This window comes from Artibeus jamaicensis, unplaced genomic scaffold, assembly GCF_021234435.1.
Source record: "Artibeus jamaicensis isolate MK-2021 breed Jamaican fruit bat unplaced genomic scaffold, CSHL_Jam_final contig_1803, whole genome shotgun sequence".
Classification (NCBI taxonomy): domain Eukaryota; kingdom Metazoa; phylum Chordata; class Mammalia; order Chiroptera; family Phyllostomidae; genus Artibeus; species Artibeus jamaicensis.
Window position 1 is genome coordinate 4574991 of NW_026521356.1, and position 64918 is coordinate 4639908.

General features: G+C 51.9%; 1 protein-coding gene across 3 annotated transcripts; it reads right to left on the minus strand.

The window, feature by feature from the left end:
- Positions 1 to 22839: 22839 nt before the first annotated feature.
- On the minus strand, positions 22840 to 47318 carry FGD2 (FYVE, RhoGEF and PH domain containing 2). 3 transcript variants are annotated; one of them, XM_053671361.1, is made up of 18 exons: positions 47130 to 47318; positions 46790 to 47013; positions 43823 to 44060; positions 42017 to 42097; positions 41172 to 41320; positions 39874 to 40030; positions 39575 to 39713; positions 38962 to 39020; positions 38584 to 38730; positions 37804 to 37896; positions 29381 to 29460; positions 29260 to 29290; positions 28739 to 28831; positions 28037 to 28168; positions 25190 to 25336; positions 23897 to 24040; positions 23619 to 23693; positions 22840 to 23532 (listed from the first exon to the last, which is right to left on the minus strand). In XM_053671361.1, exons 1-18 carry the CDS (start codon positions 47235 to 47237, stop codon positions 23317 to 23319), a joined length of 2313 nt encoding a protein of 770 aa, XP_053527336.1. In that variant the 5' UTR covers positions 47238 to 47318; the 3' UTR covers positions 22840 to 23316. The 3 variants fall into 3 exon arrangements, with proteins under 3 accessions (XP_053527336.1, XP_053527331.1, XP_037002115.2); XM_053671356.1 differs by having other exon boundaries at positions 22845 to 23532; positions 23897 to 24043; positions 47130 to 47316; XM_037146220.2 differs by lacking the exon at positions 23619 to 23693 and having other exon boundaries at positions 22849 to 23532; positions 23897 to 24043; positions 47130 to 47312.
- Between the last annotated feature and the right edge of the window lie 17600 nt (positions 47319 to 64918).

The window sequence follows — 64918 nt, forward strand, 5'->3', positions numbered from 1 at the left end:
TCAGAGGAGCCTTGCATTCTGTCAGTTCCTTCTTCCCAGTGCAGATGGGAGGGGGTGTCCTGAGGCTTTGAACCCATCTCGGTGCCTCCCAGCCCACAGAAGAGGCTCCATGCAGCTCATGAGCAGACAGGTCTCTGGTTTCACATCAGGAATGAAGATGCCATCAGTGTGAGGGCAGCCGTGGTGGCCAGGGCAGTCTGTGGCTCTGGAAGAACGCTGGTGTGGCGTCTCAGGGCCGGGAGGAAGGGTGGTTTTCCTGCCCAAAATGTCCCCCACGAGACCCACTGGTGACTCTCGGTCCCTCATTTTCCCTGGAAGAGTGTCCTGGGCACACTTTCCTGCCTCTTACCCAGCTGAGAGCCCACAGGGGCAGGCACGCTGGTGGGGGCTGCTTTCAGCCTCCCTCCACAGTCGGTGCAGCATGCGCCTGCTGCCTGTGTGCGGTCCCACTCCTGTGTGTTCAGGCTCCCAGCCTCCCAGCCCCAGGGGTGACCCTGCTCCTGTCGCCAGGGGCACGTGGGAGGCCGACAAGGCAGGGGTGGCCGAGATGGTCTCCTGTCACAGTAGTCAGAGCAGGAGAGCATAAGAGCTGGGCTGGGTGCCCTGGCTGAGCCCAGAGGAACGCAGGACTGGCCCATGGCTGTGTCACTGGCCCCAGCGGCAGCCCCGCAGTGCGCCTGCCTGGGCCAATTCTTCTTCCCGCATCCAGGGAGGCGCACGAACCAGCCACCCAGTCTCTCCTCCTCCTCCAAGTCCATCACCGTTTCCACACACACAGCAGGGTCTGTGGGGGTGGAGGCTTTTTCCAGACATGTATTTAAGTGAGGAGAGAAAACAAGGCGAGTCGCCCAGGATTTGCCAAATCAGTAGGCAGGAACGCAACCCAGGAAGGAGGCCAAAAATAAGACGCCAGCGAGGGTCACTCTCTTCTCCTGAGCAGCAGTCTGTGCTGAACACGCTATAATCACACTTTTATTTGAGTCTGACCCTTGATCCCAGGGCACTGGTTTCCTGGTCAGAAGGTAGCAGAGCCCTGCCTGTGGGCAGTGAGTAATGGTGAGTCAGGGAAATTCACAAGGACACAGGGAACACCCCCAGTCACCGGGGACAGGCCCTGCTTCCCCCTGCTGGTCGGGGAGCCAGGAGTTCTGGCCCCACCGAAGAGGAGGAATTTCTCAAGGGCTTTGGCAAAATTCAATGGGATCTTTCAGAGGAAGCATTAGGCTTTGAATGTTTTTTGGGGGAACTTATTAAGATTTTTTTACCTTCATATCTATTTATGAATTAGCTCCTTTTCTCTTTTAGCTCCAAAGTATATTTATCTCTCTATTCTTTTGGGGGCATTTGTTACCTAATGCTCCAGAGAGCAAATAATGACAGTAATAACCGGGCGAACATGTATTCAGCCTTCAAACATGCCGGGTACTGGTTCCCCCACAGATTCGTGTCTCTTCAAATCTAAGGCTCCATCAGCCTTCAGGTCCACCCTTCTTCATGTGCCACTAAGGAATGCACGACATGGCGTTGACTTGAAGACTCACCTGACCTCAGAACTGTTAAACAGGGAATCGTAGAACCAGTGAAATGCAGTAACTAATCCTCACTTGTCAGCACGCCTCCCAGGTGGGTGACCGAGGAACGGAGGGGCTGAGTAAACCCGTCCCGATGTTGCGTAGCAAGTCCGTGGTGGAAAGGGGACCCGAGCCCAGAGTGGGGCCCCGAAGCCTGTGCCATCTTGTGTGAGTGAGTGACATCTGTCTATGCGCAGGGCAGAGGGAAGGACACACAGAAAAAGGGGGAGAGCGGGGCCTCACCCCCACTCCGTCCCCCCAGGACCAACGCTGAACCCTGCTCGTGCTCCTGCTCTTGCTCCCAGCAGTGAGCACCCTGGCTCTGTGCTTCCTCACGTCTCTCTCGATCCTGCTTGGACCGTTGCAGTAACCTCTTAGCTGTCGCCTTCCTCCAGCCCCCCTCCCCCACACACAGGGAATGAGGGTCATCTTCCCCAAATGTTAGTCTGATTGTTTTACTCTGTTCCGAACCCTCTGAGGCGTCCAAACCCTGGCAAGGATTTGTTCATTCCCTCGGCCATGTCAGCACCCGCTCTGCGACAGGTTCTGAGGGTCCAAAGGTGAGCGAAGCCCGCTGCGGTCCACGGCCATGGTCTCCTGGAGAAGCAAGGCCCCTCAGTGGGCACATGTGATCCAGTGTGAAAATGCTTCAGTGGGGCGTGCTGGGCCCGTGTGGGGAGCCGCTGCTCTGCAAACTCAGAGACCACCTTGTGCAGGATGAGTGAGGGTTCACCAGGCAGCGGGAGGAGGGGTTGGAGGAGAGCATCAGGTCTGCCCCCGATGAATCTGGAAGGACAGGCCTGGGGGAGGGAGACAGCTGGGCAAGACTCTCACTGCCCCCTCCTTCCTTTTTCAGCCTCTGTGCCCCTGTCCCTGCCTCTTCGCCCACCTCTTTCCACAGTGTCCCTGTGTGGTAGGCAGGTACTCATTTCCCCAGCGGGCACCTCCCTCCTCACACTTCCTCCGCAGGCAGCAACCCTCTGCTCCGCAAACTCATCCTTCCAGACCCTCCCCGGTGAGAACACCCTTGACCCCAGACTTAGCTCTCTGAGCTCTGAGCCAGGCAGAAGAAGCCTAGGGACCCCGTCTCAGGTTCAACTCAGGGATTCGGGAGTATTCTGACAAAATGCAGCTGAGTAAAAGCCCAAGTTCTTACAAAGGCCTTCGCGCCCCTGCATGGTCTAGAGCACCCCCACCTCTTCGACTGCTGTCCCCTTCACCAGGATTGCTGCCGCTCTACTAGTCTCCTCGCTGGTCCTTAAATACCTGCTCCCAGGTCCTGTGGACTTGCTGTTCCTGGTACACATTTTCCCTCCCTTTTTTGTGCAACTCCCTTCTTGGTCTTCATCAGAGTTTGCTCCAATATCCCCTCGGAGAGGTCTACCCAAACGCCCTATTTAAAATTGCAACCCATCAGTCCTGGCCGTGTATCTGAGCTGGTTACAGTGTCGTCCCAATAGTTTCAGGTTCAATCTCTGGTCAGGGCGCGTACAAGAAGCAACAGTGAGTGCATACATGGGTGGAACAGCACATCAGTGTTTCTCTCTCTCTCTGCCTTACTTTCTCTCTCTCAAATCAATTGGAAATAAAACAAATAAATAAACAAAAAAGAAAAACCCTCATCTCACACTCTCTTGCTTTATTTTTCCTCATCACACTCACCATCTTCAAGAGCCTCTGACTCATTACTTGTTCCCTGCCTTTTCCCACGAGAATGTCTGCCCCAGAGTGCAGGGGTTCGGGTCTGCCTGGTTCGTCACCCTGCACCCCCAGCGACTAGCGCAGCACCTGGCCCACGACAGGTGCTCCATCACGCTCGTTGGCTGAATGAATGAACTCCGAGTTCTGACTCAGAGCCAGGCAGGCTCTGCCCTGGGAGGCAGGGAGGATGGAGGGCTGAAGGGAGGGAGTCTCTGCCCCCTGCAACGGGGCCGGAGGAGCTGGTTCTGGTGGGCAGTGGGACAGGTCCCTGACAGTCAGGTGAGTCCTGGGTGAATCACTGCTAATGAGACGGTGAGGGCCACGCCAAGCTGCTTCCCACACAGGCGGCCGACAGGTCACTGCCTGTCGCCAGGAAACTCCTCAATAAGGACCGAACAGGACCCTGGGCTGGGGCAGGAGGAAGTGCCCGCCTCCCCTCACGACCCCACCCATTCCTGAGGACTGAGTCGGCTCACCTGGGCTCCCCCACCCCCAGGTCTTGGCAAGATGCTGGTTTCTCAGCCTTGGCTCTGAGAAGAGTTCCTTCCTAAAAGGAGTTTCGCTCACTGCGTCCCACGCCCGTCCCGGGCAGGGCCTGTTTGTCAACTGGCCCTGTCTGGGTCCCTGAGCCTGCGGAGGAAAGGCAGCTGGGCTTGGCAAACCCCAGGACAGCCCTGGGCAGCCCTGGGGACAGTCGGTTGGCCAATCAACCAGAGTTTATCAAGTGTGAAGATAGGACCAGTGGTTTGTTTGTTTGTTTGTTTGTTTGTTTGTTTCCATCCTCACCTAAGGACATGCTTCTTGATTTTCTAGAGAGAAGGGGAGGGAGGGAGAAAGAGAGGGAGAGAAACATGGATGTGAAAGAGAAACATCGATTGGTTGTTTTTCACAGGCACCCCAACTAGGGACTGAACCTGCAACCCAGGCATTCCCGACCAGGAATCAAACCTGGGACCTTTTGGTTTGTGGGATGACACCCAACCAACTGGGCCACACTGGCCAGTGCAGATCAGTGGGGGTTTTAAGGCCCAGATGAACAGTATGAAATGGCCTTCAGGACCACACTCCATCCGCCCCACTGGGGCCTTCGGCCCACCGGGGTGCCTTCAGAACAGGCATCGATTTCTGTGAGTCTCCATTGCCTCACTGGCTGGGTACGGCAAAGCCTCCTGCCCCCAGGGCAGCTACGGGGCTGGGATGAGATCATGGGTAGACACAGGGAGGAATGCAGGTGGGTAGCCAGGCCTCCACCCCGCAGCCTAGAAGCTGTGGCTGGGCTGCTGGGGCAGACGTCGGGGAGGAAGCTGGCCAGGTCCTGTCCCAGAGCGAACGCGGCGGTCTCTCATTCCTCCCTGTCTGTGCCTCAGGCTGGTGCCCTCGAGCCCCCAGCAGGCCCTTCTGCCCAAGAACCCAAAGAGCCCCTAACTGGGTTGCCTTATTCCAGCCCTGGGTCCCTCTCTAAATTCCCCACCCTTATTTATTCGTATCATAGTAACCGTCTACAGCTTTTAACAAATAGATCTGTTTATCAGTCATCAGGTGTCCAAGGGGCACTGCCCAGCTGCCTGGCACAGTGCCCAGGGCATGGATGCAGCGATGACGAGACCCGGCCTCTGATCCGAGGGTGCACAGTCTCGGGGTGCTCAGAGAGGGGAGTGGGGTGGGTGAGGGGGAGTTTGGGGCACAGCCTCGTACAGAAGCTGCAGCTTGAGCAGGGTTGCCTTTGTGCTTTGCTGACATATTTGTCATTTAGTCCTCACAAGAGCCCTGCAATGCCAGCAGCACAGGTATCATTACGCCCATTTTATAGACGACAAAACCAAGGTTCAGGAGGCAGGAGTGTACTTGGACAATCTGAGGAGCGCCAGGAAGCTGAGTAGATGAGGGAAGGAGTGGTAGAGAGTGAGGTCAAAAAGGTAATGGGGGGCGGGGACACGTGTCCTAAGGGCCTTGCAGTCAGCCCCCCACGCCAGTGAGATGGGAGCCATGGGAGGTTTTGAGCTGGGGACTAAGTTCATCTATGTTTTAAAAAGACTCTCTCTGGTTACTGTGGAGAACAGACGGGCATGGGGTAAGGACTGGGTGGAGGCAGGAGGATGATGAGGGGCCGCTGAGTCTCCCAGGCAGAGACCAGCCGGGGTGGTGGCGGAGGAGTGGTCACATCTGAGACGTGTTTGCAGGTAGCCCAGCAGCATTTGCAGGCAGACTGGACATGAGACATGAGGGAAAGTGAGGGGTCGAGATGACCTTGGCTCCAAGAACAAGGGCAGCTCTGCCCAGGCCACATCAGGCCTGGAGAGCGGCAGGGGCACGCCTGCCGGGGGCACTCGGAGAGTGCTGGCCGGCCTGCCCTCCCGCGCCGCCTCAGCCTCCTCGCTCACCGAAGACCGTGAACCGGGCCGGCAGCTGCCCGGCCTTCCCGCCCCGGGTGGGACACTGAACCGCACGGCCTTGTCAGGAAGCAGTTTGTTCATATGTTTGGAGTCTTTTTAAAATAAATGTCTCTGCGGTCTTCATTCCATCCCATCGATCCACATGTCTGTCCTTATACGACCATCACACTTTCTCCGTCACCGTTTTTTGGTGGTATATTTTGAAATAAGGTAACGTGAATCCTTCCATTTTTTTCAAACTTATGTTGGCTATTCTAGGTCTTTTGCATTTTCATATACATTTTAGATTTAAAATATTAAATATTTTTAGTTACAGTTAACATATAATATATTCATTTCAGGTGTACAACATAGTGATTAGACATTTATATACCTTATGAAGTGATCACCCTGGTAAGTCTAGTACCCACCTGACACCATCCATATAACTTGCTACTTTATACAAAAAGAGTCCTGTTTGAATTTTGATTAAGAATTGCTGTGTTTAAATCTATAGATCAATTTAGATACAATTGCCACTTAAAAATACTGAGTTTTCCAATCTATGAACATGGTATGCTTTTCCATTTATTCAGATCTTTTAAAAACATTGTTCTGAAGTTCTCAGTGTATGGATCTTATACTTTTTTGTTACTATTTCCCTAAGTGTTTACTTTTCATACCCTTTGACCCAGGAGTCTCTTTCTAAGAAGTTCCCCTGGGGAAGTCACCTGAAATGCAGATAGGCCTTCACGCATCAGGACCCGGTGTGTAGTTGGCTCGGCTGTCTGGAGCATAGTCTCATACACCAAAAGGTTTTGGGTTCGGTTCCCAGTCAGTGCACATGCTCAGGTTTCAGCTTTGTTCCCTGGCTGAGGTGCATGCAGGAGGCAACTGATCAATGTTTCTCTCTCACATTCTCTCCTTCTCTCTCTTTAAAATCAATAAACGTAGCCCTGGCCGGTGTGGCTCAGTGAATTGAGTGCTGGCCGGAAGGGTCGCCGTTTCGATCCCCAGTCAGGGCACAGGCCTGGGTTGCAGGAGGGTCCCAAGTTGGGGGTGTGTGAGAGGCAACCACACACTGATGTTTCTCTCCCACTCTTCCTCCCTCCCTTCCCCTCTCTCTAAAAATAAATAAATAAAATCTTTAAAATCAGTACACATAAAAAGAAAAAGACCTTCATTTAGGTAGTCACACTACCCCTGAATCTCTGTGTGTCCTCAGAGTTTTAACGTCAAAGGACAACACTCACGCTACCATGTCATTTCGCAGGAGACACATGCACGGAGAAGAAACAGGCAGAGATTACCTCTGAGGGGCTGACTCTTGGGTTGCTATTTTTATTTTCTTCTTTATATTTGCTGTGCCGTATTAATGCTTTAAGATGAGTACCCATTACCCTTATGATAATTTGATTAAAAAAAGAAAGAGAAAGTAAATGTGAGTTCTCAGAAGCTGAGGAAGCACAGCAGAGGCCAAGCCAGAAAGGAAAACCAGAGACCCATCCCTTCCAGGGAAAGGCAGCGGCCACGTGGAGGGAGGCAGGCCTGGTGCCCTGCCAGCCAGCACTGGGCCGGGCTCACCTCCTCCCGCAGGGCTGCCCAGGGGGCGGGGCTGAGAGTTCTGGCGGGAGAGAGCTGAGGCCCCTTTTTCTCCTCAGGCCACAGGGGGTGGGGGTCCCCCTCCTTGGGGCTCTGCAGCCCTCAGTGTTTACCAGCCACTGCCTCTGCTTCCATTACTGCTTCTCCTGGGAAGCCTGCTTCTTTTGTGCTGGGCGTAAAACCCTGTGTGTCTCCCCTGATGACCATGAGCATCCCATAACCAGTGGTTCTCCCAGCGTGGGCCTGGAACTGGCAGCATCAGAACCACAGGAACTCGGTAGAAATGCAAATTCACAGACCTCCACCCCCAGCATCTGAAATTCTGGAGGTGGGGCCAAGCAATTTGTCTTTTAATAAACCCTCCAGGGCTACAGTTTGAGAACCACTGCCCTAGGGTACAGCCCTAGTGTAGTCCATGTTGGACATGGTTATTTCTTTTTACAGATTGCCAAGACCTCCATTTAATAGACATAGAAAGGAGCTCAGAGAGGTTGAGGGATTTGCCCAAGGTCACACAGCTGGTCAGAGGCAGAGCTGGAACTCTGAGCACATGCTTTTATTTTAACTCCTGTGCTTTACAGCTGCCTAGACTTCAAAAGTCTCCTGTGGCCTGCAGTTGGGGGTGGGCATATGGAGTGCCATGGGCATGGGGTGAACCGAGGTCTGGGTGCTGCGGGGTCAGCGCCCTGGCTGCTCAGTCAGAAAAGCAGACTGATTCCCTAGGAGACCCAGGCAGCCCCGTCCCTGTGTGGGCAGAAGCTGGCTCTGCGTGCTGGCGGGCAGTCCAGTGATGACAGCAGTCCATCAGGATGGACAAATTCCACAGAGGAGGGATGCAGCGCCACCTGCTGTCCAAAATCGTCAGTGATGCTGATGGGTAAACGCAGGCACCCACAGACACATCTCAGGAACACCACGGCAGCCTTGCACGTGTCTCCACCCACTGCACATGGGCCTACACATCCACACGTGGATGTCTGGGCCTGTGGACACATGGGGCTCTCAGTCACACGGCCAGGCAGATGGAACTAAATCCACTCATGTATTCATTTATTCTCTCATCAAATGTTCATTAAGATATGTCAAGCCCACAGTCGCTGCCCCTTGGGGACCTAAATGCCGGTGATGGTCAGGACACTAGGCAATCACAAGGTGATGTGGGTCAGAGATGCACCTGGTAAAGGATGCACCCAGTGAGCTCACGGAGGCAGCCCTTAACCCATCTGGACTGGGAGTGGGAGCAGGGAAGACCCTCTAGCAAATCCATGCCCCATTGGGTCTTAGCATGTGAGCAAGAGATGGCTGGGTGAAGGAGGCAGAGACTCCCCAGAGCAAAGCCCAGAGGAGGAGCTGGAGAGGAGGGCTGGGACTGGCTGTAGAGGGTCTTGTACCCAGAGAGTAGGGTCCCTGGAGGCAGCAGGGAGCCATGGAAGATTTTCAGCAGAGGAGTGCCACGGCCATATCCTAGTGCATGCCATACTGACGCACTCGTTCTAAGGCTTGGGACTGGAATGTCTCGGCCCCTTCTGGGGTTGACCTTGCATGTCACTTGTCCCTGTGCATTATTTCCTCTTGCTGCATCAGCTGCCCATAGTTATGTCTGAGATGGGGAGAGCCACCCCCAAGTCTGCAGAGAGGAACAAGCCTGTCTCCAGTCTAGAAATGAAGCACGCGGCAGTCACCATCACATTGGGCATCTCTGGGTGGCCAGAAGATGCCCTCTTCCCAACTCTCCAGGTCATCCGAGACAGCTCAGAGGATGGGGCCTGTTCCAAAACATAGCTCCCTGTGTCTGCTGGAGGGTCAGTGCCTCTCTAGGGGTGGCGGCTGGATGGGTGAGAGCTGGAGGACAGCGAATAGAGTAAGGGGTGTAGACCACGGACACAAGGACCATCCAGGTGAGGGAGTGGTGGAGGAGAAGGGAGGGCGCCCGGGCAGCCGAGAGGGAGCGGACTGCATGAAGACTTCCCAAAGGGGAGGTGGCGCATGGTGCTGAAGAGAAAACGTTGGCAGCTTCGCAGTTCCGTCTGCATCTGCGAGCTGAGCTGAAGGCCGCGGCTCTCTGTCTATGGCTGGTTCTCCACCACCCTGGCCCCAGGACTGGCCTCCGGCCTGCGGTTTTCCTCAGTAGAGCAGCGGTGGCTATTTCCGAGAAGCCCCACCAAGACTTTCCCGTAAGGGCAACTCCAAGTTCCTCTTATCGAGGAAGGGGAAGTGGTGGCGTTTCTCCTAAGGGCTTTCAGTTTCTTTCTAAGAAGCTGGACTGTCCCAACCCCAGGGCCTTTGGCAGAGCCAGGTGTTAAGGGGAAAACTGCAACTTCAGGGGCTTCCCCACCTCAGTTTCCACCGAAGCTCAGTCCTGTCATGGATATTCCAGAAGAGGAAATGAGACGTGTGCATTTTGCGGGCCCTTTCCCACACCCAGGGACGTACCAACCCCGTCAGTGGCCCCCTCGCTCTCAGAGACATGCCGGTGGGAAAGGTGCTTCCTCACCCCGCAAAGCCAATGTCTTCTGAGTCCTGCTCCTCAGGGCTCTGCTGGGTGGCTGAAACTCTAAGCCAAACGAGGAAGTGACAGATGACACTGGCTTCATGTAAATTCTCTTTCAGGGGATGTGACCACTTGGAAGCCCGAAGTTTCTCGAGGACAAGTTTGGGGAGCCCGGAGGACTGAGAGCGTGCCTTCTCAGGAAGACCCACCGGCTTGCTGGTGAAGAGCAAGTCCTCACACTGTAGCAGCGGTTGCCGAGGACAGTAAGCACTTACAGTGTACCAGGCGCCCGGCCCAGCCAGCATCTGGCAGCGGTTTCCCCTCTAACCCCCACAAATGGGGCCACGACGAAGTCATGGTCATCACCCCGCCCTGCTCACACAGCAGCCCACCAGCCCCTTCTTCTGGGTAGGCTTTTTCTCAGAAAGGCAGGGAAGGGAGAATATCTGCCTCTCAGAGGGGGGGTTGGGAAGGTCTGGTCTCGATATCCCCACAATCTCAAAGCAGCTGTACTTCCCTGGGAGGCAGGGAGACAGAGACCCGGGGGCTAAAGCCACTCCGAGGCCTTAGGAACTCCCCTCGCCTCTTCTGTTTTCCTCTCACGGGCAATGTTTTTGGGCTTCTGCGTTGCCAACACAGGCGAATGGGGACAGTAGGGGGATTTCCCTAAGCCACGTTGCTGTTCCGTTCAAAACATTTGCCTAGAGGTCCACAGCTGTGACTCATGTGCTGATGAGGTGGCAGGAAACCTCGCAGCTGCAGGGTGAAGGGGACAGGGGACACCAGGAGGGTGGCCGGGTTCGGAAATAAACACACAGGACACCCAGTTAAAGTTGAATTGCAGAAAGCAACATTTAGGATATCCTTATACTAAAAAAAATTGTTTATCTGAAATTCAAATTTAACTGGACATCCTGTTTTGTATCTGGCAACCCTGGCCACTCAGCACCTGGGGCAAACTTCCAGCTCTCCCCAAGGCCCGGGGCAGGGGGTGTTACAGACAGTGAGGCCAGAAGAAGTCCTCTGGCCTGGGGCGCAACGCACACGGCGGGGGTGGGGGTGTGTGGTGTCAATGGTCAGAGAAGAGTGGAAACACTCTGCCTCATGGGTTCCTTCTGAGCAATCTCAAAATCAGTCTAAGTCTAATACAGAGTCTTGCATTCAAATTCCACAAAAACGCACGGGGTGCTCCTGAAGGGGACCCTCCTTTCTCTGGACGCCAGTGTCCTCATCTCTGTAATGGAGAGGAGGTTTGGATTCTGGGATGGGTAAGGAAGGGCCTCCTAGCCCTGGGCTTCTCTGGCCTAGTGGGAAATCTGCTAGAAGCAAAGGAAGGTGTGACCTGGCGCGGGGGGGGGGGCAAGTTTGGAGGGGGCATGGTTCTGCCACAGGCTCCGCTCTGGCACTTACGGGGAATTGGGGCACCGCAACTGGCCACTGGGTGCTTGGTGGGCTCCCCTTGGGGCAGCAGGCCCAGTGCACACCGGACCTCCTTGGAAGGGGCCCTGGGGAGGACCCACAGCCGGGTCCTCGGCTGCGGTGCCTGGAGTCAGCCAGCTTTTCAGACCCCCGTGGAAACGTCTGAGCCAGAGTGGGCACCGCGGGCAGCTCCAACAGTAGAAAAGTGTGCTGTTGTAAAGGCGAACGGTTCGAAGTCTGCGCAACGTTGACTAGACAATTGTGACTCAACGGCTATAGTTTATGTAAATTGTATGTGATGAGGCGTGTGGGTTCATCTGAATGTATTTGAGGGAGGTGGTCTCTGAGAGGGAGAATGTCCAGGGCCTTCCAGCTCCACAAAGGGCAGTCCTGGGCTGTGGAGACAGGGAATGCCCTCCAGATCAGCAACATTTTTGAGTCTGAAGGCAGAGTGGGGTGAAGTTGAGCAGCCAGAAGCTCTGGGGATAGAGATGGGGGTGGTCCAAGAGGCAGGCGGGGCCCCCTCTGAGAAGAGTGTCAGAGTCCCAGATGGCCCCTAAAGAGGGGACTGGAAGGACCAGCCAGGGGCCTCAGGGCCAGGCTGCAGTCTGAACCCAGAGCCGGAGGCCGCACCTCCTGTGGAGTCGCGGCTGAGCCTCAGGCTGGATGGGTAACGGGATCACTGCTCTGCCTCCGGGGCGGGGCCGGATGCTGACTGACAGCGTGTGGTGGTGGCAGGGATGAGGGCACCCAAAGGCCCCACAATCAGCGTCAGCTCGGCATTTCAGAGCCATCGCAGGAGACAGCAGCCTTCGCTGTGGACAATGGACGCTTTCTCAATTGTGTGTGAAAGTGTATCTCTGGGAAACTCGGTGTATTCGTTTGCTTGGGCTGCCGTAACAGAGCGCCACCGTCTGGGCGGCTTAAACAGCAGACATTTATTGTCTCACAGGGCTGGAGGCTGGAAGTCTGAGATCAAGGTCGTGGCAGGGTTGGTTCTTCTGAGGCTCCTCTCCTCTGCCTTGCTGTGGCCCTTCCCCTGTGTCTGTCTGTGCCTGAACCTCCTCTTCTTACGAGGACGCACTGGATTAGGGCCCACCCCAGGGACCTCCTTTTACCTTAATGACCTCTCTAAAGGCTCTATCTCCGAGTACAGTCACATTCCGAGGGACTAGGGACGTCAATACATGAATTTCGGGGAACACAGTCGAGCCCAGAGGTTTGCTGGCCCTTAACCTGTATGCAGGGGAGGCAGTGTGCCAGCTTTGGGAGCGCAGGTTGGAGACTGGTCCCTGACCACCCCCATCTGCACTCACACGGTCAAATTCACTCTGCAGAGAAGATCGTACTGTGACAACTCATAACTTCGCATAGCTAAACCTTTGTCATGAGTACTTACCGAGTACACATGCCTAGGAGTAAACTATCTGAATTGAAGAGAAAGCAATAGTCAAAAATTTTGAACTTTATTTCCCAAGGTTCAAAATGTATTTTACTTATTTTTTGTATGACCTTACGTTCTTTAAAAAAAAAAAATTAGTTATCCTTAGAGGGGAAGGGAAGGAGAGAGGGAGAGAAATATCAATGTACGGTTGCATCTCATGGGTCCCCTGCTGGGAACTGGCCTGTAACCCAGGGATGTGCCCTGACTGGGAATCGAACCACGATCCTCTTGTTTGCAGGCCTGTGCTCAATCCACTGAGCTACACCAACCAGGGCTCCAAGGTTCAAAATTTAAAGGCATCTCTCCACCTCTGATCCCCTCCCCAGAGGGAATCACTATTGCCAACCTCTTAAATTCTTCCCAGAGACATTTTGTATATACATAATATATAGTGTATATTCTCCATAACTATGTATATGGTCATATAAATGACTGTGTATACACACGCTTTTTCATGGTAGCCAACCCCCTATATACTACTCTGCACTTGGTGTTTTCCACTTAACAAATTCTGTTGGAGAACTTTCCATGTCAGCACATAAAAAGCTTCACTTTTTTAAACAGCTGCACAGTGTTTCATTATATTACATACTGTAATATATTTAAAAAGTTTCCTATTGATGGGCATAGAGCTTGTGTATTAATTATATATGGCTGTGTAACACATTACCCTAGAATGTAATGACATAAAACAACAATAAAAATTTATTTGTTTCCATTGGTCAGAAACTTGAGAGGGAGTTGGCGGGGCAGCTCTCACTTGGGGTCTGTATGGGCTGCAGTCATCTGGGGCTGCAGGGCCGTCCAGGGGCTCGTGGGGGCTGGAGCCTCAGTTCCGCACCCACGGATCTCTCCGCAGAGCTGCTTGGACGGGATTTCACGGCGTGAGTTATCCAGGAGGCCAAGGCGGAAGCTGGCCTTGGAAGTCACATGCCTTGGCTTCTCCTGCTTGTGGCAATGACAAAGGTCTGTCCAGGTTCAAGGGGAGGGAATAGGTGCCACCTCTCGGTGGAGGAGTGCCGACATCACATTGTAAGAAGAGCATGTGAAACAGGATATGGTGGTGCCTCCGTCTGTAGAAATTACAACCTGCCAAAGTCATTTCCAGTATTTTGCTGTTATGAAAAAAATGACGGTAAGTACATTTTAAGACCTTTGCTTTCTACTAGCAATTCCCTCTAGAAAGTTGTGCCAGTTTAAACTCTCACCAGTGGTGATTGAGAAAGTCTGTATCTCCACATCCTTACTACTACCAAGTTTATCTTTCAAAACTCTTTGCCAATTTGTTATGCAAGAAATGTGTCTCAGTGTGTTAAGAGAATTCCTTCTAAAGAAGTAGAAGACCTAAATGGGATAGATCTGCATCTGTGTTTGCTCGCTGCCCATGACAAAACACCAGACACTGGGTGTCTTAATCAACAAAAACTTATTTTCTCATTGTTCTGGAGCCTGGAAATGCAGGTGTGAACAGGTGTGGTTTCTCCCGAGGCCTCTCGCCTTGGCTTGCGAACAGATATGTTCTTGCTCTGCCCTCACATGGCCTTTCATCCGGGAACGTCCTCCCAGAGAAGTCCTCTGGCCTCACTTAGCCTTAATTATCTCTTTAAGGGCCCTCTCTTCAAACACAGTAAGGACTTAGGGCTTCAGCATACGAATTTGGGGTGATACGAGTCAGACCTTAATGGCGTCCCGACTGGCTTGCTGAGCAGGTAGGGAGCAGCCCCATGTCTTTCTGTGCCTCAGTTTCCTCAATCATTTAAGGGAAATGCGCCACACTCCCTCTTCCTCGTCCTCACTGTATTGTCATGACAATTAAATTAGTACATAGGAAGTGGTTCTGGAGCATATCGTTTTTTAAATATATATTTTATTGATCATGCTATTACAGTTGTCCCACTTCCCCCCTTGATTCCCCTCCACCCTGCACACCCCTCCCACCCACATTCCTTCCTTTAGTTCACGTCCACGGGTCATACATGGAAGTTCTTTCGCTTCTATGTTTCCCATACTATTCTCAACCTCCCCCCCTGTCTATTTTCTACCTACCATTTATGCTACTTATTCTCTGTACCTTTTCCCCCTCTTGGAGAATATAATTATTAACACATGAGATATTTGTAATTTTGGGTCTCACGGTTCTGAGTCTGCCTAACATGAAGGACCCTTTGTAGACCAGGCAGTAATTTATAAGGTAGAGAAATGTATCAGTTACCCGTTGCTGTGTAACAAACCATCCCCGAATTTAATGACTTAACACAACAATCTATTATTTCTCGCAGGTCTGTGAGTTGGCTGCATGGTTCCCCTGCCTGTCTTATTTCTGTGGCTGCAGTCTGCCACGGCAGCTTGGTGGAGGTGCCTAGGTCTTTCTCTGCCTGTGGTCTTCCATGCTGGGCTTCTTTACAGGATGATAGAATCATCCCAGAAGAGAGGCCAGCTTCAGAAGTCACACTGCACTTTTGCTGCATCCTATAAGTCAAAGCAAGTCACAAAGCCGACCCAATATCAAGAGGAGGCGACATAGATTCCTCCATGTGACAGCAGAAACAGCAAAGTCCATTGCAAAGAGGCAAGGACACAGGGGTAGGGATAATTCTATTAGGGGCCATTAATTGTGCATCAATTCTCCACATGGATGGTGTACAAAGTCCATTTGCTGAGTCAGCATGCCCCACACATGCACCCATAGACCAGTGAACTTTGACTTTACTCTTGGCAATGAGCTGGTGCCTCCAGACTTGTTCCTGACTCCATTCAGCCCAGAAGCTCTGTGGGTTGGCAGTGTCTCTGGTTTGAAGCCCTGTTTATGCCCTTTGGCCTTGCCGATGCACCCGAGGACTTTGATTTGGATCACCCTTGGAGCCTTCCTGCTCCCGCTGGCCTCTCCCTGCTTCCTGGAACATACAGCTCAGTCCTGCCCTCCCTTTGGGGAAGTTCACTCTCCTGACCCATTTCCCAGGAAAACTGCTTAATCCACCTGCAAGTCCAAAATACTTCTCTCCCTTTTTATTCACCCCAACCTAATTAACTCCAGTAACTCGGGACTTTGAGAAATGCTACAATTTATGTTCCAAATTTTAATCACTTTTTTGGTCTCTCATGCTTGTCATTTAGAGCTCATGAGTTATTATCTTGTTATTGCTAAGAGCTATAAAAGGAGAAGATAATACCAATAAAACAGAATCTCCCAGAATGCTGAGCTGGGTGGGCTGTTGCGATTGACATGAATGACATTTTCCTGACCGAAATGCCTCTTTTGATGTCGTGGCAGAACTTGCGGCCTGAGGACGCTCGGAAGTCTGTAAGGCAGACAGAATCATTTGGTAATAAAATTTGGATTTTTTTATAAGCCAAGTTTTCTGTTAAGAGGCAGCTTTTTTGTAAAGATATTAATTTGCTAATTATTAAAATGAGTCTAGTGTTTTAAGATGTATTAAGTAAAAAAGTAAGGTATACAACGATTGCATAGTTAATTACCTTTTGTGTAAAAAGGGGAGAAAATGCAAAATATAACATAACACATGGTGTGTGTGTGTACTTACCTCCTTTCCTTATAAAGTATCTACAAGAAAACAGTGCTGATGACTCGGGAGAAAAAAACGGCTGTCTGATGGTAGGATGGGAGGGAGATTTTTCAGGTTACTCTTTGTACTTTTCTAATTTTTTACCAAGAATCAATATTGTGGGGGCACAAGGGCCCCTCCAGGTGCTGGGAACGTCCTGGGTCTCGGCCTGGTGGCGGCAGTGTGGGCGAGCGTGACAAAAGTCCTGGGGCCGCGCCCCTGGGGGCCGTTTGCTCTGCTCCATGTTCAAGCCAGTGGTGTCTCTTTTATGTATTAAAGAAGGTTTTATTACTACACTTGATATTTATAATAAATCAAGAAAAACACAGCCATCTTTTTACCATTTAACAGGTAACATAAAAATGTTTAATTTATTTTGAGTTAATTATGTAACATCAAGTATGATTTTTCAACAAATAGATTTTAAAATGACTTACATCATGTTTGAATTAGGGCCTAAATATTTATGAAACCATAGACTAAATTTAACTATGTGTTTTGGCAGGGACTGATGTCTCTTAATGAAAAAAATTAAATATATTAAAAATAATGTTAAAAAAAATGTCAGACCAGCCTTTATTGCCTTGCTCCACAAAAGTCGATGTGTTTCTGAAAAGTTTACTTAAGCCAGTTTCTGTAAAGTGAAGCATAATTTCCAACTGGCCTCCATTCGCATGTACTTACTCCGGTGCTGGTCTGGACCTGAGCGTTGGAAGCCTGCTGGGGTGCTCCCCACCCGCCCGGTTGGGCGTAACCATAGCGACAAAAGGAGAGAGGTGCTCAGTCTCCCTGAGAGCTTGAAAAATAAGAGCCCAGTGGAGGACAGGGAAAGGGAAGTCTCCCTAGAATGTCAGTGTCCCTGCAACCGGGAGCCTGCTGCATGCCACACATACCGGCACCACTGAGGCAGACAAAGAGATCTTCTGAGAGGCAAGAGAAAATTAAAATTAGAACCATGTACTAATAAGCCACTCATTTGCTGGCAAGGACGTGAGCAACGGGAATGTTCCTTGTTGCTGATCTGAATGTAAAATGGCAGAGCCGCCCCAGAAGACAGCTTGGCAGTTCTGAGAAAGTTAATCATACACTTACCATATGACCTAGTAGCCCAGTACTAGACATCTACCCCAGAGAAATGAAAATGTACGTGCACGCCCTGGCCGCGTGGCTCAGTGGGCCGGGCACATCCTGCACGCCAAAGTGGCCAGGCGGTCCCTGGTCAGGGCACATGCTGGGGTGGAGGGCCAGGCAGGGGTGTGCGAGGGGCAACTGATGGAAGTTTCTCTTGCACACACATGGATGTTTCTCTGCCTCTCTCTCTCCCTCCCTCCCCCTCTCTCTAAAAATACATAAATGAAATCTTTCTTGAGACATTTTTCAATACCAGGTATTAACAAGAGGAATAATTATAATAAAAAATATTATGTGAGCCCTGGCTGGTGTAGCTCAGTGGATTGAGCACGGGCCTGCGAACCAAAAGGTCGCCAGTTCAATTCCCAGTCAGGGCACATGACTACGTTGCCAGCCAGGTCCCCAGTAGGGGGCATGTGAGAGGCAATCACACACTGATGTTTTGATCTCTTTATCCCTCCCCTTTCCTCTGTCTAAAAATAAATAAAGAAAATGATTTAAAAAATTTTTTAAAAGAACATTTAGTTTACTTCACTAATAGGAATCTCTCTTAATGCTGGAATAGCCTCTTCTTGATATTTCTTCTGCTGTCGGTTATTAGCATAGTTACCTGTGATTGTGTGAATGGGACTGAGTAGCAGGTACTCAGCATGTTGACTCCAAATGGGAGCACATACCCGATTATTACAGTAACGAGGAGGTAGACAGGCAATGCGACTGCCTACTACTGGCATGTCCAATTTCTGAGCCTTTCCGCAGGCTTAGGGCACAAGTATTCTTGCTGGCTCCCCTATCTTGAGGCCAATAGGTTAAGTTTAAGGCGTTCGGCCAAGATTCAGGAATAAAAGCCCACATGAGATACACTATGAAGCCAAACTGGGAGCTTAAGAAAAGAACAAAGGCATAAATCACTCTGTCTGGGCAATGGCAACGGCAAATTTTTCCACATTTTCCCTGTGACTCTGAGACAGTCTCAGCATGGAGTCCCCTGGGCAAACAAACGCCCACAGCCCCCCACCCCCACCCAGGTAGAGAAGCACCTCAACCTTCCCCCTGCAGGCTAAATAAAATCTTTTAAAGAATATATGCTCATACAAAACTTGAATGTGAATGCTTATAGTTCACAGTGGCATTATATAACTGCCCAAACTGGAAATAATCCAAATATCTTTCAGCTGGTAAATAGGTAAATGGTGGTACACCCACACAAAGGGAGTACTGCTCGGCAATGAAAAAGGACAAAGACCAATCCATACCACACCGTGGATGAGTCTCAAATACATAATGCCGAGTGAAAGAAGCCAGGCTTGGATGTCCCAGGTGATTCTAATGACCTAGGCGATGAGCTCCCAATGGCAGGCACTGCGATTTATTCAACTTCGTGTCGCCCAGATACCCCCAGTACGTGCATCGCAGCTTGTGGAGGCAGACGAACGGTGCGAAAGATCTGACTGGTGAACACCATCAACAATCGTGTGGAGCCACCTCTGTTCTCAGTGCTGGACACACATGTCCATTGAGCTGATGCCCACCCCCGTCCCCAGGGAGGCAGCAATGTGGTTATTCCCCCTTCAACAGGTGAGGAAACCTGGGCACAGAGCAGTGAAGTCTTGCCCAAGACAACATAGCCAGTAAGTGGCAGAGCTGCTTGGTGGCCTGGACCACTAACCACTGGGAGATGCTGCCCCCCAGTGCCAGGTGGCACAACATTTTGGAATCAGACGGGCCTGAGTGTGAATCTAGGTTTGTTATTTACAGGCTGGGGGACCATGGACAAGATATTTATTTAGCCTTGCTTGGTTTCACCTCCCATTTGTAAAACCTGGACCCTTGAACTGATGTCAAAAGGCTGTTACAGAAGGAAATGAGATGATCTCTGCTGAGAGCTCCCTGCATAGTAAAATACTCAGTGCTAGCAATGATGAACATGGGGAGGAAAGAAGGAAGGAAGGAAGGAAGGAAGGAAGGAAGGAAGGAAGGAAGGAAGGAAGGGAGGGAGGGAGGGAGGGAGGGAGGGAGGGAGGGAGGGAGGGAGGGAGGGGGAGGGAGGGAGGGAGGGAGGAAGGAAGGAAGGATGGATGGAAGGAAGGAAGGATGGAAGGAAGGAAGGCAGGCCCAGAAGCCCAGCATGCCAGCAGCAAGACCAGCTCCTGGGAAGGCAGTTTCCCGGGAGGGAAGGCAGGGAGAGGGTAGGTCTTCCAGTGGACTTGGGTTCTCCGGAGATGCCCCAGAGATGTCGGGGTGAGGATGCCAGCTTTCCTCACTCCACCCCCAGCTTTCCCTTCAGGGGTGGCCACCAGATGTTGGGAATCCTCCAGCCTTTCAGAAGTAAAAACTTTTAGTAGTAAAACTTTGAAGGCCTTTGAGTCTGCGCTGCCTGATGCAGCCTGAGCCTGGGATGCAGTGTCTCTCGGAGAGGGAATCCAGGGTGAGATGCTTCCAGGGAAGGTTGGGACTCCCCTGGTCACACAGGCCTCTTTCAGCTCCCGGGAGAAGGGCCTTTGGGGCGGCACCCCTGCAGTGGCCATGGTTCTCCTTCCCAGGGAGACCCTGGGTACTGCCAGGTCCAGCTCTTCGCTACCCCCAGTCACTTCTTGTTTTCACGTCTCCACACTCAGTGGTGGAATAACAAGCAACCCCATTCCCACGGGTGCTTCCCGGGGGCCCCCGGGACACACAGTCTCTGGCCTTGGCACTGATGCTTTACTGACCCCAAGTGGTGGCAGGTCAGGTGCCTCTTCCTTTGTTCTTCCTTTATCTTCCCCGGGGGAAGGCACTTTTGCTCTTGTGATTACTGAATGCAAGCTATTGAAAACAATCAAATGCCACAGAGCATCTGGAGGAGAAAGCAAACCACCACTCCCGCGGCGCGTCGTGGAGTTCCGGCAGAGAAACGCGGCAGCGTGGGGGTTCGGGACACTGCCTCTTCCGGCGCGACAGGACCACAGGCAAAGTACTCTGCCATCGACGCCTCAGTGTCCTCATCCGTACTTTGAGGATATGAACAAAGTGTCTAATGTTATGGAGAATTAAATGAAGTGATCTCCACCAGGGCCTCATTACGGGGCTTGATGCAGTAAGTGTTTAAAATGATTGGCTCCTCCCATGGTTACTACTCACCTTCCCACGCCAGCTCATTACGACCCCTGAACAGCCGCGCAGCTCTCTGTGGTGGATGCGGCCGAGGCCTCGAGGCCCCGAGGCCCTCCCTCTCCATGCGTGTGAGTCCATTTAATGAGTCTCCTTTGGATGGATGTTCATGCAGTCTCCAGTTTAGGGGCTCTTGCAAAGCGTGTGGCAGTCTTCTCACACTGGCCTATCTCCCTGGCGTGAATTCTCAGAATTGTAACTGCAGGGTTAGAATGTTGGGGTGACTGTAGTTAGAATGTTGGGGTGCATGTAGCTAGAATGTTAGGGTGAGTATAGTTAGAATGTTGGGGTGAGTGTAGCTAGAACGTCAGAGTGAGTGTAGTTAGAATGTCAGGATGAGTATAATTAGAATGTTGGGGTGAGTATAATTAGACTGTCAGGGGGAGTGTAGCTAGAATGTCAGGGTGCATATAATTAGAATGTTGGGGTGCATGTAGTTAGAATGTTGGGGTGCATGTAGCTAGAATGTCAGGGTGAATGTAGTTGGAATGTCTGGGTGAGCGTAGTTAGAGTTTTTGCACACGCACATTAAAAATGCTGGGGTGCGCAGGGCCGGGTTGGTGGACCTCTTCCTTCTGTCTCACACACACTTTAAACCCCATCTCTGGGACGACAGCTCCCTCACTAACCTCCCAGGTCATAGCCGGCCCCTGAGCTCAGGCACCCCCTGGTGCTGTGACTGTGAGGGGCAGCTCAGCTCTGACTTAGTCACGGCAGAGCTCCTGACTGCTGCCGCTCCTGACCCTCCCTTCCAGTCCCTCATCTCGCTCGGTCAGTGGCAGCTCAGTCCTCCATGCTCTCAGGTCAGAGGCCCCAGGTCTCCGCTGGCTCCTCTTCTCCTGCACATTCACTCTGCAGGGGAATCTCCTCCATCCACCTTCAAGAGCCAGCCTGAGTGCTGTCCCTTCCCGCCCCTTTCAGGGCTCCAGCCTGATGTGGCCCCCACCTGCCCCACCTGGACTGCTGCATGGCCCGTAAACTGCCTCCACCCTCACACCTTTCGGTCTCTGCAACACAACAAGCAGCAGGAGTGTTTATTAAAATGAAGCCGACCCCTCCGACGGCTTCCGCTCTCCCTCAGCCCTCTGAAGGCCTCCCACCTGCCTCCCCCGACCCCTGACTTTAGTTTAGTGATGATCAGCGTCTTCTCCTTCGATCACCTGCCCGTCTTCTCTGATCCAGCCACACTCACCCCCTCGCTGTTCTTTGCAGACACTCGGCAGGCTCCCACCACAGGACCTTTGCACTGGCTGTTCCCACCACACGGAATGCTCTTTCCCCAGATATCTGTGTAGCTCCCTTCCCTCCTTGTGATTGTTTTCAAACATCAAATTCTCAGCGAGGCCTTCCTTGATTTTCCTTTTAAACACACACACTCACACACATCCCATTCCCCCTCATTCTCCTTCTTGCTTTTTTTGCTTCTGCTAGGGTGACCAACCATCCTGGTTTGCCTGGAACTGCAGCGTTTCCTGGGACTTGAGACTTTTGGTTGTAGAATTAGGAAAGTCCAGGATGGTTCATCATCATAGTTAAGCACTTATCACAACTGATGGCTCTACATTCTACCTACTTACGTTGTTGATTATCTCCCCCACTAGAACACAAACTCCATAAAGGCCGAAATTTTTGTCTGTCTTGTTGACTGCTGTATCCCCAGTATAGAAACCGAGTTTGGCTCGTAGAAGATGCTCAACAAACACTTGTTGAACGACTGGATGAACTCGTGGCCAGCCTGGTTCCCAGTGATTGTGCCAGTGAGGTTTCCTTGGGCTTTCAAATCACCCCACAGGAAGGAGGCAGCCTCGGGTTGGGGACAGGCAAAGTGCCAGGCCGGGAAGCAGGCAAAGATCTATGACTTGTCCGTCTGCCCCTCTTGACGGGCAGAGCCTGGCGGTGTCTGGACCTGATGGAAAGGACTTGGGGTGTCAGGGCCCCGCCTGGGGCCCGGCGTGCAGTTGGCTGACCATTGCCACCCCCTGGTGGTTCCTTATGAAAAAGCAGCCTCACCCACAGCCCAGGGGCCTAACAGAGGCACCTGCCTTCCCCTCCTCCTTCCACTGCTCCTCTCCTGTCTCCCCCACCTTTTCGTCACTCCTTCCCCCCTTTTCATTTTCCACTTGACTCCCCTCTTTGCTTGCCCCAGTGCTCTGCTACCTGACAGAGTTTTGACCTTGGTGTGCCAGGCTCAACCCTGGCCCTGGTGTCCCCTAGCGGTGGGACCTCGAGCCAATGACTGGACCGCTCTGAGATGCAGTGTCCCCCAGAAAGCGGGGTCACAACTCCTGAGGGTGAGATGAGATAGTCTGCGTCAAGTACGTAGCCCAGTGCCTGGCCCAGCGGACGTTCCTTATTATTTGTTGTTGTTATCATCACGGTAGGTGCCCAGCCAGGGGCCGTGGCTCTCTTTCTCCTTCGCCTGGGCAACCCAGGCTGCGCTTAGACTTGTGGGGCTGCTCCCGAGACACACCCAGGCCTCCCCAACCCCAGACCAATTAAATCAGAAATCTTTGGTGGTGGCTACAGGCACTGGTAGTTTTAGTTTATGTATATATTTTTATGGGCATAATTTTTAAAGATCTTGGTGGTACTGATATGTAGCCCAGGGTGAGAACCACGCTGGTGACCACCAGTCCTTGGTGACCTTGGACTTTTCTGGTTCTACCACAGAAAGTCCCATGTCCCAGGAATCCCCTCAACCTTGGGCAAACCGCATGCTTGGCCACCACACCCGCCTTCCCAAAGGACACACGGTCTGGGCACAGATGACCAGAAGTCAACTGTGTAAAGCTCAGCTTGGGTGGTGGGTCACAGAGGCCACAGCGGCCGGCCGGGGCAGGAGCCAGGTGCTGAGGGGCGCAGCCGGCGGGGCTCAGTCAGACAGGTCCCCGTCCCCGGGCTCCCCGGGGGTCTGGCCACTGGCTGCCCGCTCCATGGCTTTCACCCAGCGGCCCTTCAGCTCCTCCGTTTCGGCTTTGAACGTGTAGAGTTGGCCTGACTGTTGCAGCTGGAAGACTCGAGGGTCCCCCTGAGGCCCGGCAGTCACCTGGTAGCCCAGCAGGGGGATGGAGGTGTGGGCCCGCATGTCCTGAGAGGGGGAGAGAGCCGTGGGCCGCTGTCCTCCCGTTCGGCCCCACCACCCCGGACAGTCATTTGAAGGTCATGGCCACATACCTGCCTCCCACTTCCCACACACCCGTGAGGCAGGAGGGCGGCCAGAAGGGCACCAGGGCAGAGAACCTGCTGTCTCTGGAGAACAAAGCCGCTGTGTCCTGGAGACTGGGCCCAACTCTGAAAGCCACTAATGCTGTGACTCCAGAGAACCCTGTCCTCAGTGGGCCTCAGTTTCTGCCTCTGAGATACTGGGGCCACAGTGCCCCCCTCCCCCCACCCCACACGCCGTGAGAAGGCCCAGACCTGTGTGGGGGGGTGGGGGCAGGCGGAGGCATTACCTGAGGGGCAGCATAGACGTAGAGCACGAGGGGGTCGTCCCGGGGGATCACACACCAGCCCCGGGTGCTGCTCTTGCCCCACTTGTCCCCGAGGAGCTGCAGGAAGCCGCACACGAGGTTCTGCTCGGACCCCGACACGGACCCCTTCTAAAGCCAGAGAACAGAGCGCACACTAGGTGACAGACACACTAGGTGACAGACATTGGCCTGGGGGTGGGACAGTCACTGTCTCTAGTCCTGCAGCAATCCTGCAAGGGGCGGTTATTTGTCCCTGAGGCTCAGAGAGGTCCCCTTGTGAGCCTGTGGTCACACAGCTGGCCGGTGGCAGAGTCGCGGTCAAGCCCTGGCTACCTAAACTTGGGGCAGGTGCTGGGAGAGCTTATCACCTGAAAGCCGCCCACAGGAAACACAGTCGGGGCCCGAGAAAGGGCTGGCCATCCCCTCTTTCCAGGAGCAGGCTGTGTTGCCCGATGGCCAGGAAGGGCGTGAGCAGGGGCTGGACTGAGGATAATGGGGTGGATCAGAAAGCAGGTAGGTGCCCATGGAAAGGACCCACTTGAAACCTGGGAGCCACATACACTGGAATAGGCTGGGGTCTTCTCCCTTTCGGGGACGTGGGATGTCCACCTGGCCTTTAGTGGGGGAGGGGCAGAGGGCAGCGGTAATCGGCACCCGGGCTGGGTTACATGGTATTTGTAGCACAAGGCTGAACACAGCCGGTGCCTAACTGGCGCTGACCAGCAGTGAGGGAGAAGCCTGGGGAGCCCCTGAGGGGCGGGAGGGGCTCAGCCAGGTCCCAAGGGCAGCAGAGAGGACATCTGTGGCAAGGTTAGAGAGCTGGCTCCCAACTCACTGGGTGACCTTGGGCATGTCGCTTCTCTGGGTCTGGTCCCTGAAGTCCCTTCTAGTTAGAATGGAGTCTCCAGTCTGCCTGTTCCCAGCAGTGGGGCCCTGACCTGGGGCCTCCGTCTCCCAGTCTGTGATAAGGACTCAGCAACAACAGCTCTCCTCAGCTCCTGGGACTATGGGGCAAGGATGGGAGTGGGAACAAACACTGTCCAGAGAGGCTGCACCGTGGGACCAGGGGGCAGTGGAAGGGCCTGGATGGCAGCCTGGAGTCCCAGATTGCTTTCCTTTGGTGACAGGCCCGGCTCTGGTGGCGGAGGGGGTGAAGGGTAGAGAGAGGAGGGAGAACGTGGCCGCGGCTGGCTTTTCCTCAGCACCTAGGACAGTGCCCACTGCGGCGGGAGTTCCGTAAACTTCTGCTGAATGAAGGGGAAGAGTGGCCCTCACCTCTAGGATGCCCCGCCTCTTGTCGTCTTTGTCCTCAGGGAGCACGTTTCCGGTGAGGAACGTGTAGCAGGTGAGGCAGACTCGGTTGGGCCTGTTGTCATCATATTTGAGCTCAGCCCGGTAGTCGGAGCACCTGGCACACACCACCTGAGGGAGGAGGGGCAGGAGGGGCTTGGGGCCTCGGTGAGGCTGGGGGGACCATGTTTGTACCTCGGCTGGGTGGGGGTGTGAGAGCAACCAAGGGCAACAGGAAGAAAGAGCGAGATTCAGGAGAGGAATGCAGGCAGCGAGGGGAAGTGCCCTGTGCTGGCAGAGAGCCAGCTGCCTGGAGCTCAAGATGCAGGAGGAGAGCTCACACTTTGGGCTTCCGCAGCTGGGAGCTGACACCTGGCCCCCTCTGCAGGTGCCTCAACTTCTCTCCCCTTCAGATTCTCCTTCAGTGAAGGCAGCTGTTAATCCCAGGGGCTTGCCCGGCACACACCTCTTATATCTGATTCACGTCTCCAAGTGCCCTCCGTCCCCTCTACCACCTCACCAGACTCTCCCAGCAGCCCACTGGTTGCACAGTGCTGGGGTCTTTATCCCCTTAGCCTCACAGGGAGCAGCAGGGCATCCCAGAGGGGCAGCCACGCAGCACCTTGCCAAGGGCCACGCAGCTCACAGGCAGCAACCGGCCCTCCACCCACAGGACATGTCCTTCAATTTCTGCAGTTTAGCTTTAAGGTGCATGCAAATTTTGCGCTCTGCTCAATCTTAGAGTCAAACATGTTCTAATGTAAAAATGATAGGCTGGTTGTTTTTGCCAAGAAGACCTGCCATGGGTACTCTGTGGAGTGGGTCCACCTTGGAGAGGCCCCCAAGAATGCCGACATGGGTTGTGCTGGGGAGACCAGGTGAAAGAGGCATGACAAGACTTGGAAAGAAACATGGGGTGCCGTGGGATGTGACTTCCAGGAACACTGGGGTGTCACTGTGAGTCCAGGATATGGGCTTGGAAATGAGAGCAAGAGATAGAGACCAGGGTGGGGGCTATGCCTCGGTGAGCTCCTGGGTGTGCCCAGCACAGCACGTGACTGGGAGGGCCCTGCAGGAGAAGGGCCTGGGCCTGCCCCGCCCTCACCGGGGCTCCCGCCCGGCCAGCGGGAGACAGAAACTGGGCACCAAAGCTCGAGAGGATGACTCACGGAGTACAGAGGTACGGCTAGGCAGAAAAAACCAAAATCGGGCCAAGGACGCCTCACATTCTCCTCACACAGGGACTTCAACTACCTTGAGAGTATCTTTTTACTTTTAAAAATATTATTAGTATTTCTTTTCTGCTCTACCAGCGTTTTATTTTGAAAAATTTCAAACCTGCAGACAAGTTCAGAGTAATGCAGTGATACCCTGCCACCACTCAATGGCCCAGCTGTTAACATTTTTGCTGCCCTTGCTTTAGCTCTCTGTATGTATTTTATTTTTCCTAAACCATTTAAGTATAAATTATAGTCATCATGACACCTTCTTCTTAAATACGTAGCTGGTGCCTCCCCAAAACAAGAACAGTCGCTGCCTGTCCATGAGGCTGTGATCACACTCAGGAAATGGAACATCGGTACAAAATTACTATTCACCCATGGCTCGTAATCAAATTTCCACCTATGGTCTCGAAAATGATTTCTTTGGTGGGTTTTGTTTTCCAATTTAGGATTCAGTTAAGGATCATACATTTCATTTAGTTATCAGAATATTTTACTTCTCCCATGCGCCTGCTTGCCAAGTTGTTATATTATTCTTGTGGCTTTTTATATTTCTTAACCATTTATTTATATTTTAGGAAGTACTTTACTAAGTCACAAGTGTGAATGAACTCAACTCTTATTTTACAGACATAGTCGCCAAGAACAGTAGCTAATTCCCAGATCCAGGGTATAACTCACCGCTTGAGTCTCAGCATAGGTGTGTCCCTGTCCTAGACACTTACTCTGTGCACTCACTGTATGTCAACACAATATGGGGACGCCTCCTTGACCCAACCTGCCCAGCTGGCCCCTGTGCCCCAGAGGTCGTTGAAGACTAAGGTCGTAAGGGCTTCTCTGTTTGCAGAGTACATGGAGGGAGTTGTGATGTCGGCAGGGAACAGCTCAAGTGCAGCGGGTGGTTAAAACGCCAGGCAAGCTCAGCCCGGACTGGGAAGGTGCCTTCCTCAGTCGGCTGCTGACTTGCTCCTCTGAGTGAGCACCCCCTGAGCTCTTGAGGAGGGGGAAGGAAAGGAGGAGAAGGAGAGGGGAGGGTGCGCCTTCTTGTTGGGTCCTCACTACCACCCTGGAGGGAGGTGTTATAACCCTCATCGTACAGGTGAGGAAACTGAGGCCTGAACCTGGTGGGCAGCGTTAGCAACAGAACTGGTCAGATGCTGGAGCACCGAGAACTTGCAAAGAGGATGAGAGGACAGTTAGCAGAGGTCAGCCATGAAGAGAGGACAACGAGGGGTGTGTGTCACAGGCACAGAGCTGATGACATGGGGCGTGCAAGGCTGGAGGGGGGCTGAGGGGCTTGTGTGACCCTGGCCCTCAAACTGGAGACCATTCCTGCTGCTGGGTCTGGGAAGTGGTGGAAAGAAGGCAGGTGAGTTAATAGCACCTTGAGGAGTGCCCCGAGCGAGTCATTTAGACTCTCTGAGCCTCACCTCCCCATGCGTAAAATGGGATGATGCAGGTCCTGCCTCACAGGTGGGCACTGTGCGGGCCAGACGAGCAGCTCAAAACCCCGGCGCAGAGCTCCCGCCAGTGCCAGCGTTCCTGGGCTGCACGGCTTCAGGCAGGCCGAGTAGGTGGGGAGGTGGGGGGTGCTGGCGGGGGTACTCACATAGCCGCAGGCCCGGCAGTGGTGGCGCCGGCGCGTCAGGGCGTTGAAGGGCTCCTGGCAGCGCATGCACATGGTCACCATCTTGTCCCGGACCCACTGTGGCGCCCGCAGGCCCAGCTCCTCAGACTGCAGCTGTGGGGCCGCGGGACGGGCACTTCGTGACCCCCCTGCCCACTCCCCGAGCGCTGGGCCCCTCCCCGCCTGCTTGTGGGGGATTCTGTGCGAGGTGCTTCCCTGTGCCCTCCGCATGGAGCTGACTGAACTGATGAAGGCGGTAGGGTAGGTCAGGTGCTACCGCTCCTGTTTTACAGGTGAGCAAACTGAGGCCCAGAGGGGTTAAGTGAGCGACTCAGCAGAGACACCCGGCAAGCCAGAGGTCAGAGCTCAGATTTGAAATCTAGTCACCGACAGTGTCCCCAACCCCATCCTCCCCCCGCCACCCGGGATGGAGACCTTCCCCAGGTCTCACATTTCTCAGGCACCTTCAAACCCAGACCTGCAACACCCCCACAGCCAGGGCCGTCTAGTCACAAAGTCCTTCCTGCAGCGAGTCGTGTACACAGTTCCCACAGGAACTGTTGGCTAATGGGGACCTTCGGCACTGAGCCTCCAAGTAGGGGGATGTTGGGGTGGGTGGGTGGGCTTCCTGGGGCCCTTCAAGCCCTGTGAGTCTCCAGGGAAGAACAAAAAGTCTTCATTCACCTCCTGCCCCTGGGTGTCTCCCTCAGGGCCCTGGACTGCAGCCTTGAAGGTTTCATTCCGCTTCTCGATTTGGTCAATGGCTGCTTGGCAGGCCTGGACAGGGGCACATGGAGCTGGTTAAATGGGTGGCGGGGAAGCTCGTTCATCTGTCATCCATCCACACACTCAACAAACACTGCTGAAAGCCTCCTGGGTGCCATGCACTGGACTCTCAGCAACACACTGGCTGACTTAAGGAAGAGAGAGCACCACTCCCAGACTACAGATGTGAAAACTGAGGCTCAGGGATATTAAGTGATTTGTCCCAGCTAGACAGTGAGGGACAGCAAGGTTTGGACTTAGGTTTGCCTTGAAACTGCCACAGAGCTCCTCTTGAAGGAAGAGCAGGGAGCAGCTAGGCAGGGGCAGATGCACAGGTCCCTCCCCTTCCCTCCCCCAGGCATACAGCCCTCCCTCCTCCTCAGCCCGGTTGGGGGTGGGGCGGGGGTCAGAATCCTAAGGGCCTTGGAATGGTCTGATACCTGTATCCAGGAAATCATTTCCTCCTGGGACCTGCTCGGAAAGTGAACGCTGGTGTTAGGGAAGTGGCCCCTCCCAGTTTTTTTTTTTTTTTTGCCTCCCCGCCCCTAGCTCTCCACCTACCTGGCTTGCAGCTCCAGGGTGCGCTGCTTCCCGGACACCAGGAAGGAGTGTGGGAACTCTGCGTCAGTCAGCTCCCGCACCTGCTCGGAAATAGGAGGGCGAGGTTCAGGCTTGTCCCCTGCCCCACCCCCCAGGCACTGTGGGGTGGGAGACGGATCGTGCCCAAGGGGCAGTTCAAACTCCTGGGACAGGGATAGGGAGCTTGTTCATCGCCTCCCCAAGGCCAAGCAAACGCACCTGCCCTGGGCCTTGCTCTATAAAAGTGGCGCTGAGGGCTCCTGGGATTTGAGCAGCTGCTGAATTGACCCAGCATGAGTAGGGGTGACAGTTCCTGACAAAGGCTTCACCAGAAATGAAAACTGGGCCCCAGGTTGGGCTTGGGGACAGCTTTTGCGCGGGCAGATCTAAGGCCTACAGTGAGACCCTCTGCCCCAGCGATTTTCCGTGTTTTCATCTTATGGCACACACAAACGAACTACTAAAATTCTGCAGCATGCCAAACTATGCTTTTTTGGCTGATCTGATCAAAAACCAGGTACAATTTTGATCCATTCACACCAACGGTTATGTTGTGTTGGCTGTTGTCATTTTTTAATTTGACAACCTGAGGGAAAAAAGGTCAGTGCCCTGACTAAACAGTTGGGTAGTGCATGTTTTAAAAACTCTCGCAGCGCACTGGTTGAAAATCGCTGTCCTTCCCCACACAGTGGATGAAGGAACCGATTACCCAATTCACAGACCACAGAGATCCACCCTCAAAAATATCCATGAACTGGGCAATCGATTCCTCCTTGGCTTTCACCATCCTCTTGCCCAGAATGCCACAGGGTCCCAAGGCCATTACGAAAGCTGCCACTCAGAGAGAGCTTACTAAGTGACAGCCCCCGAACTGAGTCCGGGGCTCTCCACACATGCTCTCCTTCGATCCGCACAACTGCTGAACCCACCGATCAATCCTACACTTAAAAGCCATTACGTGCCCCCGAGGGCGATGTCTGTCTCCAGCTACAGCTTCCTGCGTGGCTGAATATGGTCAGGCCTCTGGGTTCCCTGCCGGTTTACAAGAAATATGTAAGGCCGCAGGACATGTTAAATGACACCATAGGGGTGCAGTCAGCAAAATCCAGACTATGAAAACCTCTACCAGAGAAATGATCTGATTTTTTCAACAAATAAAGAAGAAAAAAAGTGGGAAATGAAAGTGTAGTGGATTAAAAGGGATGTAAGAAGCATATCACAAATGATTGAAACAGATCAGCTGTGAAAACGCATTTCTGAGACAGTCAAGGAAAACTGAAGGATGTTTTTTAAAGATTTTATTTATTTTTAGAGAGGGAAAGGGAGGGAGAAAGAGAGGAAGAGAAACATCAATGTGGTTGCCTCTCACACGCCCCCTACCGGGCACCTGGCCACAACCTAGGCATGTGCCTTGACCAGGAATCCAACCAGTGACCCTTTGGTTCGCAGGCCAGCATGCAATCCACTGAGCCACACCAGCCAGGGCTGAAGGATCTTGATGTGACTAAATAATTGTTATCCACTTGTCAGATGTAATAATGGTATTTTTGTCATCTTTTAGGGCAACCCCGCCAAAGTTCTAATATCTGACAGGCATACTGAAGTATTTACAGGTGAAATAATTATGTCACAGGGATTGCTTTTAAGTGATAAAAGAGAATTCAGAGGAGAAATGCTGAGGAAATAAGACTGGCTTTGAGTTGGCAATTGTTGAAACCAGTTGATGAGTTACATGGGGTTCTATTTTCTCAGTTAGAATGTTCGTAAAAAGTTAAAGAAAACCTTCACAGCAATCTTGTGAGGCAGATATTATCACCCTCATTTAGGAGATGAGGGAATGAAGACTCAGAGAGGGCAAGAGATCTGCCTGAGGTAACACAGCACCTAAATGGCGGAATGAGAATGAAAATTCAGGTCTTTGGCCTCCAAGGGTAAAATGGAAGAACATCTATTTCCACCCGAGCTCATAGTCCTGGAAGCACAGACCTCTCTCAAGCAGTGTGGAGAGTCACAGAGGGAAGTGAAGACACAAACTTAGAGCCCAGGAGGCCTGGCATGGGGGGATTTTGTTGTCATGGAATCCATCGGACACTTGAGCCCCCTCTGCTGGCCACTGCCACGTGTGACCTGCCATATGTGGCGGCTCACCACATCCCAGTGGACTCTGGGAACACCCTTCTTCACACCAGGTCCCGCCAGGCCCACGAAACCGGTCTGCCCCACTCTGTAACGGCCTGATGAGATTTGGACTTAACACTCTTGGCAATGGGGACGCTCTGAGGGTTTGTAAATGGAGAAGCTCATGTGGAAAGACGTGTTTGGGAAGTCACTCCTGCAGCTGAGTGTAAGGGACAAAGGGGTGGGTCTGGGGGAAATGGGACAGACCAGTATCCCAGAGGCCAGTGTGGAAGTGATACCCGAAATGCTGGAGGCCTGCCTGCACCTGGGGAGGAAAAAGAGGTTTCTACCTGAGGAACAATATTAGGAAATCTGGCAAGACTCCATGACTTATTGGGTGAGGGAGAGGCGAGAGGGAAAAGAAGGGAGAAACCTAAGGTTTGGAGTCGAGAGGTAGGAAAATATGATGCATTTTATAGAAATGGGGTAGCTCCTGCCTTGGGTCCAGGACTGTGTACCTCTGTAGAGAGAAAGGATGGTTTCTGGAGATCCCTTTCCTGACTGCCCAAGCCTGGGCCGGTTCAGGCCCCTGCAGCCTATATGGTACCTTTGTGCCAACTAGCCAAAGACACCACTTCCTCAAAACACCTTACTGACATCTGTTGGCAAACTAGCATACTAGTCCAGTGTTCCTGGAACAAGACACTTGACTGCCCTCTGCTGGACAGTGAGAGTCATGACTATACCATCTATGCTGGCTGCTGTGGATGAGGTGTGCTCAACTGAGATGAGGTGTGCTTGTGCAGAGCACAACCTGCACAGTTGTACACAGAGACCCTGCGTGTGTGTGTATCTCACATCCCTTCCTTCTTCCCAGGCTGGCCCTGTGTGGAATGGCACAGCCTTAGGAGCCAGACCTTGGGAGAAGCAGCTGCTGAGAAAGAGGCCTCCCTGACTCCCGGGAAGGAGGAAGCCAGGGGCTTGTAGGTCCGTGGGAAATGTCATGGTGGCCGACAACCAGATCTGCCTCCGAACCTCAGATGCAGACAATGTTCCCATGCAGACACAGGCGTGTGGACCGCTCTCCATCTGGCAGGCCTGTGCCATCCAGGAGAGGGTGCTGTGTGGCCTCTGGGGCACCAAACGGGCCCTGTGGGGAACACCTCTGTGGGACTGGCAGGCTCCAGGGAGCCAGCACGCACTGGGCCTACGAGCCCTGAGTGCCTGACACTCCCAGCTCATCTGTATGTATTTTTTCTGATGACTCTGTTTTAGTCTTCATATTTCTTGGCTTTTCTATCTGTTGATCTGTGCCTATTCTTTTCTATACCTGGGTTTCTGCCAGTCCTAAGACAGGGCCGCCCATCTCTATTTGTCCATCTACGTCACAGGGGGCAAACACAAGGCCCGCGGGCTGAATCTGGCCCTTCACCTGTTTTATCCAGCCCAGCACCTTGTTTCCACCTGGCAGCAGCACCAAGCTCTCACTTAACAGTTAAGGAGTAGTTACACTTACACAGTCCTAAAATTACATTCGGCCCTTTGAAGGCAACCGTGATGCTGATGTGGCCCCTGGTGAAAATGAATTTGACACCCTGGTCTATGTAACTAACTCCCCACAAACCTGCCTTTCTCAGTCCCACTCTCTGAGGCTCCCAGAAACACACGCCTGTACATGCCACCAGCATCATTCTAACTCTAAAACCAGACAAAGACACTGCAAAGAAAGAAAATTATAAGCCAATATCCTGATGAACATAGATGCAAAAATCCTCAACAAGATATTAGCAAACCAAATTCAGCAATGTATTCCAAAGATCAAACACCACGATCAAGTGGGATTTATTCCAGGGATGCAAGGTCAGTACAATATTTGCAAATCAATTAACATAATACATCGCATCCACAAAATGAAAGATAAAAATCATGTGATCATATCAATAGATGCGGAAAATGCATTTGGTAAAACGTAGCACCCATTTATAATAAAAACTCTCAGCAAAGTGGAATAGAGGGAGCATATTGCAAAAGAATAAGGACACATGTGACAAAGCCATGACTAACATCATACCCAACAGGAAAAAACGAAGTCTTTCCCTTAAGCGGACAAGACAGGGATGCCCACTTTCACCAGCTTATTCACCATAGTGCTGGAAGTCCCAGCCCCAGCCATCAGAGAAGAAGAAGAAATAAAAAACATCCAAACTGGAAAGGAAGAAGTAAAACTGTCACTATTTGTAGATGACATGATACCATATCTAGAGAACCCTAAAGATTCCACCAAAAAAACTACTAGAACTGGTCAGCGAACTTGGTAAAGGAGCAGGATACAAAATAAGTACTCAGAAATCAGTTGCACTTTTATACACTGATAATGAACTATCAAAGAAGGAAAACTAAGGAAACAATCCCATTTAAAATTGCATCTAAAATACCTAGGAATAAATTCAACTGAGGAGGTAAAAGACCTGTACTCAGAAAATTATAAGACACTGCAGAAACTAAAGAGACACAAATAAATAGAAGCATGTAGTGCGCTCATGGACAGGAAGAATTAACATCATTACAATGTCCACGCTGCCCAAATCTACAGATTCAAGGGAATTCCTATCAAAATACCAATGGCATGTTTTACAGAACTCAAACAAATTAGCCTGAAATTTATATAAAACCACAAAAGACCCCAAATAGCCACAGCAATCTTGAGAAAGAACAAAGTTGGAGGTATTGTGCTACCTGATGTCAATCTATATACACTATGAGGTCACAGTAATTAAACCAGCGTGGTAGTGGAATAAAAACAGACATAAATCAACAACAGAATAGGGAGCCCAAAAATAAACTCATGCCTATATGGTCAATTAATATATGACAAAGGAGGAAAGAACATGCAATGGAGTAAAGACTGTGTATTCAACAAATGGTGTTGGGAAAATTGGGCAGATACATGCAGAAAATGAAACTAGACCACCTTCTTACACTGTATACAAGAATAAACTCAAAATGAATTAATGACAAATGCAACACTTGAAACCGTAAAACTCTTAGAAGAAAACATAGGTAGTAACGTCACTGACATTTCTCTTAGTAATATTTTCTCTGATCTCTTATCTCCTCAGACAAGGGAAACAAAGAAAAAAAATAAACAAATGAAACTGTATCAGCTAAAAAGGTTTTGCACAGCAAAGGAAACTATCAACAAAATAAAAAAAAATCCAGTGAAAAAAATGGGCAAAGGACCTGCACAGACATTTCTTCAAAGAGGACACACAGATGGCCAACAGACATACGAAAAGATGCTCAATGTCACTAATCATCAGAGAAATGTAAATTAATACCACAATGAGATATCACCTAACACTGGTCAGAACAGCCATCATCAATAAATCAACAAACAACATGTGTTGGCAAGGATGTGGAGAAAAGAGAACCCTTGTGCACTGTTAGTGGAAATGCAGATTGGAAAGTGGTATGAAGATACCTCAAAAAATTTAAAATGAAACTGCCTTATGACCCAGAAATTCCTCTTCTGGCTATCTATCTGAAAAAAACAAAATAAAACACTAATTTGAAAAAATTACACTCCTATGTTCACTGCAGTGTTATTTACAATCTACAAGATATGGAAGCAGCCCAGTGTCCATCAGTAGATGAATGGATAAAAAAATTTGTGATGCATACATACAATGGGATATTACTTGGCCATAAACAAGAATGAAATATTACCATTTGCCACATCATGGGTAAACCTAGAGTGTATTATACTAAGTGAAATAGTCAGAGAAAGACAAATACCATATAACTTCACTTATATGTGAAATCTAAAGAACAAAAGAAATGAACAAACAAAACTGAAACAGACTCATAGATGCAGAGAACAGACTTATGGCTGCCAGAGGGGAGGGGGTTGGGGGACAGGGAGAAAGAGGTGAAGGGACTGAGAAGTACAGACTGGGAGTTACTGTACAAAAACAGTCATGGGGATGTGAAGTACAGCACAGGGAATATAGCCAGTCATATTCTAATAACTACGCATGGTGCAGATAGGCACCCAAAATATTGGGGAGAATGCTTTGTAAAGTTTACGATTGTCTAACCATGATACCGTATATCTGAAACTAACATAAATACTGAAATAATACTGAATATAAACTGTAGCTGAACATTTTTGAAAAAAGAGCTTGTACATGCTTCCCCCAGCCCCAGCCCTCAGGAGACACCTGGCGGGGGGGGGGGGATCCGGGAGGAGTGATCAGGGAGGCCCCACCACTTCCTCTGCGGTGCCAGCAATTCCGCCACACGCTTTGTCCCTCTGGGCGAAGCCTTAGTAGGTGTCCATGTAGGATGGTGTTAGTACAGGGGCTCCAGACTTGCCGCACCTGAATCTTCAGTCCCGGTTTGACTCTAAGCAAGTTACTTAACCTTCTGGGCTTTGATTTCTTTATTTTGTAAGGATAATTGTTTAAGAGAAGTTTTAAGTTCTTAGCAAAATTGAGAGGAAGGTGGAGATTTCCCTGCCTTCACACATGCATAACCTCCCCCATTATCAACACCCTTCCGCAGAATGGGGCTTCGTTACGACTGAGGGACCTACACGGTCACGTCATTGTCACCCAAGGCTCACAGTGTGCGTCAGGGCTCGTGCTCGGCAAGGTTCGTGCCCGTATGCTTTGCGGGTTTGGACAAATGTATAATGTATAAGGACATGCACATACCATTATAATATACAAAATAGTTTCCCTGACTTAAAAATCCTCTGTGCTCTGTCTGTGCATCCCTCTCTCTCCCCTAACACCTGGCAAGCACTGGGCTTTTTACCATCTCCACAGTTCTGCCTTTTCTAGAATGTCATAGAGTTGGTATCATGTAGCCTTTTCAGATTGGCTTCTTTCACTTAGTAATATGCACTTAAGATTGATAGCTCATTTTGCTTTATAGCATTCCATTGTCTCGATGTATCAGAGTTTATTTCCTTATTTTAAAAATAGAATTAGCCTTGGCTGCTGTGGCTCAGTGGATTGAGCGCTGGCCTGTGAACCAAAGGGTCGCTGGTTCAATTCCCAGTCGGGGCTCATATCTGAGTTGTGGGCCAGGTCCCCAGTAGGGGGCGTGCGAGAGGCAACCACACATTGATGTTTCTCTTCCTCTCTCCTTCCCTTCTCCTCTCTCTAAAAGTAAATTAATAAAATCTTTTAAAAAATAGGATTAAGTACAGCTATACTCACACAAAGGCAAACTGCACACAGTCATTCAACTCGTTTGCAGGCTGACAACTGAAAACAGTGTGAGTGTCCCGAGGAGAGGCCTGGCTGAGTGACGCAGGGCTCACTCGCACCTGGGACCCTACGCAGCTGAGCAAAAGGAAGGCGACCTCCTGCTGTGCTAACTCACAATCTCCAGAGCCAGATCCCTCCAGCAGGTCAAAAAAGCTAAGTGCCGAATAGTATACGTGAAAACCGGTTTCACTGTTTATGTGAAAAAAAAGGAAGCGATGGTAAATGCCGTGTTAGTCTGTGTTGGAAAAGAAACCTCCCGAAGGCCTCCCGAGAAGCCAAGGCCACCTCCAGGAAGGGCACCTCGGGGATGCGGTGGGGAGGAGACTTTGCATTGTACATGTGTTTATATTGTTTGATTTTGGAGTGGTCTGTATTTTTAAAGTGATAAAAAAAAATATTTTTAAAAGATTAAAAAAACCCCAAAGCAGGGGATAATAAGAGCCCCTTCATCACAGGGCTGTCACGAGGGTCCGACGGTGCAGGGCCCATCCACAGCGACCGCCTTGTCAGTGGGCAGCACTGGGGACGGCTGCGTCATCTCTGTGTGGGGAGACGGCGGTGGAGACCCGGCTCGCAGTGGAGACCCTCCCTACTCAGGTGTGGCCTGCGGACTGGCAGTGTCAGCATCACCCGGGAGCCGACTAGAAATGCAGAATCTCAGGACCCCCAGACTAACTGAGTCAGAACCTGCATTTGAACTAGACCCCCACAGGGAGCTCCTGCACAAATGCACATTTTGGAAGCACTGGTGTAGATGGTAGGGAAAGCCAAGTGGGGCCAGGCTGGCGCAGGTGCCCCAAAGGCCTCTGGGGGCTGGGAAGGGCCCTGGGCAGGAAGGCCGGGAGCACAAACGAGACGGCTCTCACCCCTCTCACTTCCCCGTCCACGCTGGCTCGAGCCCTGCCTGGCCTGGGTTCCTGGACTGAGAACACCGCTTGGCACCTCCTACTACTTCCCAGACTTGGGCCCACCCTCGGGATGGAGCCCAGCGGTGGTTGGGGCACCTCTTACCTTCATCCCGGCCACGTCGATGCGGGTCCTCACCTGGAACTGGGCGCCCACCTGGATGACCCTGGGCACACAGTACAGCAGCATATTGTTGAACTGCAGGAGACACAACATAGCGTGTGCAGTGGCGGGCTTCCCTGAGGGGGCCGGCACCACTGTTCTCCCGCCCCTCTCGCCGCACTCTGGCCAGCGCCCAGGATGCCACAGGTTGTGAGAAAGGGGTTGCCTGGCCCTTTCTGCCTGCCTGTTCCTGGTCCCAGGAACATCTAGGATGTTCCTGCAGGGCTGCCCCACCCATAAGAATCCAGGGACCACAGCTGAGCTCAGACACCTGAGGCCTTCCTCACGGGGACTTTGGGACAGGGGCTTATGCGACAGTAGCTCCCTCCTCCTGACCACCAGGCAGGACCAGTTTCCAGATTTCCAGAGGACCTCTGGCTGCTTCAGTGCAAACTCAGGCGGTTCTTCCTAGTAGCTAACTCAAATCCCTCCTGTTGTATGCTCCTAGAGCACAAATAGTACCACAGGCTGTGGAGCCAAACAGACTGGGTTAAGATGCTGACCCTGTGGCTTCCTAGGGCATGTCTAGGAAACCCCTTGTTTGGGAATCCCAAAGGCCTGGAGGCAGCACTTGTCCAAAGTCAGCCACAGCAGCAGAGGGCCGAGAAGCAGGCTCTTCCCTCTTCCCCCTGCCGCACTGGGTAGACCCAGGCAGGCAGGACCCGGGCAGTGAGGCCCACGACTTCCCTCCCTGGGGCAGTGGGCCCCCCAGCATCCCCCTACCAAGAAAAGGTATCGCTCCATGGGGTCTCTGCGGCGGAAGGAGATCTTGAGCACGGGGCCCTCGCGGAGCAGGGTGTTGGAGGGGTCCACTATGTCGTCTTCGAGGCCCAGTCGCTGGTACACTTCCCACAGGTCCTGCAGCCGCTCCTGGGGACAGGTCGTACCCTCAGCCAAGGCCAGGCGGGGCCCACCTCCTTCCAGAAGGTTCGCTTTGTGTGGACGGGGATGGCGGTGAGGGGTGAGGGGCAGTGGGACCAGTGACAGGGATCGGGGGAGGAGCAGATGCAGAGACCTGGGCGGGCTGGGGGCTGAGAGCACAGAGGGAGGTGACAGGGCCCCGGGGCTGCCCGCTGTCCACACCGAGGGCCGGCTGCTCACCATCTCTGTGATGGCTGCGTTGGAGTGCTGTGCGGCCGAGAAGATCATGTCAAGGGCTTCTGAAGGGGTGGGGAACAGAGCCAGAGTTACAGCCCGAACATCTGGGCTGGTGGCCGAGGCAGGAGGTCCTTGAGGCTTGACAAAGTAGCCTCTGCCTGCTGTGAGCACCCGGAGCAGCCCTGCCTGTGCAGCCCAGCACACGGGGTGTCTGGATGATGGGGGCTGTGTCCCACCCCTGTGGGGAGACTGGAAGCCACAGAAGGGCAGGGTTTAGGCATTTGGCTTCTGTGTCTCTCACTGCTCCCCAAGCCGAGCCAGACCCAGTGGGTGCTGGACAGGCATGGGCTTTGGCCTCCTACAGGCATAGCTCCAAATCCAAGCTCTGCTCCTTTCTGGCTGTGTAACCTTGAGCAAGTCCATTACCAGGAACCTCTCTGGGCCTCAGTGTCCTTGTCTGTAAAAAATGGCTAATGGCAGAGGTAATGTCTACCAAGCACCAGCGATCGAAGCTGTCAGCCGATGCTCATTATAACCATTTTAGTAGGTGCTCATTAAACACATGGGAACAGCTCGGGCCTCCCCAGCCCCCTGGGTCCCCTGGGGGTGTCCTCACTCTGGGCATCAGCCCGGTCCGGGGACTCTTCTGGCAGCTTCTGGACATATTCCTTGAGTAGCAGCTCATAGCGTGGGATTCTCTGCACAGGCTCCAGCATGTGGTGCTGCAGGGTCAGGCTGCCCGAGGCCTCGCTGCTCTTGGGGAGGCACAGGAGAGGAGAGTGTGGGGTGAGAGCAGGAGGGTGGGGGACTCGTGGAAGCGCTGAGCCTGGGAGGCGCCCCAGAACACCGGGGGAGCTGAGCCACTGCCCGTGGGACGGCGGTGCAGGCCCCGCCCAGCCCCCGCCCCCACCTCACCTGAATCCGAGTGAGAACCTCCTGGAAGGGAGGAGACTTGTCCGTCCAGGTGGCCAGCAGCTCAGCGGCCCGCTCAAAGTTCTTGACATACTCACTGTACATCTTCAGGAAAGGGGCCAGTTTCTGGATCACGTCACCGATACGGGGGGTGACTGTCCTGCAGGAGGGGCGCCCAGGTATTGCCCTTGGCCTGAAGGCCTCCCTGAAACCCCCAAAACAGCCTTCCCGCTGCACTTCTGGGTGCAGTCACGGGGGGCACGTCGCCCTCCCACATGTGAGGGCAGAAGCTGCTCGCTCCCACGGACTGGCGCCCCCACAGGCTCTGCACCGCGTGTGCCCGGCACAGGCCTTCAGGGCCACCCGATGCTCGTTCTCCTAACAATAACGAGGGCCACGTGCCAAGCACCGCAGGTCTCCATCCATTCAATTCTCTGCGGGCAGACAGTCCTCGGCCCATCTTAGACAGGAGGAAACGGAGACTCAGAGGGCAGGACACAGCCAGGGCCCTCCTGGGGCGGGGCCTGAAGGTCGTTCGGCCCAGGGGCCGTCAGAGCAGAGCGGCGAGGAGCTGGCTGCCTGAGTCTGACCCTGCGACACCACGTACTATTGCTGTGTGTCCATGGCACGTCAGCTAACCTCTCTATACTTTGGTTTTCCCTTCCGGAGAAACGGAAATGATGGTAGGTAACCTTATAGGGTTGTCTTTAAAAAAGACATATTATGAAAACTTTTAAGCAAACAAAAGTAAAAAGAATATAACAACGAGCTCCTATATATTCACCACTGGATTTAACAATTACTAACATTCTTCTTTGCTGAAGAATTTCAAAGGATATCCCAGACATTGTGGCATTTCTTTGGCAAGATATATAAAGCAAGTAATTTTACCACTAAATACTTCAGTGATCACTTCTGAAAACAAAGTGTTTCCTGCATGACCATGAAGCCATCGTCACATGGGGCTGATAGGAAAATTGTGTTAATAGGTGTAAAGCCCATGTAGGAAGGGCCAGGCACATAGGAAGCCCTCGGTCAGTACGGCCTCCTGGGTCACCCAGCCTAGTAAGGACCTGATCCATCCCCTTCCCCCAGACACACACACGTGCACACACACACACACACACACACACACACACACACACACCGCCTCCCAGGGCTCATTCATCCAAGTGCCTCGCTGTGCAGACAGTGACCCCAGAACAGGAGACTGCCATGGCCACACAGCAAGTGCCCTGCGGGCTGTCCCCCAATCTGGCCAGGGCTGCGGTCAGGGGCTCGGGGCTCCTAGTGGACCTCACCAGTCATCCAGCCGCCGCTGCAGCTCTGGGAGGAAGAACTGTGCATGGAACTGGTAGATGGAGGAGATGTTGGAGAAGATGAGCCTGACCACGTCCTCGGGGAAGGCCTTGCTGCTGCGGGCCTCCTCCAGCAGCTCCTGGAAGAAGACCTGCAGCCACCACAGGGTCACTGGGCCTGCGGCCAAGGGGGAGCCAGCCACAGCACCAGGGGGACGAGCACACCCCACGGTCAGGCTCCTGGCGTTGAGTACGTCCACCTCCCTGCTCTCCCATCACCCTCACAACGGCCCCAGAAGACGTAGGTGGGGAAGGTGGTATTCTGGTCACTTTACAGATGGGCAAACCCTGGCCTAGACATTCGAGGAGTTGGCCAAAGGCCGGCAGCTGATGAATGTCAGAAATGGGCCAGTCTGGAGTTTGTCTGGGCCTTAGGCTTCGTCAGGCTAAAGATTCTTCCGCTGACGTTCGGTGATTGAACCTTTAGCCTGGGGGCTCCTTAAGACTGTGTGAAGGGGTGACAACGCTGAGGGTGTCTGCTTTGGAATGACAGACGAGGACGCTGTGTGGGGCCTGGCAGGCCTGGCTGGTGTGTCCTCGCACAGGTGAGGCCCAGGCGAGGCCCAGGCGAGGCCCAGGCACCACGTTTGGAACAGGGAGTGGCGCTAACGGGCTACTCCTGGTTTCTGCCCCAACTCTAGCCAGCGGGGTTACAGGACTCAGGCTTCCCAGGATCAAATCGGGGGGTCCTAACTCTCAGCTCTGGTGAGATGGGTAGGGAGGGACAGCAGGGGTCGGGTGAGGAGACCAGGTGCTGGGGCTCAGGTGTGGGCGGCCCAGCCACTGGCCTGGTCTAGCAGGTGGAGTCGCGCCACGTAGGCCTGCTCCGTCTCCAGCAGCTCCTGGACGATCCTCTTCTCCTCAGGCTCCTGCAGGAGGTTTGGGGGAGAATGAGAGGACAGCTTTGGTCTCCTGATGGGGACCTGGGGCATGGTCTCCAAAGACGACCCCATGAAACACTCCTCCCGCCGTTCAAGCTCTCCCAATGTGCATCTGGGCTGGCGCTGGGGTTGCTTTAACTGAGAGAATGGGACAGAAGTGAGGCTGTGCCAGTTCTGGGCCACAGTCCCAAATGACCTGGAAGCTTCTGCCTGTGCTCTCTTGGGAGCCCTGTATCCAAAGGCCTGGTTGCCCTGCCGGAGACACCTTGTGGAGAGGAGATGCCCCGTGACTCCTGGCCGAGCCGCATGCCCGCGGAACCCAGGCTTCGGCGGTCCCAGGCTGGAGAATTGAGCTTTGTGGCCATCCTGGCCCCAGCCACTGTCTGACTACAGCCACGTGGGAGACCTTGTCATGGACTGAGCTGCATCTCCCTCAAATTCCTATGTTGAAGGCCTAACCTCTAATGTGACTGTTTTAGAGATAGGGCCTTTAAGGAGGTAGTTAAGTTTAACTGAAGACATAGGTAGGGCCCTAACCACTGGTGTTTTTACAGGGAGAGGAAGAGATACCGGGAACACAGTGTACACAGAAAAGGCCACGTGAGGACATGCAGGAAGACAGCCAACCACCTGCAAGCCAAGGAGAGAGGCTGCACCAGAAACCAACCCTGCCAAGATCAAAGTCTAAAGTCTCCAGAACTGTGAGAAAATGAATTCGTTGTTTAAGTCTGCGGTGTTTTGTTATGGAAGCCCTGGCTGAGTAGGACAAACCCCCAAGTGAGACCAACACAGAAACCACCCAGCCCTGACGGCAGGGATGGGGGAACGTGGGGGGGGCGGAGCTCAGTGGGTTGGGCCTTGTCCTGCAAAGTGAAAGGTCGCTGGTTCGATTCCCAGCTGGGGCACTTGCCTGGGTTGTGGGTGTGGTCCCTGGTTGGGGTATGTATGAGAGGCAACCGATTGATGTCTCTCTCACACATCAATATTTCTCTCCCTCTCTTTCTTCCTCCCTTCCTCACTCTCTTAGAAAATAAATAAATAAAATCTTTAAAAAAAATAAAAGAAAAACCAATGAACAGTATTCCAGTCAACCCCAAAATTGTAAGAAGTAATGAATTGTACTCAACTATGGCATTGTGGGGGTGGTTTGTTATGTAGTAATTATTAACCAAAACATTCCACTATGATCATCCAAAGAGGTTCAAGTGACTTGCCTAAGGTCACACAGTTTGTAAGCAGAAGAGCTGGGACATGATCCCTGGCAGGCTGGCTTCAGGTCCGAGGCTGGTGCAGCCTGACCTTTGAACTGCACAGAGGAGGCAAATGAAACCCAGGGAAAGGAGGTGAGCTTCCCCAGATTCGTCTCAGGGCAGGAATTAGTACTGACCTCTATTTCTAGTGGGAACTACTGCCTCCTTCAGTGGGTAAGCTGAGGCTGCACCTGGAATGGGTACCTGGTTTATAAGTGGAGACTGTTCCAAGTTGTGTGGCTTTGGACAAGTTCCTGAAGCTATCTGAGTTTGCATTTCCTGGCCTAAAAGACTCCTGCACTGAGGGATATATGAAATGATGCCGGCGGTGGAGTGCACACTAGACAGCTAATCGGAAGCCTTTAAGGAGGACAATTTAGCTTCCAGATAGGGAAGAGTGTGTGGGGAAGAGGTCAGCGCAGGGGACCCCCAGCTTCCCACCCCTACCCCAGCCTCCAGGCACCTGTGTCCCTGGCCCAGGGCAGGTCCTGGGCTGGCAAGATTTCCTCCAGGCCCCACTGGAGAGCTTGTCCTTCAGGGAGCTCAGGTACCTCCTGCTGACCGTCCTGGGCCCGGACCCCAGGGCCGCCTCCTCCTCCGTGCTGGGCTTCTCCCACGGCCCAGCGGGTGGAGGATGCCCGCCCCCAGGGTGGTGACGCTTGGCCTCCAGTGTGTGGGCTCCGGGTGCTGCTCCTGGCATTCTGAGAAGAGAGTAGACCTGAGGGTTTCCTGTCCATAGAGTGAAAAGAATAGCAACCCCCTGGCCAGGATTCTGGGGTGATTAATACAAATCACAGGGGTGCCGTGGCCCCTGAGTGCCTGGCCCTCAGGAGGAGTTTGCTAAGTAAAACATCCACTTCCCTCCCGATACTTTCTTGGAAGGAACTCCAATCTTCGAAATGAATCACCATGAACTGTGCTTGTTTCTCTGGGGAACTACAGACTTCCCTGTTTGAAATGCAGCCAGGAACGCACACAGAGGCTGTGAAGTGCCCCAAAGCCTCTGGCCGCCAATCCCTCTCACCTGTGGACCTCACCCCTGCTTTTAGTCTCTGCAGCAGGAAAGGCCTTAGAAGCTCAGTACCTGCTACATCGAGGGAAGGTGGGAGCCAGAGAACACTGTGAAGGCAAGGAGGAGCTGCCGAAGCTGAGGCTTTTCAGTGGGAGCTGTGCCTACACACCTGTAGCGTGGGTGGGGGGAGGAAGACAGACTGGGAAATGGACAGCCTGCCAGGTACAAAATTTCCAACATTTTGTGAGAAAGCTTCATTACCCCCATTTTTCAGCTAAGGAAACTGGGGTACAGACAGGATAAGTCACTTTCAGCTAGGGGGTGGCCAAGGTGAGATTCAGATCAGGCGGGCTGGCTCCTGAGCCTTCGCCCCAAACTGCCCCTGCCCCTGCCCCTTTGAGTCAAGGAAAAATAGGTCCCGAGAGTCAGTGTGGCCTGTCCCAAATCAACAGCTGGTCCGTGGCAGAGAGAAGGTCAGGATCCAGCCCTGGTGGCCCCGCACAGGCTCTCCCACCCCTCGCTGGTGCCTAGTTCCTCAGCCTGTGTGTCTACAGCTCATGGAAGTAGCCGGACCTCAGGCCTTCTGCTCTACATGTGGTTTCAGCTTCTGCATTTCTCTCCCAGTGCCCCAGGCCAGCTTCTCTTTCCTCTTCACCCCTCAGTTTCAGATCAGCTAAAGCCCTAGAAGACCTCACAAGAAAGCCTTGGCCAAGGCAGCTGGCATAGAGCCCCTCACACAGTAAGCGGTGACTTTCACCCTCTCAACAGGGGCTGCTCTGACCGAGTTCTGGTTTGAGGGCTGCCTCCTCCCGCTAGGAGTGTTGCCGGGCAGGGCACACGTGCTGAAGGTCCCCACGGGGCATGCCTGGGGTGCTGGCTGGGCCATGCCATCTCTCCACACCCAAGGGGGCGGTGGGCAAGGAAGGTGGCTCCTAGAGCTGTCCTCGGTGCTGAACACAACGTGCTTGGCAAAGGACCCTGGCAGAGGCAGGGCGAGGTCACCCAGCTCAGGAAGTTGAACTGCCCTCTTGGTCCCCACCCATGCCACTTCTGCCGGCAGGCCCACTGGAGGTTTGTCTGCTCTGAGTACCCTCAGCACAGTGTCCGGGCCCCTCCGGGGTCTCTACTGTCCACGAGCTGGCATCCTGTTAATGCCATAAGCTTAGCGTCGGAAGAAAAAAATCTTCCCGACAGGGATCATCCTTCAGGCCCCCACGTCTGCTACAGTTCCCGTGTGGTGCTGGCTGGTGCCGCCCACAGCCCCTCAGGGTGGAGGCGTCCTCCCCACGGCTGCTGCTGGTATGGGGCCGAGGGGCCACTGCCTGGGTTCCTGCTGGGACCTGCCCTCCCGGAGGAGAGCTGCCTCACCCGAGGTCCACATCCAGGGACTAGCGCCTGTGGGGTAAAAGGACTCGGGCCTTTCTTTTCCTCAACTGGAACAACCTGACGAGCAGCCCGGTCCAGAGCTCCCTGAGTCCGGCTGGGGCCTCTGGTGCAAGGGCGCAGTGGTCTAGCTTCTCCCTCTGCCCCATGCTGCCTTCCTCCAGAAATCTCCTGAAATGGATCTCTCCCTCAGAGCCTATTTCCAGAGAACCCGCCCATGACGGTCCCTAACACCCCTGCAGAGTGGTTAATGCCACACGCACGCACACACCACCCCTGACAGAGCCAGCAGTGACCTCCACACACCTGACCCAGCCTTTCTCCTTAACATGGAAGGCCCTGCGTCACCCATTGCCAGTGAACTTAGAGCACTTAAAGCCTCCCCACCTTTCTGTGCTTTTATTTTCTCATCTATAAGATGAAAATAGAAATAGAACCTCCCCCCACCCGTTAGGCTGTTTGATGGTTAAATGAAGTAATACAATACACTCAGAACAGGGCCCCGTAGGTAAGCAGACCATACATCCTGGTGTGTCTGGTAGTCTCATATTTCCCCATTACCCACCCCCACCAAAATAATTAAAGGCATTCATGTTCAGTGTCAAGCATGTCCTGGTTTGAGTGATAAATTATATGGTTATTCTAGTCATGAGGAATAAGTGCTTGATAAGTATTAGCTCTAATTTCCGCTGGAAGGACAATGGGTGGGGTTCTGCGGCCCACTCTCACTTGTAACTACACGCTTCTAGATTCTCCCTGACGCACCAACACACACTCTCATCCCTACCCAGCTCCTCAGTGCCCAAACAACGTTCTCTGTGCTCTGAAGACCCATGACCAAGCGATGTGGGTGCTGCCCAGTTAGGAGGGGGTGTCCAGGACAGGACCCGGAGAGAGAGCTGCTCCGTGAGGGCGTGAGGTGGCCCCGGTCCTGCTCCTCAGCCTGTGCTGCCCAGGGGCCCAGGGTGGGCAGTGGAGCTGAAGGGAGGCAGCCGGTTGGCCATGGTGATCATTCCCACCCCCACCACCCCATACCTGCTGTTCTCAAATGCAGTCACCAGATTGGACACAGAAGTCAGCTTCTCCTTACTCGCTGCCTCCATCCTGCAGGCCTCCGGGGTCCCCTGAGGCAGGGAGAGAGGCCTCCAGCCAGCACACTCAGCCACCCCCACCTGGGGTCGCAGGTGGGCTAAAGCATCAGGAATCTGCTCCTCTCTTTCCCAAGGGCTCAGCAGGCCCAGGGGCAGGCCTGCTCCTGGCTTCAGAGTGAAGAAAGAGGAAGTGGTTCCAGAGCTACAGCCCTGAAGGGGAAAGGCTGGCGCTCCCAGAAGGGGGAGGAGCTTGCTTGGCCCCACGACCCCTCCCAGGGGCTGACCTTTCGCTCCTGTAGACCCCCACTTGCAGAAACCACACAACAGGGGCCAGCAGGGCCCAGAGGTAGTTTCTGGAGCTGGGCCCTCAGCTGCATTCTTGGCCCGAGCATCTCTGGCCAACCACACTTTCTCCCTTACAAGATTCAGGAACTTCTACTTGGTCCTCTCTCAGCAACTTCTTTTCTGCCTCTGTCTGACCTTGTTCACTACTGTAAGAAAAAAGATTTTTTTTTAAATTAAAAATAACCACAAGTCTCTTAAGGGCTGGCAGGGAGGAGTCGTTGGTGCTCTCACCTCCCCTCTGGGGTTCTCATTTCAATGGCTGCTGTCTCCACCCCATTGCCCCAGGGGAGGGCAGCTTCCTCCCTGAAACTCTGATGATAATAATAGTTAACACACACTCCTTAGTGGTTTACAAGTATTTTCTCATTTAATCTCACAACGGCAGCCTACGAGGTGGATCCTATTATTATTTCCAATTTATAGAAGAAAAAAGTGAGGATCAGAGAGGTTAAGTAACTTGCTCAGTCACCCAGTAGAAACGCAAAAGAAGTCACGTTTCCAAAGCAAAGGGGAATGTCGCGCAGTGCCAGCAAAGATTCAGCTGGGAGCCTTGACGACCATGCTTGGATTGCCCCACCCCCAGGCTCCCCTGCTCCCAGCACGTGGGGCGTCTCTGCCTGACGTCTCCTCCACCACCTGGCCTTTGTAGCCCAGACAGCCACTGCCTCTACTCCCTTCGAGCCTCTTAGGCCCTTTGGGGCCCTCCCACTGGTCTCTGGTCTCTTTCTTTCTGAGCCAGGGCCCTCTGTTGAGACTGGTCCTTGTCCTGCTGTGTAGGGACTTGGTATGCAAAGCGCAGGCACAGCGCGGGGGCTCCAGCGCCTGTGAACCGGGGCCACACACCAACAGCTCGCTCTCTCAGAGCTTCTCCTGAACAAGTCCTGCCAGCAGACGCCTGGCTCCTCCCCACCCTAAATTGTACTAATCCTCCTCCCTTCTTGTTTTTACTCTTTAATACAGAATAATATAAGGCACCCCATGAAGCTATGGCCCACACCCAGCAACCATGAACTCATAGCCAGGCCTGCTCCACAGGCAGCCACATTCCCTCCCCTTTCCCACATTGTCTGAAGCAGATCCCAGACATCAGATGATTTCACCCATAAATATTTCCCATGTACCTGAAAGATAAGGACATATACACAATACACCACCCACACACACACATATAATAGTAGTGTATTCTGTACACACACACACACATGTATTTCATACATGCTATACATAGCTGACCCTCAAAAAATGCACATTTGAGCTGTACTTGTCCACTTACATACAGATAGTTTCAACTGGCCCCAGTTCAATTGATTCTCGAAGATCAAACCCGCTTTCTTCAAGGTTCAGCTGTGTTTTCCATGATTATGCAGAGGGCCAACTTCAAGTGCATTTGGATTTTCAACTGCATGGGAGGTCAGCACCCATCACCCACACATTGTTCAAGGGTCAGCTACACATGTTTATGTACATATGAAACAGTATTACCACTATCATAACTCAGAGATATTTGGAGATGTATTGATTATATTCAATATAATCAAATAGTGAGTCGACATTCGAAGACCCAATCACTCCTGAATACTACTTGCTATGGACCGAGCTATGTCCCCCAAATTCACATATTTAAGCCCTGGCCCTCAATGTGGTTGCATTTGGAAAAAGGGAGGTCATTAAGGTTAAGTAAGGTTATACAAGTGGGGTCCTAATCTGGCAGGCCTGGTGGACTTACAAGAGGAGGAAGAGATCGCCCCCTGCCCACACTCCTATTCCCCCACCCCCGCATGGCTGCCAGGAAAGGCCCCGTGAGGGCAAGTGGCCGTGGAGCAGGAATCGATCCTCCCTGGAAATGGAGCCCTGCCAGACCTCGATCTGGGACACTTCAGGCTTCCAGAACTGTGAGAAATAGGTTCTGTTGTTGTTAAGCCTCGGAGTCTGTGGTATTTTGCTACAGCAACCTGAGCAGAGTAATTCGTCGTCATTTTAAAAAACTCAGGATGCACGTAAGGCCCACGTGGCACTGTGAGCCGACCCGTCTTACATCCGCAGGTGCGCCTCGCTCTTTCCGTTTCCCTGCACAGTTCAGCTGAGAGGACGCTGCCTGCTGGCCGAACGGGTCCCTCCCTCAGGGCGATGACAGTATTGGTTCCTGAATTCCCTACTCATGATGGTTAGATCTGGGGGCTTAACCAGATTCATAATCAAACGCCTCCTCTTTCTGGACGCCCTCCCAGGTCCGGGGGCCTCCTCCCTTGTTGCTCCTCTTCCCTCGCCTGTAGCGCCTGGTTTCCTCTTCTGCCTCCCCCAGACTTCACCCTGGCTTCCTGCAGGCAGGGCCAGGGCACACATGTTTCCTGCCTGGTCCCCAGCCCGGCCCAGTGTCCCACACACAGTGGGGCCTCAGAAGGCTTTTTGCACACTTTAGCATCCAGTGCCTGAACTTCCAGGGCAGAGTCTGGGCCTGAACAGCAGGACTGGCCCCTCACACAGAGGCGGAAGAGTGGATAGAGATTCCTGCAGGAGGCCACCTAATAGCCCAGCTCTGAACACGACACGAGCCCCATCAAAGCTGCATCTGCCCAGCAAGGAGGGCCAAGATGGCCACATCCCCAGACATCTTCCAGGGCTCTCCCTCCTGTGCCCTCACCTCTCTGGCCTTGGCCCCTCACAATTCTGCCAGCCTTTGTGCCTGACTGGCGCCTCACCTGCAGACATCACCTGAGGCTCAGCCACAGCCTCTGGTCTCCTCCTTCACACACACCCAATTCAGAATCTATGCCAAGGTTCCTGTCCTCCTGCCCCAGACTGAGTATGCCCAACACCTTCGGGACACCTTCGGGACATCGCCAGGGTCATGTTCCACCTTCACTTCCAACTTAACACGCAGTATCTAAAACCAGTCCGTGATCCTGTGGAAGGATTCCCAAACTCCCGGTCCGGCTCTGACCAATCCCCCCAGCCATTTCTTCCTCAAGCCCAACCCCCCACCCTCCGTCTGGACTGGGTCTAAATCCGTGGCTCTGTGCTGCGTCAGCGGAGCTAAGCAGAACCCCATTTCCAGACCCCTTTTCCTGCAGGTCGGCCATGGCCGCAGGAGGGGAGGAAGCAGCTGGGGCGGCTCCAGTGCGGCTGCACCTCTCACAGGTGGATGCAGGCTTCTGGGCTCTCAACGCATCTCCTCTTTAGCTTATCTAGCTCCTCAGGCCAGGTGTGCGTTTAGCTCCAGGACAAAGGGTATAACTTCTTCTGCAGGTCACCGGTGTCATCGAAGTGGGTGGCTTGGAAGTGGTTGCCTGTTTATCCTTCAGAGTCCCTGCTCTTCCTCACTGGTTCAGATCAGTCTTGCACCCCCAACTTTGCAAACCCACTGCCTGCCCAGATGATTGTAAACTCACAAGCATCAATTCTTTAAGTAGCTTCCCCACTGCATAAGATCAAATCTCACATTCTGTCTCACTCTGGTGGTTGTGTTTCTCTCATCAAATCTGATCTATATGATAAAAACTCTCAGCAAAGTAGGAATAAAGGGATCTTAACTCAGTATAATAAAGGCCATATACAAAAAACCTATAGCCAACATCATACTCAATGGGCAAAAACTAAAAGTGTTTCCCTTAAGATCAGGAACGAGGCAGGGATCTCCGTTTTCACCTCTTTATTCAACACGGTACTGCAAGTCCTAGCCACAGACATCAGACAAGAAGAAGAAATAAAAGGCATCCAAGTTAGAAAGGAGAAAGTAAAATTGTCATTATTTGCAGATGACATGATAGTGTACATAAACAAAAAACCTCTACTAGACCTAATAAATGAATTCAGTGAAGTAGCAGGATACAAAATCAATACTCAGAAATCTATGACATTTTTATACACCAATAATGAGCTATCAGAAAGAGAACTAAGAAAACAATCCCATTTACTATCACAACAAAAATAGCAGAAAAAAAGTACCTAAGAATAAATTTAACCAAGGAGGTAAAAGACTTATACTCAGAAAACTATAGATACTGAAGAAAGAAATTGAGGAACATACAATAAGTGGAAGCATATACCATGTTCATAGATAGGAAGAATTAACATCATTAAAATGTCCATACTACCCAAAGTAATCTGTAGATTCAATGTAATTCCTATTAAAATATCAATGGCACATTTCACAGATCTAGAAAGAATATTCCAAAAATGTATATATGGGCCAAAAAAAAGGCCCTGCATAGCCTCAGCAATCCTGAGAAAAAAGAACAAAGTTGGAAAGTTCATAGTACCTGATAGCAAACTATATTACAAGGCCACTGTAATCAAAACAGTCTGGCACAATAATAGATGCATAGAGCAACGGAACAGAATAGAGAGCCCAGAAATAGACCCATGTCTTTATGGTCAATTAATATTGGACAAAGGAGGCAAGCACACACAATGGAGTAAAGGCAATCTCTTCAATAAATTGTTTTGGGAGAACTGAACTGGTACATGCCAAAAAAAAAAAAAGAAAAAGAAAAAGAAACTAGACCACCAATTAACACCATACACCAATATAAACTCAAGATAGATAAAAGACTTAAATATAAGTTGCAACACCATAAAAATTCTAGAGGAAAACACAGGCATTAAAATTTCAGGTATCTTGTGTAACAATATTTTTGCCAATATATCTCCTAGAGCAAGGACAACAAAGATAAAAAACAAACATCAAATTAAGAAGCTTCTGCATGGCTAAAGAAACCATCATCACAATGAAAAGTGAACCAATCATATGCAAAAACATATTTGTCAATGGTACATCAGACAAGGGTTTAGTCTCCAAAATAAGTAAAGAACTCATATGACTCAACACCAGGAAGACAAACAACCCAGTTAAAAAATGGACAGAGGACCTGAACAGACACTTCTCCAAGGAAGACATACAGATGGCCCATAGACATAGGAAAAAGTGCTCAATATCACTAGCCATCAGAGAGATGCAAATTAAAACCACAATGAGATACCACTTTATGTTGGTGAGAGTGGCCATCATAACCAAATCAACAAACAACTAGTGTGGACAAGGCTGTGCAGAAAAGGGAACCCGAGGGCACTGTTGGGGGGAATGCAGACCGGTGCAGCCACTGTGGAAATGGTATGGGGTTTCCTCAAATAATTAAAAATGAAACTGCCTTTTGACCCAGCAATTCCACATCTAGGAATACATCCTAAGAATCCCAAAACTCCAATTAAAAGGAATATATACACCTCTATGGTCATAGCAGCATTATTTACAATAGCCAAGATTTGGAAACAGTGTTAAGGGCCCACCAGCATATGGGTGGATAAAAAAGCAGTGGTACATTTACACACTGGGATACTGTGCATCAGAGAAAAAGAAGGAGCTCTTACCTTCTGCAACAGCATGGATGGACCTGGAGATAATTATACTTAGTGGAAAAAAAACAGACTGGTTGAAAGAAGGTGAAGGAATTGGCCAAAGAACTTGTATGCGTGACCCATGGGCATGGACAACAGTGTGGGGATTGCCTGAGGGAGGGGGGTACTGGGTGGAGAGGGGCAAAGGGGGAAAATTGGAACAACTGTAATAGCATAAACAATAAAAGATTTTTAGAAAAATCTGACCTATATGCCTTGGGCCAGTAACTGAACTTCACTTCCCTTGTCTGTGAACTGGGGACAATTATAGTGCCCATGTCCTACAGTACCGTGATGTTTAAATGGGACAATAATGTGTGAGGGCTTAGAGTAAGGCCTGGTACAGAGTAGGTACTCAGTGAGTGTGGCTACAAACATTCCTATTCCTGGCCGGAGACCTTTCCCATGGCTCCCTCCTGCCTTGACCAATCAATGCTTTTGCTAATCAGTTATATGCCATATCAACAGCCTGTTCACTTCCTCCAGGAAGGCTTCCTTGATATCCACTGCTGTAAATTTCTTTCCTTCCTCAGAGACCTGGTGCTCCTCTTTGATTACTTTCATTCTTTCTGCCTCATTCATTACATCATAAATTTAGTTGACAAGTATTCTTGAACACCTACTATGTGTGAGCACCATGGTAGAGGTTATAGGTTAATCATAGTCCCTTGCCCCTTGGGTCACAATGTAATGAGGAAGATGGGGAAATACAATGTAGGAAATGCTTTGAAAAGGGAGTTTTGAACACCTAAAAAAGGGACACCAAAGGCTCCAGCGAACAAGAGTGCTATTAAGGAAGGCTTCCTGGCAGAAGCAATCTGAAGGGTAAAGGCTGAGTTAGCTCTCCAGGTGGACAGAGTAAGAAAAAGCACTCAAAGCAGAAGAAACGGCATGTGCACAGGGGTGTGGACTTGAGAAACCAGGGTGAGACCAGGAAGAAGACTGGGGAGTCCAGCACATCGGGGTGTCCACGGGCTAGGGAATGTCGGGACATGGGCTGAGGGGGCCCTAGAAACCTGCCCCTGGCAGGCTTTGTCTGCTGAGTTGAGGGGCCTGCCAGCTAAGGAGAGTGAGCTCAGAATTTTAAGCAGAGGAGCCCCTGAAACAATGGGGGTGAACTCATGCCCCTCTGAGTGAGAGCAATGTCTCCATTTCAGGGCTGCTGGAGTCCTTGGCATAAATGAGGCTCATGCTTTCTCTCCTCGTCTCTGCTTCCAAGCACTAAGGAGGATTGAAGAGCTCCGTTCCCTGCAGCCCAGATGCGGAGAAAGAAGGAGAGGGAGCGGTAGGGCTGGGCAGTCCGTGGGTGGCTGGCTGGACAGCAGGAAAGTCCTGCCCTGGGATGCAGAGGGGGCTTAGTGTGCACACTGGGGGCACCCAGAAGGCCTCTCCCTGAGAACCTGGGGCAGCAGCAGGCATTTGGGAGCTGCCAGGGAGGAAATATCAATACTGTGTGGTGTATGTGTATGGTCTGTATGTGGCAACATGTGGTATGTATACCTGTGAGCTTTGTGTCTGTGGAATGTGTGTGTGGTATGCATGCGTATATGGAACATATGTTTCTACACACGTGGTATATATGTGTTTGTGCTATGTGTGGTCTATGTTGTCTATGTGGTATGTGTATGTGTGTGTAGTGTGTGTGGTGTGTATCTATGGTATGCATGTATGTGTGTGTAGGGGGTATGTGTGTCCATGGTATATATGGGGTATGCCTGTGTAGTGCAGGTATGTGGTGTGGGGGGATGTGTATATAATATGCATGTATATGTATTATGTGCATACTTCTGGTATGTGTGGTATGTGTGTATATGTGATGTGTGCTATATTTGGTATGTGTGGTATATGTTGTATGTGCATGCATACATGTGGCATGTGTGTGGTATTTATGTGATGTCTGTGTGTGGTGTGAGTGTGTACAGGCATTTGTGAGAGTGTGATTTTTTTTCAGGGGAGAGTGAGGACTCCCCAGTGGAGCATTTATCCTCCGTAAGCCAAGGCTCAGGAGGAGACAGGCTGGCCTGGAATGTTCCCTAGGGTCCCCCGTGCCCCCAACCCCCACTGCCTGCCTAGCTCCAGCCTCAGCCAAGCACAGCACCTGCCAGAGCTTAATGGCCTGTGACAGACAGCCCTCTGAGCGAGGGATGACGTGGCTCCAGGGAAGATGCAGGCAGCCGGCTGAAACCTGTTCCTGGGCCGGTACAGCCCTTGCCAACCACCCCCGTGCCCGCCTCACAGCCTCCTCTCCCCCCCTTGGCTCCTGCTCCCTCTGGTCATCGGGAGGCCCCGGCAGGGGTTGTCTGGGCAGTCGAGTATGAGCAGAGGCCACACCGCCAGTGCCATTGGGAGTGGTGGGCAACTGTCACCAGCCCTCGAATTGGAGGGAGGAGGCTGCAAGAAGCTGGCCTCCCTCATGGGAGGGCCTGTTCCCCAGCCCGAACAGCCAGAATCTCCCCACACACTCCCTCTGGTGCTGGGCTGTCTTCTGGGGGTTCTGGGGGCCGCCCCTGCCCCTGCCCCTGCCCCTTCAGAGGGTCTGGGTCCAGCTTGAAGGCTTGCTGCCCTTGACCTTTTCCCAGATGCTTCCCACGTTTGGCTTCTGAATGCCCCTGACTCTTAGTGGTCTGGGTGTTCCTAAACCGTATTGTCAGTCTGAGGGCTGCAATGTCTCAGAGCCATTCTGCTCTATGAGGAACACGAGGAGGCAAAAACCAGCCTCCCTTGATGCACTAGCCAAGGGCTGGCCATCGAGGCACAGGGTTCCCTCAGGGGTGCAGAGACGAGGAAAGACAAGACAGCAAACGTGTCAGTTCTGACGTGGGTGGCCTGAGGACGTCAGTGAAGAACGTAAACAGCTTTTTTCTTTGGCAGAGTGTGAAGGATCTAGTTTCAAAGTTGGCATTCTCAGGATTGGACAAGGCTTGCACCGGGCCCTGGCATCTGGCCCACTATTCAGGAAGGACTGAAGGTCACCAGAGGCAGACAGCAGGTGGGGCCGAGGGAGGTGTCCTGGGAAACCGGGAATGAAGAGGAGGGGTGGCGTGTGGCGTCTGTGAAATAGCAGCGGGGCTGGACTAACAATCAGCCAATGTGCAGGAGGCAGGAGCCATACCCCACCACCCGCTCCCCCCTCCCCCAGACTCGGAGGGGGCAGAGTGACCGATGTGTTTCTAGGGAGGAGAGAGGGCCCCGCTGAGCCAGGGCCAGGGTCTGGGCAGGAAGGCGCCAGGAGGGAGCCAGCACAGCAAAGCCAGAGGCTGGGAACGGTGCCAGGCCACGCCTGAGAAGGCGCCGGGAGAGCACTAGCACTCGGCCGCATGCCAGGCTCACCCCGCTCCTGCTCAGGTCAGGTTTCAAACAGCTGTGGGCCTGTCTCCAGGACCACTGGGGCCTCCCACAGCAGCACACAGAGAAACATGAGCAGCTCGGAGACGATGGACAGGTTTCCAACTGGAGAACGATTGTCCTGCACAGTCAGCCGCCCTGCCCACTGGTGACCTTCCTCCCATGACCCACCTCCTAGTCTGTGCCACCTCTTCCCATGTTCCCACACGACGGCAGGAGTTATTCTCTGCCTGCCACTCCACGTTAATGCACCTTCTCTAAGCCCCTCTATCACTTATTTCCAAGAGAGCTGTTATGTGACCAACCACCCAGAGGCTCACTAAATCCAATTCTCCCATCACAGAGCTGCATGCTTCCTTCCTCCCTGCCCACCAGGTTTCTCTCTCCCTTCTTCCTTTCAGCAAGTAGGGCCTGTGCTCAGACTTAGGGAATTATGACAAAACGTATAAACCTTGCCTGGGCCTTAGTCCTGGAAAGACCCTGCGAGGGCAGGGCCTTGGCTTGTTTCTGAGTCCCCAGAAATGACACAGTGCCTGCCGTGTGTTACATACAGCAGGCCCTTGGTACATCTTTTGTGAGTAGGGAGCAGGCAGAGGGGCTGAGGGAGAGTGCCGTGTTTTCTTTCCTCCATCTTCTGCCCTCCCTGAGTTTGGCGTCGGTGTCCCCCAGTCTCGCTGTCCACCCTGACTAGGCTCCATCAAGGCCCCTGCCCCCACCGGGCCCTGAACTGGAGCTCAGTGTGAGCGAGTCACCACCCGCTCTCCTCACCCTCCCCGCAGGGCAAATCAGAGAGAGGCGCTGGTTGAATGGCCACTCTTCTTGCCTCAGAGTCCTCCCACCTTTGGAAGGCCACCTTCCTGTGGTCTACGTCAGGGATATGTCTAGTTTATGTCTCACTGGGTGTGACGGCCAAGTCCATAGCCAATGCCTCAAGGCCCGACTCCCTGGCCTCTTTTCCACCAGTTGCCCCTCACTCACTCTGCTCTGGACACTTGGCCTCCTCTCTGCCCTCCCACCTGCCAGACAGACTTCCACCGCAGGGCCTTTGCACTTGCTGTTCCTATTTAGAACTCTCTTCTGCCGGACAGCTGCAGGGCTCACCCTCCTGCCTTTACTTAAGAGTCACCTTCTCACCAAGCCCTTTCCTCACCCCCATATACTTCCCAAATTGTAGCACCACCACCCATTCTCAATCCTCCTCCCTGCCCTGTTTTTCTCACATATCACTTTCTAATATACTAACTTCTTTGTTTGTCTTCCCCATTAGAATGCCAGCTCCATGAAAGCACGTGTTTTTGTCTACTTTGCTTACTGCTGTAGCCCTGGCATCTATGACAGCGCCTGCCACGCAGTGGGTGCTCAGCAAATGGTAGTTGAAGGAATCGGGAATTTTTACTCTGTCCCTTCTGAGCTCTCACGGTGCCCAGCTCACGGTGAGCCAAAGTTCATTCTGCTTCTCGTCTGTGCTGGGTCTCCCAGCCCTCGTCTCCTGGACAGGATTTGGCTTCCACCTGGTCCCCCCAGGGTGTCAGGGAACACGCCATACCTTCCTTACTGCCCTGGCACTTGGTTAGAGGAGGAATAGGAACTACGACCTGGGGTAGGATGAGAACGCCCGCTGATCCTCCCTGTGACTTCTTAGCGCAAGAAAAAGCACCTTAAGTGGGCTCCTCCTGAAAATAAATAAAATAAAATGAGATGAGATGAGATGAGATGAGATGAGATGAAATAAAAATAAGAACAGCCCCAGCCGGTATGACACAGTGGGCTGGAGCGTCGTCCCGTAACTAAAAGGTGGAAGGTTCGATCCCCAGGCTGAGCACCTACGATCCCTGGTGTGGGTGCGCAGGGGCAGCTGGTCCATGCTCTTCTCTCCCACCAATGTTTCCCTCTCTCCCTTCTTTTTCTAGAGGCAATGAGAAAATATCCTCTGGGGAGGATACTAACTAACTAAGTAAATAATAGAAGTAAAAAATTTTAAAGGTGCACATTAGAGTTGTCATCTGTAGGGTGTCTCTAAAACATTTTATTTCCAGACTCTCAGAGATTCTTAGTCAACTGTCTGGGTTGAGGCCTGGGCTCTATTTTTTTGTAAATTCTTCAGTGCTTCTCATATTCAGCCAGGATTGGGAATGAGGGGTCTGGCCAATGTCCTGGCCAGGTCCCGTTGTCCCTTACAGTCCCAATCGAACCCAGAGTGAGCGTGGGTACCCCAGGATGCCAAATCTGGCTTCTCCGACTGGGGGAATTATGGGTGTGCATAGATATTCTTCAGTTCACCCAGCAGATTCTGGTAGTACGCTGTTCTACCAGAAAGCAGACAGATTCTGAGAGCTGGCACAGTGAAACCAGGATTTACAAATTCAGGTGCCAACTAGAACCATGCAGGTAACAGAGCTGTCTACAGTCGCAGGTATGTCGTTGAGGCGTGCAGACGGGTGCAGAATCTGTGCCCTCCCCGCAGGGCTGCTCTGCTCTGCTCGGACCCGCTCTGCTCAGCAGGGAACGCAGGGCCTGCAGTGCCAGGTCTTCTCCTTTGTCCTCCCCAGGAGGAATTCGAATTTAGAAAATTTTAATGAAATAACCCATGGTTTCACTGACAAGTTCTGATGCTGTCCACAGGTCACTAACCCCAGTTATATGGTTGCCAAACTGCCATATCCCGCAAGGCCGACCCCTCTGACATTGGGGCTCAGTGTTTCGCTTTAGGGCAGGCCCGTCCCTTCCCGCCCCCTTTCACATTCAAGCTAATAGGGAACGGCTGCTCACGTCAGAGCCACATGCTGCTCAGCAGCATCTCCCTCAGCTCTGCCAAGACGCCTCAAAGCTTTGAAATAAGGCCTGTCGCAGTGGTGTGCGGCAGCCAGTCCCTACAGGTGCGCAGACGCCTATTGTGCCCCCTTCGTCCTCACCCCGCGCTCTGTGACATCCCAGCAGCAGCTCATGTCAGACGTGGTGAGGACATTTATATCACGTGAATCAGCAAGTGCCACAAATCAGAACTCGCGTTCCCTAGAGAACCAGTCGTTAAACACTTTGGTGCGAGTTTAATCCCAGCACACCGCTGCACGGAGCATTCAGACTCGGCCGGGGCCTGGGGGGGTCTGTGGAGAAGGGGTGGATGCATCTTCAGAATCCACATGGATGGGTGCAGCGGGCATTTCGACAGAACCTTCCCTTTAAATTCCCTAGATACCCATTCAGAGGAAGCAACAAAAATCTTAGCCCTGAAATATTTTTTCCATAACTGAGGAATCATGGTCACACAAGAAAATGCCCAGATTTTGAGAGTATGGCTTATTGAGCTTTTACTAGTGCATCCACTCACATAACTGCCATCCCCGTCAAGACGAACAATGCTTTCATCCCCTAGAAAGTTCTAGGGGGGATGCCTGTGTGTAGTCATCCCTCCATCACAGACAACTGCTGTGCTGACTTTTATCCCCACAGACTAATTTTGCCTGTCTTAGAACTTTACATAAATAGGACCATACAGCAGGTATTCTTTTGTGCCTGGAATATTTCTTTTTTTTAATAGTGCTTTTCTAAATTTATTGATTTGAGAGAGAAACACTGATTTGTTGTTCCACTTATTGATGCCTTCGCTGGTTGATTTGGCACACATGAATATGTGCCCTGACCGGGGATCAAACCCACAACCTTGGCATATGTGCACGATGCTCTAACCAAGCTACCTAGCCAGGGCTGTGGATGGATTATTTCACTCAGAATAATGTTTTTGAGACACACCCACATCATTACCCAGATCAGTAGTTCTTCCCCTTCAGTGCTGAATAGTCTCCCACTGAATGAGCTCCTCTTGGTCCCCAAACTCATCCCAACTCTGGACAAGGGCCCATTCATGTGTGAGTTTTACTGACTGCTACAGGAGAAGAAAACTCCTTCCCACCACTTAGGATAAACAGACGTTAAACACACGAGATCTACATGGACTCACCTTTCTCCACCAAGAGGAAGACTGACAGAGCAGAACACACCCCGGGCACCCAGCCCTTTCCGACTGGGGTGAGCGCTGCGCTGGCTGTGGCATGCTCCACTTCCCCGGAGAACTGAGGCCCCATTTCCCTTTGTAGATCCTGCATAAATCTAATCTCAAGGCCTGGGGGCCTTTCAGTCCCAGAGCTGGCTCCCATGTTTTTCCCAGAAGGCTTAGTGATCCCCGTGCCAATACATTTCTGGTGACCTGCGCGATGTGCCAGGATTCTTGAGATGATCGCCGTTATAATGCACCTTCTTTTAGCATAATCAGGACAAGAGGTGTTTCTTGAATTGAGTGGCTCCGCCTGAGCACAGTGCTCTGCTCCCTTCATTCAGTGAGTCCCCTTGGGCAGGAACTGCTGGGGCTGTCACCAGCTAGTCAGAGCCCTGTTACTTCCAGGGGGGAGGTGGTCCCACACCAGCAAGGCAATCAACTGGCTTTGTGCAGAAACCGCTGGACTGTAACCATGAAGAGCTGCCCACAAAGAAGGGAATGATGGGAGGCTGGGAAAATATTCAAAGCCATCCATGGAGGAAATTTTCAAGCCCTGGATATTTTGGCATTAATAACATTGAGTGTGTGGTTCTTTCACTTTGTCACATTCTTCATCCCTGGTTCTCACTGCACACCTGGGGAAACCGAGGCTCAGAGAGGCTCTCATCTGCATGGCTGGGAGCAGCAAAGCCAGGATTCACAGCCAGACAGCCCTGACTGCAGACAGCACGCTTCCCTCAGTGGGTAGGCCGCTTCTAGAGAAGTCAGTGGCTGCGGAGCCCCCAGGCTGGACTAGGCCTGCAGAGGGTGTGATCTCGGGGGAAACTGATGAGCTTTCAAGGAGGTGCTGTCTCCACAGGAGGTATGAAGACACGAGGGAGGAAGACCATAGCGAGGCTGGCAACAGGATGCCATCTGGCTCACGAGTGCATGGTGCCCACATTGAGTGTGTATCCGTAGGTGTGGGCCAACGGGGTGTGTGCCACAGCTGCTGAAATCTTGCTTTCTTCATAGATTGTGCATCTAAAAGGCCTTTGTACCGCCAATGATCTTGAAGTGTCTGCTCCCCCTGGCAGCAGCCGCTGGAGGCCCAGGATCACCCCCCAGACACCTGTCCATTTTCTGCTTTCACTTCCATTTCAGAGAGTGAGGTATCACACTCAGGCAGACCTGGGTCAGTCACGGCTCTGCCACTTCTCGACTGTGTGACCCAGACAAGTTACTGAACTGTGGGTCTCTGTTTCCTCACCTGTGAAATGAAGGTGAAATGAGGCCTCATAGCTTTGGCCTCATATTGCAATATTCAGTGGAGTTAATACTTGTAAAGCCAGTAGCAACTGTGTGTGTCAGGACCTGGGCACTTGCGCAGGCACGCCTTACTTCACGCAGCAGCAGAGCCTCTGAATACAGGACAGCTGGTTGGATTTAGCTCTTGAAACTGCTCGGTAGAACCCTATGCCCTTTGGGGAATGGGAGGGATGATGGGGGCAGGCATGCCAGAACCTGAAGTTGGCTCCTTTGGAAGCTTGGTCCCTGTGTGGGGGGTTTAGGACAGGAGGCCAGTGTTCCCTACCCACACCCAGGCCAACAGGTGAACAGAGGCAGCAGCCCAAATGTTCTCACCAAGAACTATTGAACGGGGAGCCCACATCCAGACTTCACACCAGGGTAAATTCTTCTGATATCACAGTGCCTCACCTGTTCCAGATGAGGCCTGAACTCTCATACTGACCTTGTCATCACCTCAAGTTCACTCCTGACCTGACTAGTGTGGTGTCAATTTAGTTGCAATAGTGGGTACTTATTATATTGTATTCTCTTTTCATTGGTTTCCCACAGGATTCCAGGGACTGGTGGCTTATATACTTGGTAATTCTTGAAGTCTCTAAGGTTCTTATTTCTTGTTAATTTTCTGCTATTTGTTGGATCTTACTTTGGGGCATATGGGTCTCACTCAAGTTCTCATTCTGTCATTGGTGTTACAACACGTAACTTTGTTAAAAGATTTTTTCCTTTTTGCCCTGGCTGGTGTGGCTCAGTGGATTGATCGAGTGCTGGCCTATGAACCAAAAGGTCACTGGTTCAATTCCCAGTTAGGGCACATACCTGGATTTCAGGCCAGGTCCCCCATTTGGGGCCATGTGAGGAGAAACCACACGTTGATATTTCCCTCCACCTTTCTCCTCCCTTCCATTTTCTAAAACTAAATAAATAAAATCTTTAAAAAATATATTTTCTAAGAAACATTTAGTGGGTTTCTACTATGTTCATACTGTGCCAACTATGAATAGGACAGTCCCTGAGCTCAAAGAACTTGCAGCTGCACAGGGCAGGCTGACGAAGCGGCCGCAGCACCCTTCGTGTGGCAAGTGCTCTGCAGTGGTGACTGCAGACAGAAAGGGATCACGGCGGGGGGGGGGGGGGGGGGGGGCACTAACCAGCCCAGAGATAACTTTGCCAAGTACCTACACTCTGCCAGTTCCTCAGTAAATTCTGAGCAAGATTTTCTTTCATCCAATCAGTTCAGTATATTTTCCACTTCTAGATGATCTGATTCCTTTGTGAATATACCTGTTCTTTTTTCCCAATGTCCTTTTTTTCTAGTATTTCCTATTCTTTATCTTTGCCTTCATTTGAAAATGATATTTTCTCCCTTAAAGTTTCTTTAAGAATGTTCTATTATGTGAAGTTCCCAGGAGTAGTAATATTCCTGTTTTGCCCATTCACTGTCATTATGGAATGTGTTTTGAGCGGTTTGTAATTATTTTCCTCCTTTTTCTTGGTCTTCCTATGAGCCCTGGGTTGTGGAACTACGGCCATGGTGCAGTTTCATATTTGCCTTTCTGGTTTCCTGGGGTTGGGGGTGGAGGGACTAACTGCTTGAACTGACCTATTTTTACTTTAATTTCTTTGCTTAGAGAAATGATTCAATCACTTAAAAACAATGTACTGAACAGTTACTCTATCCCCGTATTTGGTATTGTGGAAGACAAAAATGATGCAAGACAAAACAATGTAGCTGCCTTACGTGGAACCACTGTCTGGAAGGAACACATATACACAAAAAGTGAAGTGACCATGTAAGGAAGAGAAAGTGAACAAGGTCAGAAGGAAAGACAGACAGCTGGGGAAAAACGGGGAGGAAAAGCCCCAAAGAGGAAAAGGTTTGTGTGAGGAAGTTTCAGAAAGCTGACTTCTGGGTGGAGCGTTAGTGTGCTGCTCTAATGTTAGCAATAAACGAGGCTGCGGATGAACTTCACTTTAAGGTCCCTGTTGGGAAAGGTTAATCAGAATCCAGGTGAAAGGAAGTCATTCCAAGTGCTCCTGGGGCAGGAGGTAGGTTTAATGAAAGTTGTGTTTAAAGGAGAAAACACGGTAACCTGAAAGGACTAGGAGGTTTGCAGTGATTTAGACCAGTATATATCCGGGTTAGGGAAGCCAGTGTGGGGGAGAAAGGGAGGAAGGGAAATAGAATGGCAAGATTTGGATGTGGAAGGTGTACAGAGTATTTTCAAGTGTGGCAAGGGGGAAGGGAGTTTTTAGGAGATAGGTAGGGATTTGGGAAGGGCAGACTGCAAGAAATCTGGACAAAGTGGCCAGCTGGTGTGGTTCAGTGCACTAAGTGCCAGCTTGAGAACCAAAGGGTCACTGATTTGATTGAGTCAGGGCACATGCCTAGGTTGTGGCCAGGTCCCCAGTAGGGAGCCTGGGAGAGGCAAGCACACATTGATGTTTCTCTCTTTCTCCTTCCCTTCCCCTCTCAAAACATCTCTCACGGGTGTGGCTCGGTGATTTGAGTTGGGCATCATCTCTGCAAATGGATCCATTTGCTGGTTTCATTCCTGGTGGTCAGGGCACACATCTGGGTTGCAGGCCAGGTCCTGGCTTGCAGACCAGGTCCCGGGTTGGGGGCATGCAAGAGGCAGCCAATTCTTTGGATGTTTTCAGTGCCTCTCTGGCACATCAATGTTTCTCTCCCTCTTTCTCCCTTCCTTTCCTCTCTTAAAAAAATATTTTTTTAAAAAAGAAGGCGACAAAACTTTCTCACAATAAACACAGGATCAATACAGACAAAGGGGCAAGGTGCCCCACTGCTGCGTGTCTGGACTCTGGGTTACCTGATTCCTTTCCATTTAAACAGAAACTTTTACTGAGCACCTTCACAAGTGGCGGGGCACGGTTCTAGGTGTCACTGCAGGGGTTTGCATTTTACAAACAGGCACAGGGCATTTTCCGTAATGCATACAGTAGGTCCTCCCTTACACCTATAACAAAACCGATTTCACTAAAGGCTAATTGATACAAACATGAGGTTACTTCCCATATATCTCATTAACGTGCAACTGTTATAACATAAACAAACGAAATTGAGCAAAATGTTACTAGAGGACCAGCCATACATTCCTCCCCGGGTTGCTGTGAAGATTATACTGGAGTTAACATGGTGCAAAGTATCTAAAAATGTGTCTAGCACTAAATTAAGTGCGATTTTAGGGCCACTTATTCATTTTTATTACCTAAAGATTAGACTACATACACTTAGCAGGTACAGTGCCTGCGTGTGCTGATACTGAACGACTGATTAAACACCACCTCCCACCCCCCCACCCCCCCGGACCTAGTGAGGGAGATTGGCCAAGTACTTTAGAGCAAAACACATTTTCTAACCTTAGGCGCCAAGGCCCCTAAGTGCAAAGGAAGCTGGCCACATCGCCAAAGGGCTACTGGATCTGATCTGCTGGGGAAGCCGAAGGGGTAAGACGAATCTGGAGACCGCAGAGGGGTCGCCCTGCAGCAGGAAGTTTCGCTGGGTACTCTGCCGGAGACGTGTACAACGAAGAGTCGGCCAAAGAACTGCAGCGAAAACTCGCGAAGCCAGTGATGGGGCTTAGAAATGCCGCAGACCACGTTGTAGTCTGGCTTACGCTGCCTCCAAGCCCCGCCCCCGCCGCACTCTGGGGTTCTCGGGGGAGCACCCAGCCCTGAGAAGGCCTA

Bases quoted from the DNA above. Each gene is read 5' to 3' on its own strand.
- FGD2 (XM_053671356.1), bottom strand. From the start codon at position 47,237: ATGCTCGGGCCAAGAATGCAGCTGAGGGCCCAGCTCCAGAAACTACCT. The intron at 47,014-47,129 runs GTCAGCCCCTGG...TTCACTCTGAAG, and splicing joins GGGGTCTACAGGAGCGAAAG to CCAGGAGCAGGCCTGCCCCT. The intron at 38,731-38,961 runs GTGAGCAGCCGG...ACCTGTCCCCAG, and splicing joins ACGCAGCCATCACAGAGATG to GAGCGGCTGCAGGACCTGTG.